The 72089-nt window shown below is 36.6% G+C and overlaps 4 protein-coding genes and 2 pseudogenes across 4 annotated transcripts; 3 read left to right on the forward strand and 3 right to left on the reverse strand.

Annotated features, from left to right (window-relative positions):
• The first annotated feature begins 400 nt into the window (after nucleotides 1-400).
• On the forward strand, nucleotides 401-2046 carry LOC148124327 (vomeronasal type-2 receptor 116-like; annotated as a pseudogene).
• Nucleotides 2047-8746: 6700 nt separating this feature from the next.
• Nucleotides 8747-13014, forward strand: LOC148124328 (vomeronasal type-2 receptor 26-like). The gene is made up of 4 exons (XM_087916199.1): nucleotides 8747-8761; nucleotides 9391-9618; nucleotides 11282-11408; nucleotides 12113-13014. Exons 1-4 carry the CDS (start codon nucleotides 8747-8749, stop codon nucleotides 13012-13014), a joined length of 1272 nt encoding a protein of 423 aa, XP_087772325.1.
• Nucleotides 13015-17689: 4675 nt separating this feature from the next.
• Nucleotides 17690-26395, forward strand: LOC148124329 (vomeronasal type-2 receptor 26-like). The gene is made up of 3 exons (XM_087916200.1): nucleotides 17690-17980; nucleotides 19443-20306; nucleotides 26288-26395. The coding sequence occupies exons 1-3, from the start codon at nucleotides 17690-17692 to the stop codon at nucleotides 26393-26395; spliced, it is 1263 nt and encodes a 420-aa protein (XP_087772326.1).
• Nucleotides 26396-26467: 72 nt separating this feature from the next.
• On the reverse strand, nucleotides 26468-35052 carry LOC113454273 (vomeronasal type-2 receptor 26-like). Its single transcript, XM_087916201.1, has 5 exons — nucleotides 35033-35052; nucleotides 34784-34948; nucleotides 33268-33559; nucleotides 30135-30261; nucleotides 26468-27366 (listed from the first exon to the last, which is right to left on the reverse strand). Exons 1-5 carry the CDS (start codon nucleotides 35050-35052, stop codon nucleotides 26468-26470), a joined length of 1503 nt encoding a protein of 500 aa, XP_087772327.1.
• A 16043-nt stretch (nucleotides 35053-51095) lies between these two features.
• Nucleotides 51096-56820, reverse strand: LOC113452086 (vomeronasal type-2 receptor 26-like). Its single transcript, XM_087916205.1, has 5 exons — nucleotides 56536-56820; nucleotides 55501-56361; nucleotides 55007-55234; nucleotides 53613-53739; nucleotides 51096-51997 (listed from the first exon to the last, which is right to left on the reverse strand). Exons 1-5 carry the CDS (start codon nucleotides 56695-56697, stop codon nucleotides 51096-51098), a joined length of 2280 nt encoding a protein of 759 aa, XP_087772331.1. The 5' UTR covers nucleotides 56698-56820.
• Nucleotides 56821-57142: 322 nt separating this feature from the next.
• Nucleotides 57143-71541, reverse strand: LOC148124330 (vomeronasal type-2 receptor 26-like; annotated as a pseudogene).
• Between the last annotated feature and the right edge of the window lie 548 nt (nucleotides 71542-72089).

Below are 72089 nucleotides of genomic sequence, written 5' to 3' on the forward strand. Positions count from 1 at the left end.
CCCACACGTTCAGTAACAGGAATGGAAAGGAGAAAAAAAAAATATATTCTGTATCTCAGTGATACAGTAAAAAGAAAACAATAAACTGTTCAGATCAATCAGCACCATAGAAATCAGCACTGTAAACTCAACATATTTGGAAAGAGAATATATTAGACTCATGGAAAGAGATCTAACTAATATAATAAAATGTGTATTATGAAAAACTAAATCATACTTTGTATATGAAGGAAGCTGATAGAGATCATTCTGCTAATTTCCTAAGGTCAGTGAAGTATATAAATATTCATTTCACATATAAGTTTGTCTCTCAGGATATTGAAAATCAATGAGTACAGTATTTAGTCATTAAGTGATAAGGGGAGAAAGTGTGTATAAAATTAAACATTAAAAATTCAACATGTTAGGTACAGGGAATCAAACATACCTCAAAACTAGTGATAAGAAAGTTAGTTCTCTGATTATGGGAAATAACTAGGGGTCACTTTTTACCTTTACTAAATTCAGATTTCTGTCCATTGACTTTCTCTTTTTGTCATTGACTTGTCTATTTTTATTTCTTTGCTTTTTTTTAGATTACCTACGGCTCTTTTGTCCCAGAGAAGAAGTATAAAACTCCTTCCTTTTACCGTATTGTCCCTAATGAAGCCCATCAAGGTTTGGGGATGATCCACATGCTGCAACATTTTGGATGGTCTTGGGTTGGCCTCTTCATTGTAGATGATAACAGTGGAACACTTTTCCTGCAAAGCCTGCAGTTCTTGTTTTCCAAGAATGGGATCTGTTCAGCTTTCATTGAAAGAACTCCAAAACAAGCTATTACTTACGAGTATGGAGACGCATTGGAGACAGCTGAGAAATACAACCAACACATGATGCAAGGAAAAGCCAATGTTTTTATTGTCTATGGAGAAACAAGTTCATTTATTTGGTTGACCTTAATGATAGAAACAGACAGCAATCTACCTGAAGAATTTATTCCTGGTGGGAAAGTGTGGGTCACGACTGCTCAGATCGATTTTGCATTAATGAGCTTCCAGCAAGGCTGGCGTTTGCAGAAGTTTGGAGGAGCCATTTCTTTGACATTTCAGTCCAATGAAGTTCAGGGATTCCATACATTTCTTCAGAGGTTTCAGTCATATAGGACACAAGGAGGTCTTTTTCTCAAGGAATTTTGGGAACAAGCATTTGGGTGTCTTTTCCCAAATTCCACTGGAACATTAAAGGTCAGGAAGACATGTACTGAGAGGAAAAGCTAGAGAGTCTTCCAGGTTCTTTTTTGAGATGGCCATGGCTGCTCATAGCTACAGTATTTATAATGCCATCTATGCTGTGGCACATGCTCTACATAAAATCTATTCATCTCAGTTGAAAAGGAAAACAAACATGGATCTCCAAGATCCAAACATGGATCTTCAGAAACTGAAGCCCTGGCAGGTATTTTTTTCTTCTATCGGGTTAATTAAGTGGTACTAAGATATCAGAATAACAGAATAACAGAGTTGAAAGAGTCCTTGGAGATCTTGTAATCCAACTCCTGCTCAAGCAGGAAACCCTATACCATTTTAGACCAATGGTTGTCAAGTCCCTTCTTAAAAGCCTCTAGTGTTGGAGCACCCACAATTTCTGAATGCGAGCTGTTCCACTGGTTGATTGTTCTTATTGTCAGGCAATTTCTCCTTAGTTCTAGGTTGCTTCTGTTCTTGATTAGCTTTCATCCATTGCTTGTTTTGCCTTCAAGTGGTGTGGAGAATAGGTTGACCCATTTTTCTTTGTGGCAGCCTCTCAAATAGTAGCACACTGCTATCATGTCACTTCTAGTTATCCATATCAAGGATGAGGTGATCTCCATAGGAGCTGAAAATAATTTATTCCTATAGAAACCTGCAGTAAGATATAAATAGTGAATTTAGATTTACAGTCTTAATTTTTATATTAATAATGTATTGGTTGTGTATTGTATCCTTTGTTCAGAGGCTTTTCTTTGTGTCAGATGCACCTTCAAATTATGAACACATAAAATTCAACACTGAGCTAGTACAATAGGTATACAATAGTTCATAGGAATATAGCATGTGTACAAAATACATAAAATAAATAGGATTAAAACTAAATGACATTCTCCCTGTATCAGGCAACCATGACAGTATTTTCTTTAAAAAAATATTGGTTTTTAAAACAAACATAAACAAACAAAACATAAAAACATCAAGTCATCTTCCATATACGTACATACGGTGTGCCAGTTGGTTTACAAATTGTTTTTTACTTCCATTTCATAGTCTTCAATTATAATTACATTGTATATAATCTCGTATTTTCAATCAAATATTAAATACATTAATATCATTATTAATCAATCATTTGACTATACTTTTATTCATTCATATTTTACAAAATAATCATATTTTGCTTAATTAGTTTTATGACAATTCATATTATTATCCCAGATCTATCCTAGAATCATTTTGTAGATATAATAAGAAAAGAATACATCTTTATATATTTATTATTTTCTAAAAGTCTACATATTTCATTACTATATTTTATTGTCTAACCATTGATAGAATAGATCCCAAATTTTATAAAATTGTTTATCATCTTGTTCTCTAATTTCAAATGTCAATCTACTCATTTCGCACATTCCAATATTTTCTTAATGATTTCCTCCTGTGATGGTATTTTCTCATTTTTCCAGTTTTTAGCAAATACAATCCTAGCCACTGTTAATACATTTACAATCAGGTATTTCAAGGCTTTACTATATATTTCAGGTAAAATTCCCAATAAAAATATCTCTGGTTTGAAATCTATATGCTTTTTTGTCATTTTTTTCCAACCACGTGTGGATTTTAATCCAATATTTCTTAGCATCCGCACAAGTCCACCATATATGGTAATATGAGCCAAGTGTCTGATGACATTTCCAACATTTTTGGATTTATTCTTGAACATTCTTGCTATTCTTGTCGGGGAAATGCCACCTGTAAAACATCTTATCCAAATTTTCTTTATATGCTGTTGACATTGTCATTTTATAATTTTGAGACCACAATTTTTGCCATTTCTCTAGATTAATCCCATATCCAAAATTCTTCCCCAAGCAAGCATAGTTTTGTTAACTTATTCTTCTTCTAGTTTAATTTCTAATAAATATCCATACAATTTTTAAATCACCTTTTCATCAGTACCTGTCAAAATCTTATCTAAGTCATTCGGTTTATCATAGAAACCTTCTGTTTTATAATCTTTATCATACCTTGAATGTATTTGCGCATATGAAAACCAATTTATCTTTATACCTTGTTCCTCTAGTTTTTGTATAGATTTAAGTTCACCCTTTTTATTCAATAATTCCCCATATCTAACTGTTTGTTCCTTTTTGTATATTATAGGATAAGAAAATGCTTCAATAGTCGATAGCCAGACTGGAATTTTCAAATAACATTGTCTTTTAATCTTCTCCCAGTTTAATCACAGAGACTCCGATATATGTCTTCTAAAGTACCCCTGTGTTTTAGTTCCTTTATACCATAAAAAGCATGCCACCTCAACAACAGATCATGTTCTTCTAATGTCAACAAACTAGTATTTCTTAATGTTATCCATTACTTAACCCACATCAGATTTGTAGCTTGGTAATACAACTCCCAAATAGGCAAGGCAAATCCTGCTCTTATTCTAGCATCTTGCAAAAGTTTTAACTTTATTCTCGCTTTCTTACCTTGCCATATATATTTCAACACAATTTTATTTAAATCTTCAAAGTAGTCTTTTCCCAGCCTAATTGGAATTGTTTCAAACAAACATAAAATTCTGGGTAATATATTCATCTTGATTGTTGATATTCTCCCTATTAATGACAGTTGTAAATTTTCCCATTTTGCCAAATCTAGGGCTTATCTGCTGTTTAAGTTTGATATAATTATTCTCTTGTAGTGTACTGCACCTTGCTGTCAAGTATATCCCCAAGTACTTGATCTTATTCGTGACCTGAATTTTCAATAGGTCTGCCAGTTCTTCCTTTTGTCTTGATAGCATATTCTTTGTCAAGATCTTTGTCTTATCTTTACTTATTTTCAAACCAGCCACCTTTCCATATGTCTCTATCTTTTCTGTCAATTTTGATGCTGTTTCTAATGGGTCTTCTAGGATAAAAACCAGGTCATCTGCAAATGCTTGCAACTTAAATTCTTCCTTTTTAATTTTCATCCCTTTTATATTCTTTTCATCTCTAATATTTTTATTTAGCACTTCCAAAGTTAACACAAACAGCAGAGGTGATAGTGGGCACCCTTGTCTTGTTTCTTTTCTTATGTCGATAGAATCTGTCAGTTCTCCCTCTATCATTACCTTTGCCGTCTGCTTATGATATATAGCTTCTATTGCTTGAATAAATTTTCTAGCAAAGCCCATCTGTTCCAACAGTAATAACATGAATCGCCAATTCACATTATCAAATGCCTTCTGTGCATCCAGAAATATCAGAGCCATTTGTTTTTCAGGATGTGCCTCGTAGTATTCCAAAGTGTCCAAGATTACTCTCATATTGTCTTTAATTTGTCTCTCTGGCAGAAATCCATTTTGATCAGGAAGGATAAAATTATTTAAATATTTTTTAAGTCTTTCTGCCAATATTGAAGCAAAGATTTTATAATCTGTGTTTAGCAGGGAAATAGGTCTATAGTTCTTGATTTGTAATGGATTTGTGTCCTCTTTTGGAACAAGTGTGATATACGCTTCTGACCATGATTTAGGTATCCTCTTCTTTAACATAACTTCATTCATAACTTCTAGCAATGGAAAGTTCAATGATTCTTGAAATGTTTTGTAAAATTCTGCCGGAAGTCCATCTGGTCCTGGTGCCTTTCCATTATTTTTCTCCTTAAGTGCTTCAGTTAACTCCATCACCGTTATATTGTTTTCTAACATTGTTTCAATCTCTTTAGGTATATGGGGTAAATTAGCATTCTGTAAATACTTTTTAACTCTTTCCTCATCAATATTCTCTTGTGTGTATAGTTTCCCATAATAGTCTCAAATGATTTCCTTCTTCTCTTTACTACCATAGCAAACTTGGCCTTGGTCATCTGTTAATTACAATATTTTCCTTGATTCTTTCTCCTTTCTCAATTTATATGCTAACCATCTGCCTGGTTTATTCACATCTTCAAAGTAGTTCTGTTTAGCACCTCTAATTATCTGTGCTAGTTCTTCTTTTTCTCTTAGACCCATTTTATGTTTGGTTATATCCATTTTTAACTTAATGTCCTTTTTCTGTGGCATTTTCTGTAGCTCTTTTCAAGTCCTTTATACTCATCTTCTAATGCCTTAGAGGCTAATCTTTTCATGGTATTTCTTTTCCATATATAGTCTATTATCAAGCCTCTGGCATATGCCTTCACTGTATCCCATACATTCTGGATTGATGTATCTTCTTTTTTCTTTTCTCTAAAGAAAAAGCCAGTTCTTTCTCCATCCACTGTGTGAAGTCTTTTTCCTTTAAAATAGTATTATTTAACGTCCATCTAGATCTTCTTCTTTGTCCTTTCCATTTATTGTCATTGGATTGTGATCTGCCCAAGTACTTGTTTCAATATTTATTTCTTGAATATTAGTTAACAATTCTGTTGACATCCATGTCATATCTATTCTGGACCATGATAAGTGTCTATTTGAGCAGAAGGTGTATTGTTTAGTTTTAGCATTTCTTTCTCTCCATGACTCTTATAAGTTTATTTCACCTACCATTAAAAAAAAAAAGATTTATGGAGAGTCTTTCTATTTTGCTTTATTGTTTTCTGTGCTGTATAGTCCAGTTTATTGTCTACAATTCCATTAAAATCTCCCATCATAACTATATTAACATAGTCCAGTGCAATTATTTTCATATGTAATTTTTTATAGAATTCTTCTTGATTGTCACTCGGGGCATAGATTGCAATCAGGAGTGTGTTCATATTATTGTCCATTATATCCACCATTAATATAATTCCGTCATCATCAGTATAAATCAATTTTGCTGGGATGGTCTCTTTAATATATAAAACCACTCCTCTTTTCTTACATTGTGTCAAGGAAGTAAATATTTTCCCTAATTTTGGCTGTATCAACAATTGTTCATATTGTTTTTTAATATGTACTTCTTGTAGGCAGATTATATCAAATTTTAATTTCTCTAATTTATGAAAGGTTTGCCTTCTTTTAACAGCTGAGTTAAGTCCATTTGTATTAATTGTAATCAATGTTTTCTCTTCCATGGTTATATTTTGTAATTACGTTTGACAGCTCTCGTGGATCTTGGTTCAGGTTGTTCTTTGGCTTCCTCCTTTCTACCTACTGCACCTTCTTGTTTTTCAGTCGTCATTTGGCAGTCTTCTTGGAATTCAGTTAGTGAAATTTCTTTTTCTGCCTCTTTCTCCCCTCTGAAAAATTCTGTGTAAAATGATTCAGTTTTCTCAATTGAGTCAATTCTATATCTCTGTTCCTGCCATGCGAACATTATACCTTTTGGAATCAGCCATCTATAATTCACCTCTTTTTAAAGTAACAATTTGGTCAAGAATCGGTATTCTCTTCTCATCTCTCTCACTCTTCTGGGCACTTGTTTCATGACCACAATCTCTTTGTCTTTGTATTTCAATGTTTTCTCTCTTGCCACTTGCAATATTTGCATTTTAATGGCTTTCTTTGTAAATCTGATGTGAACTTCTCTTGGTAAGCTACTTCTCATTGCATACCTTGTGAAGACTCGATAGACCTCATCTATTCCATCCATCATCTTCTCTTCAGTTATTTCCCAAGCTTCAGCCAATATTTTTATCATGATCTCAGTTAGATTTTGTCCTTTTTCTTCCTCTACGTTTTGGAGTCTAAAATAAAATTCTGATCTGTCCATCTCGCATCTCAGCGTATCACTTTTATCTTGTTCAACCACAGTTAATCTGTTATCAATGTCTCAAATCTTCTTGTCTCTTTGTTTATCTTCTTCTTCAATTTTTTGAAGTCTCTCATCATACTTCATCATCATTTGTTGGATGTTCTCCACTTTTTCATCAGTTTTCCCTGTTCTTTGTTCAATGTTCTCAATTCTCTTTTCAATATTCTCTGACCATAAACACACCATAAACATACACACAAAAAGAAAAAGAAATCCAAAAAGGGTGAAAAATGAAGAAAAAGACTAAAAAAAGAAAGGAAAAATTCTCCAGGTTCTTCAATACTTTAATCCAATTAAGAGCTCTCAAATATAAAAGGATGTATAAAAATAAACCAAAAAAAAACAAAAAACCCAACCAGTATGGAAGGTAGATGGAAAGACAAAAATACCAGGAAGGGAGAGAGAAGAAAAAGGCTACTCCCTTAAAAAGAAAAGGAAGGGAAACATTAATACTAAAGCTTTCCCTTTAAAATAAGAAGCAGGCATAGAAATTTAACTTCCTAAGACAAGAAAAAAAAAAAACCAAGACAAGTTCCAAAGAGCCAAAAATCCAAATAGCTATTATAAAAAAAGTAAACTGATGAGGAGGGGTAGCACAGCTTAGAAAGAATAAAAAGAGCACGCTGCACTTTGTTTAATTATCCAAGGCTCTTGTTATAACTCTCTTCTCCAAAGACTTATCACCTTTTCTTTTCCTAAGCTTCAACACCAGATTCCAGCTGTTGATAGAAATCCAGAAGAGCACCTGCAATAATATTCTCCCATGCTATTCCCTCTATCTTATCAAACAGGCAATGTCCTTGAAAAAAAGTCTCACTTCTTTCTCAGCTTTGTCTGATCAAAAGAGAAATAGAATATTTCCAAGCCTCTAGTTGGCAGTGTTACAAAATTTCTTTAGCTTTCACTTCCCCCCTCCTTTTCCAAGCAAAATATAATAAGAATTAATTAAAAAAAAAGAAAAAGATATTTTTAAAAAATAACTAAAAGGGAGTCTCTGGCTTAGAATATTATAAAGTCAAAAAGGAGAAAAGAATGGATAAAAAGAAGAGAAAAAACCAGTCCAGTTTCAAAATATAAGATCATGTGTAAAAAATCCAGCAATGAGAAAAAAAATAAAAATATTACTTTGACATTCCTGTTTAAAATCACCACTTAATCACTTCTGTCAAAACTTTTACAGATTCTTTCTTTCTCTTAGGGTGTCCTTTCAAGTCTTAAAATAAAGAAAAAGTTCTCACCAAACCGGCACACTCTCTCTTTCCGTTCTCTTTCATTTTGGTGCTGTCCCAACTTCAGCAGCTTTAGTAGCTGCCTCTTTGCCGCTTGCAAAAGGAGCTTCTCCTGGATCTACCAGGGACTTTGCGATATCCCTGGGATTGACAGGATGCACTCTTTACATTCACTGTCTCTTCGAGATGGTTGAGATCCACTTGGACCATCCAGGAGCAAAGATCAGCAGCAATCTCAGACCTCCAAGATCGCATGCCGTATCATCGTGACGCCAGCTCCACCCTCCAAGAGTATTTTCTTTTCCCACATTCACAAGAGTATCTTCTGCAGGGAAGTCACATTTAGATTGTCCTTTGAACTTTCTACCTTGGCACATGGTCCCATTTAAAAGCTAAAGGCAACATAATGTACCTTCTATCAATTTATTCTAACAGCAACAGCTGTATCACCCAATGTGCTTCCAAGGGTTCAAGTAAATCAGGTCTTCCCAGTTTTGTCCCAAAGTTTAATCATAAAGGATCCTGACTTGTTTTCAAAAGTAAAAGAGTCCAATAGCACTTTAGCAGGTTACCGTTTATGGACCTGCAGAATGTAATGTGGGAACGTAATCTGGTCTCTGTGAAATAAAAGTTTAATCCACAATTAATTCAAGTGAAGTTTATAATGTACAGAATATCAACTACATTAAAGAAGATATATATCTTATATACAGGGGTGGGCTTCAAAAATTTTAGTAAAAAATTCTCTTCACAGTTGCTGGTGGGCATGGCCATGGTGAATGTGGCCTAGTCAGCCTCCTGCACCATGGTGGAGGGGCATTTTTGCACTCTTCAGGATTTGGAGGCTTTCCTTGAACCTTCAGGAAGTAGAAAATGGCCTCCCCAGGCTTTGGAGGCTCTCTGGAAATGGGCCTATTTTCAGCCTTTCTGAACATCCAGTAGGCCTGTTTTTTGCCCTCCCTGAGCCTCTGGATGTGGCCTGCACTTACCTGCATCCAAAACTGGCCATGTGGGGACTGCTGGGAGGGGCAGGGTGGGGTGGGTGGAGCCAGCCAGGAGTGGCATTTGGGTTTTCTCCGAACTGCACAAAATCTTAGCTAAGGGCTCTCCCAAACCTTTGGAAACCCCCAGTAGCCCACCCCTGCTTATATGTCTTTCAAGAAAACACCTCTCACATAGAAAACCAAAGGTGACTAAACTTTTCCTCCTGCTTATCACTAGCTTCATCAATTTCTTCAAGATCTTTCATTCAACAATTCTGCTGGAGATACTGTATTCCTGGATAAGCATGGAGAAATGCTGACTGGTCTTGAGATTACTAACTTGGTTGTCTTCCCAAACAACTCCTTCCACAGGCTTAAAATTGGATGGGTAAATCCTTACATTTTGGATGGGAGATATTTAACAGTATATGAGGATAAGATTGTTTGGCACCAAGCATTTAACCAGGTAAAGTATAGTAGATTCCAGATATTCCCTAAATTCTCATATATCTTTATGTTCTTTTTCAGAAACAGAAACTATTCTAGATGTATCTATCCATAACAGAATAATAGAGTTGAATGGGACAGTGGAGGTCTTCTAGTCAACTCCACTTCTCATGCAGGAGACCCTATGCCATTGCAGACAAGTCTCTCCTTAAAAGTTTCCAGTAATAGAACACCCATAAATTCTGAAGGCAAACCATTGCACTGGGTAATTGTTCTCACTATTAGGAAATTTCTCCTTAATTCCGGTTGCTTCTCTCCTTGATTAGTTTCCATTCATTGTTTCATGCCTTGCCTTCTAATGCTTTGGAAAATAGGTTGAGCCCCTCTTCTTTGTGATAGTCCCTCAAATATTGGAACACTGCCATCATATCAGCCTTGTCCTTCTTTTCACTAAACTAGACAAAATCAATTCCTATAACCGTTTGTTATATGCTTTAGCCTTCAACCCGCTAATCACCTTTGTTGCTCTTTTCTGTTCTCTATTTGATGAATTTCACCCTAAGAATCCAAATGAGACAATAATCAAATCTCAAATATTTTGATTTCTTACATTTGAATTATTATTTTTTTCCTCAGAAGTGGAAATAAGGCCACTAATCTATGTCTCCCAATATTTACTAATTCATGGATTGACTGATTTTCAATCACCCATATTTTGGCTCATCTTGAGGAATCAATCTGGTTTTATAGAGCAATATATCCTTCATTTTTTCTCCAAATGCAAGCTGCGTTGAGCTGGCAGCTACTGGGCAGACCCGAATCACCTAGAGAGCCTATAGCTGACCTGTTTCTCATTTCTCCAAGAAATATAAACCAGAGCTGAAACTATGTACCAGACATGGACTCATAATGTTGTCACTTTCCTGTTAGTGACTTATTAGGATTCTATCAGGAATAGCCTTTTATTATAAGGCAGAACAAGAAGCAATGAGTGGAAACTCATCAACCAACCTAGAAATAAGGAGAAATTTCTTTAGAACAGTTTGCCTTCAGAAGTTGTAGATGCTCCATCATAGAGGTTTTTGAGAAGAATTTGGGCAATAAATTGTCTGAAATGGTACCGGTTTTTCTGCTTGTCAGAGGGATTTCCATGGTCCCTTCCAATTGTGTATTCTTACCTATCTTCTTTTCTACCACTGAGGGCAGAAGAGTAAACAAGTCATAGGGTTTTTTAAAGTTATATCTTATTTACACGATTGATTTTCATTTTATTAGCCGTCTAGAATCACATTTAGGAAGACAGAAATACACTGATGCATCTGTAAATTGATTAAATTATAACAAAATACAAAGTTTGTAAAGTTATGATTCTATGGATTTATCTGATGCATTTGGCTCCATGGTTATCTTGTTATATATGATTTATATGGGTTTATCTTTCTTAATTCATTGGAAGAAACCATCATTGTTAAGAGAAAGAATATTAGAATAAAGTATTGAAATTATGTGCTAGAATATCAGGAATAGTTTGTATATCTATTTCCATCTATAGCTACTGTATATCTGGTCAGTTGATAATTACTACCTAAACGTTGTATCAGAGAGCTGCTGAATAACTAAAAATGAAATACTATTCTTCAACATTGGTCCAGTCCTGAAATCCCTTTTCTTTTTATGGATAGATAAAACCAATTTCTGTGTGCAACCCTTCCTGTCTTCCTGGTTTTCGGAAAGAAAAGAAAGAAGGAGAGAAATTTTGTTGTTACAATTGTATTCCATGCTTAGAAGGGAAGATTTCAAACCAGAAAGGTATGCAATTTTTAAATATAGGTAGCTTCCCCTTTCTATTCTTCCAAGAAAATGCCTACTGCTTTTCAAGTTTTCAACCAGGGTGATCAGGGTACTAGAGATAAATCATATGATGAACGTTTGCAGGAACTGGGCACGGCTAGTCTAGTGAAGAGAATGACCAGGGGAGACTTGATAACAGTCTTCCAATATTTGAGGGGCTTCCACAGAGAGGAAGGGGTCAAGCTATTTTCAGGCTCCTGGATTGGAGCTGAAAGGCAAAAGCGGAAGCAATAGCTCCATCCTATGTTTGGGTAGAACAAGTGGCTCTGATTAGAAAACAACAACAGCACATTTTAAAAGTGAGTTTTGTCCCAGTTTACAACCTTTCTTGCCAGTGGTTAAGTGAATCACCAATGTTGTTAAGTTAGTAACATGGCTGTTACACCTCAGAAGGACAAATGGCTGAGTTAACCTTGAGGTTGAACTGCCAAATTGCAGGCAGCTGGCAGTCAGCAGAATTAGCCTGCAGTATGGCTCCTTAACCACTGTGCCACCGCGGTTCATTAAGTGTGGAAAACTGTCATAAGTCACTTATTTCAGTGTCGTTGTAATTTTGAATGATCATTAAATGAACTGTTGTAAGTCAAGGACTACTTGGATAGCAAAATGGCCAATGGAGAAAGAAGCCAAAAAAATGTTTGATTTCTTGTTGTTTTCTTCAGATATGAATGACTGCTTCAACTGTCCAGAGGATCAATATCCAAACAGACACCGTGACCAATGCATTCTCAAAAGTGTAATGTTCCTATCTTACCAAGATCCCTTAGGAGCTTGTTTTGCATTTCTTGCTCTATTTTTTTCTCTTCTCACGCTCTTCTTGCTAGGAATTTTCTTAAAGCACAGAGATACTCCAATTGTCAAAGCAAACAATAGAGAACTCACTTACACCCTCCTTGGATTCCTCTTTCTTTGTTTTCTCTGCTCTTTTTTATTCATTGGACAACCCAGGACAGTAACTTGTCTAGTCCAGCAAACAGCTTTTGGCTTCATCTTCTCAGCAGTGGTTTCTTGCATCCTAGCCAAAAATATCACTGTCATTGTGGCTTTCATGGCCACAAAACCAGGGTCCAGTCTGAGAAAGTGGATGGGGAAAACATTGGGCAGATGTATTATTCTTTCTTGCTCTCTTTTTCAAGCAATGATCTGTGTAGTATGGCTGGCCATATCTCCTCCTTTCCCAGATCTGGACCATAACTCTCTAATCTCTGAAATTATAGCTGAATGCAATAACGGTTCTTCCAACATGTTTTATCTTGTCTTGGGTTACTTGGGCCTTTTGTCCATCATCAGTTTCATAGTGGCTTTCCAAACTAGGAAGTTGCCAGATAGCTTCAATGAAGCCAAGTTTATCACCTTCAGCATGCTGATTTTTTGTGCTGTTTGGTTTTCCTTCATTCCAGCCTATCTGAGCATCAAGGGGAAGTACATGGTAGCCGTGGAGATCTTCTCTATTTTAGCTTCCACTTTTGGACTACTGGGTTGTATATTTTTCCCCAAATTTTACATTATTGTGCTGAGACCTGAGTTGAATTCCAAGGAGCACTTAATAAAAACAAAGACTTAAAAACTGTTCATTTGTGTCTCTTTATTTTGAGATCTCTGCCTCTACAAAGAATTAATATAGGGCTGAATGCAGATAAAGAATGAGGATAATGAACTGGAAAAAGTTCAATGAGAAAAAAACCAACAACAATGAGGAATGAACACATGGACTCATATATCACACCATTTTTAATCTCTGTTCTCCCAAATGAAACCATGTGTGCATGAGATCTTGCTGACTGCAAATTGAGAACAGCAGTTAATTTATAGAATATAAATGTAATCACTCAATTAATGCAAACATGTCACAAAAAGATAAGGAGTTCTCCACAGATCCCATAAAATAATTTACTGTATTAACTTTAGAAAAATGAAATGCTTAGAAAAAGAATAATTTGCAGAGCACGATGATAAAACCAACCAACCAACTGCAAATATTCCTAGCCCATCTTTGTGATTGCATATTGAGAACAAGGATTGCTTTAAACCTTGAATTTATTTCTAAAATTAAGCAGCTGTTTCCTTGCAGCCTTACCAGTTTTAACACCATAATAAAACAAAGTTTAGAAAAATGCATATGTTTAGTTATCACTTGTTCAACTGCTTTTTTTCTCCTTTAGCATATGCAAATATTTTGGCAGTGTATATGCATTATTTGCTCCAATGGTGCAATTGACCATATTGGAGGAGTTTGGAGGGGCTATTAGAAGACCTAGAGAGTCCCTCCATTTCTCCCACCAAACCTCTGGATTCACCTTCACTTTTGGATGCAGTGGGTGAGACAGGCTCCAGGGAGAGGACTGGAATTGGTGGCCTGCATCAGTACAGGATCATCTAATACTTACTACCCAAATAATGTGAAGGGACGCTTCAGCATCTCCAGAGATGATTCCAATAGTCTGTTGTATCTGCAAATGAACAACCTCAAGCCAGAAGACACAGCACATCATTAATGTGCAAAAGACACAGTGAGACGAAGTAAATCTGAAACCAAGCAAAAACTTGTTTGTGTTCCAGGAAACTCTGTGCTCTGCAACATTTGTTTGTGACTTTCAAAAGAAAATGTTCAGAAAATGGTTCACTCAACCTGATGAACATTAAGGCAGGCTTTAGAATTTTCAGTTTTTTAAAAACAAACTTTATTGATTATACAACTAAAATGTCAAACAAACGCATACACAACACACAGAAAGAAAAAGAAAAAACTGATTAATAAAAAGCCTAGCAATTTTATTATCAACAGTCTATAGTTCCTTGTTTGTTATCAATATTGGTGACATATTTACAAATACATCTTATTGTGAGTATATAGGATGTGTGGACTTCAACTTCCCCCCAGATTAGTGGTGGAAGACTGTGTTTGTAAACTGAGGACTACCTTTCAGAAACAAGCAATGAGATTCAGATGTGTAAGATCAAGCTCACTGCTTTATTGTATTCTGTCTATTGTACAGGAATCTTCCTAGACTGGAGCCTTAGCCTGGCAACAGCTAAATGAGGTTCTATGGAGCTTAAGGAGGGGCAGTCACGTCTGGATCTCATGCATCTGAACAAAGACTTGAGACTAATTCCATTCTTGAGCCCCCTTCCTCCCCTTGGCCTCAATAGGTGTTTCCCAATGCTACCTTTATTGCAGACAATTATGAATCTGGATGGGACAAAGCAATTCTGAAAAACCCACAGGTCTCTAAGAAGACCTTTATGACAAGAGTTATGACTGATCATTCATTGCCATTAATCCATGTGCCCCACTGAATTTATCCATAACAGCCAGGAAAGTTTTGTTTCCTTTCTTTAAACCAATGAAGTATGTCCATTATCAGAAATAACTTTAAACTCTAAAGAATGCTAAAGGTAGCACACTTTAATCTTCTCCCTACACTGGTCCTTGGTGTAAGATCATAAATAAATCAACTTACAAATTCCCATGGGCTGAAACTGTGCCTTAATCAATTGAATACACAGCCTGTAGCGTTTTTTAAATAAAGACATCACATGTGGGTTCATAACTTCCTATTTTAAAAGGTACTTAGTCAATTCTGGTTTATTATATGTGTATTATTCAGGTTCTATGAGTATTGCTATCAGGGGCCAGATTTTGCTGTATTTGTGAAATCAGACTCATTTATACATCATCCACAACCGTGCCATAAATTATTCTGCTCAATTGACTCTTAACCAAGTATGTTGCTTGGTGATTATAATAAAATAAGGAAGAAAGATCTTGACAGCAAAAGTTTGAATACAAAGGGACATAGATTTCAGCGAAAACAAATTATAACTTTATCAAGACTGCACTTATTTTGTTTTGTTTTATTATTTTATTTCATTGTTTTATATTTTGTTTTATTTAAAATAATAACGTTACTATTTTATCATTTTTAAATTTGATCCTTCTTATTTGTTTTCCATTATTCAGTTCAGGCCCCAACAAAATTATGTAGCATTTAGGGGGGAAAACTACAACAACCCTCTAATGCAAAAATCCATAAGATGGAGAAGACCTCCATAGCCACCATGATTTTTTTTCTTGGTACTTAGCACTGTATATCAGAATAAAGGAGAATAACTGCAGAAGGCCAACATGCTGGAGAAGATGAACCTTGTTCATCAAGGCTATCGGGTAGATTATGAACCTGGAAAGTCACAATGAAGCTGCCAAATGAAAAGACTTTCAAATACCCCAGGAGTCTATAAAACATAAAAATTGACCCCTTATTGCATTGAAAAATGAATTATTTAGTTGCTGTGTACATGCCTAACTTAGGGAATGGAGGTAATGTTGTCAGCCATGCCATAAACACACTTGCTTGAAAGGAAGACCAGGAATAGTACACATTAATGTGTCTCATTTCCAGTGGTGGGATTCAAATGTCTTTACTACTGGTTCTGTGGGCATGGCTTGGTGGGCGTGCAGGGGAAGGATAATGTAAAATCTCCAGTCAGAGGTGGGATTTGCCGGTTCTCTGAACTACTCAAAATTTCCACAACCGGTTCTCCAGAACTGGTCAGAACCTGCTGAATCCCACCTCTGCTCATTTCCCATCCATTTCCTCATGTTGGGACCTGACTTTCTGAACACAAGAAATTTAAAAAGAAGTTTTAGTTCTGTTTATTTGCTTCGGAAAGAAAGTGAGCACCTGAGACAGATGGGCCAAGTACTTTAATTAGAAATATTCCACAGGGTAATCATTAGCATTGTGATACTAACTTAGTGTTATTATTTCTCCCCCTATCTTTCAGATCTGAACTGAAGTCACCTCTGCTCCCTCATGGCCAACAAGCAAAATAAGATTTCAGAAAATGTTCCTGATTGACCCCAACATCTACTCTTCTTTTTCCCTGACCGTTTTCTCTTTTGTCACACATTCCTCCTATTTTGCAAGCCTATCACCTGCCTTTTCCTGAATTATTATTAATGCAATAAACATTGTGGAGATCTGAAGGACCAACAAAAATGACTTATAATGAATGTGAAAAGATAAACTTGGTGACAGGAGATAATTACACGATAAAATGTATTTTCGTTATGAAATTGAGAGCTTGATGCATGACCAAAATTTGTTATAAGCTTTTCTGTGGGTGTCATTTAATGCTACTGAGTTAGGAACAGAGTCTCCATTTTAACTATTAAGAATGACATCTCTTTATTGTGTTGTTGTAGAGATCAAATCTGTACAACATGCTTGACGTTTATGATCTACTGTTGTCATAATTCTCTTGAGGTTCATGATGCTGACTTTAGTTAGATTGCAGCCCATGAGCAGAATAATAGAGTTGGAGGGACCTTGAAAGTCTTCTAGTCCAACCTGCTACTCAGGCAGATTGATCACAGGAGAATCTCCACTTATGAAGAATCCTCTCTGTCTAATATCATAAGCCAAATCAGAAGTCTTTCTTCGCCATATTAGCTAGTTAAAATGAAGTGCCCCACAACAAATCCTTTCCCTGTTCCTCATGAGCGGTATCAGCCAGGTGATCTGTTCATAGGAGGAATGCTGTCTCAGATAATGTATATTTTAAATGAGGTTTACTACATGGAACACCCCTTGCAGGAGCTAAGTCTTGATCTTCCAGTGTAAGGAGCTTTATTTTCAAGTCAGCGTTTGTAATATCAAAATGCCACTGTTTAGTCACAGTATTGGAGGAATTACAATGATTAGATGGTAGTCATAGAAAAGAAGCTCATAATTAACTCCGTAGAAGGCATGGCTAATAAATAGTGAAAGGACTGAACTGAACATTTCTCCATATTTTTCAGAAATCGTTTTTCTGATTCTTATTGAGAATTATGATTACATGGAGCCCCTTTTATCGTATAAAGTAAATGGCTTGGACCGAGGGGCCTGTTTTCATCCTTTCCAGAATTTTGATTGTGTAATATTAGTTTGCATGTATACTTATGGTTTCTATGTCATAACAAACTGGCTTATTATTCTGCTTCAAACATTTTGAAAGAAGCATATTACAATAAATACAACATAGATTACACGATTACATGAACGTAAAATAAGGTGAGTTTTCTGAGGTAGAAAGAACTGTAAGGCATAAAATTGGGCGGCATTTTTTTAATTCTATTTTAGAGTGGAAATGTAAAGTTGGACTGAAAGAGAGTTTAATAAAACAAGCATTAGTTTTGTGTAGTACAAAGATGAACATTACCAAAACTGCAATATATTTCTGTGTTGACATGTAGAATGATCACCAAATTCTACCAGCATCTGATGGCCTTGGTGTTCGCTGTAAATGAGATCAATAAGGATAACCACCTTTTGCCCAATACCACCCTTGGATTTCATATTTATGACAGCTATTATGATGCAAGAACGGTCTATCGCAATATCTTAGATCTGCTCTCCAAAGCTGACCAGTTTGTTCCCAACTTCCAATGTGGGATGGAGAAAAATCTCATAGCTGTCGTTGGGGGGATTGGTTATGATGTTTCCATGGGCATGGCAGATATCTTAAGCCTCTACAAAATTCCACAGGTAACAGATTTCAATAAAGGATAATATTTGCAGCTCAGGGTTGAAATGAAGACTCCGCTAAGGTTGCCTCAAAACATTTCAAAGTCAGTAGGGCATTTTCCCATGCCTCCTGTTTCCTCTTTCTCTTAGCATTCCCAAAATTGTTGTGGCAGAATTATGAGGACATATCCAAATGAAAAAAGTAATTAATTACCACACTCACTTCTAAACAGCCCAGTAGTTATTTCATCTCCTTCAATAGCATTTTAAAGATTCTAAAGTGTTTAACATTTCAAGTTGCCCTACTGCTTCATCTGTTGCCTTCTCAGCTATGATCAACTACAAAATTGTTGTGTGAACATATGGAAGCACAAAATCATTTTCTGGTTGGGCTTCCATATGGGTCATTTCCACTGTCAGTTTCATTCTTTTGTGCTTTTCCCAGTCTCTCTCATGTCTTCTCTTCAGCTTTATTTACAATGTATTTTCTTTGATTGCACCAGAGGAGTCAAAAATGTGTTTTTCCTCTACTCTGTTTAGTGTACCTGAAGTTACATCTGCATCAGTAATATAGTCTCTTATGCAGCCTGACAGTAATATGAGGATATTTCTCTGGGTCTCCAGGATTATCTTAATAGAGCTTTGTCTTCTGTATTAATACTAGTCAGATTTGATCAATGGGCAGGCAAGTGCCTGATATTGGGGAAAATATGTAGAGTGCCAAAAACAAGAAGCTCACCTGAGCTCACATTTATTCTATGAAAAGAAGGTTATTGGAGGCTTTGAAGAAGAAATTGGATAGTCCTTTGTCTGAAATATGTAGGGTTTTCTGCTTGAGCAGGGCGGTTTCACTAGAAGACCTCCTATGTCCTTTCCAACTCTGTTATTCTGTTGTCTGTATATTTCCTCCCACACGTTCAGTAACAGGAATGGAAAGGAGAAAAAAAAATATATTCTGTATCTCAGTGATACAGTAAAAAGAAAACAATAAACTGTTCAGATCAATCAGCACCATAGAAATCAGCACTGTAAACTCAACATATTTGGAAAGAGAATATATTAGACTCATGGAAAGAGATCTAACTAATATAATAAAATGTGTATTATGAAAAACTAAATCATACTTTGTATATGAAGGAAGCTGATAGAGATCATTCTGCTAATTTCCTAAGGTCAGTGAAGTATATAAATATTCATTTCACATATAAGTTTGTCTCTCAGGATATTGAAAATCAATGAGTACAGTATTTAGTCATTAAGTGATAAGGGGAGAAAGTGTGTATAAAATTAAACATTAAAAATTCAACATGTTAGGTACAGGGAATCAAACATACCTCAAAACTAGTGATAAGAAAGTTAGTTCTCTGATTATGGGAAATAACTAGGGGTCACTTTTTACCTTTACTAAATTCAGATTTCTGTCCATTGACTTTCTCTTTTTTGTCATTGACTTGTCTATTTTTATTTCTTTGCTTTTTTTTAGATTACCTACGGCTCTTTTGTCCCAGAGAAGAAGTATAAAACTCCTTCCTTTTACCGTATTGTCCCTAATGAAGCCCATCAAGGTTTGGGGATGATCCACATGCTGCAACATTTTGGATGGTCTTGGGTTGGCCTCTTCATTGTAGATGATAACAGTGGAACACTTTTCCTGCAAAGCCTGCAGTTCTTGTTTTCCAAGAATGGGATCTGTTCAGCTTTCATTGAAAGAACTCCAAAACAAGCTATTACTTACGAGTATGGAGACGCATTGGAGACAGCTGAGAAATACAACCAACACATGATGCAAGGAAAAGCCAATGTTTTTATTGTCTATGGAGAAACAAGTTCATTTATTTGGTTGACCTTAATGATAGAAACAGACAGCAATCTACCTGAAGAATTTATTCCTGGTGGGAAAGTGTGGGTCACGACTGCTCAGATCGATTTTGCATTAATGAGCTTCCAGCAAGGCTGGCGTTTGCAGAAGTTTGGAGGAGCCATTTCTTTGACATTTCAGTCCAATGAAGTTCAGGGATTCCATACATTTCTTCAGAGGTTTCAGTCATATAGGACACAAGGAGGTCTTTTTCTCAAGGAATTTTGGGAACAAGCATTTGGGTGTCTTTTCCCAAATTCCACTGGAACATTAAAGGTCAGGAAGACATGTACTGGAGAGGAAAAGCTAGAGAGTCTTCCAGGTTCTTTTTTTGAGATGGCCATGGCTGCTCATAGCTACAGTATTTATAATGCCATCTATGCTGTGGCACATGCTCTACATAAAATCTATTCATCTCAGTTGAAAAGGAAAACAAACATGGATCTCCAAGATCCAAACATGGATCTTCAGAAACTGAAGCCCTGGCAGGTATTTTTTCTTCTATCGGGTTAATTAAGTGGTACTAAGATATCAGAATAACAGAATAACAGAGTTGAAAGAGTCCTTGGAGATCTTGTAATCCAACTCCTGCTCAAGCAGGAAACCCTATACCATTTTAGACCAATGGTTGTCAAGTCCCTTCTTAAAAGCCTCTAGTGTTGGAGCACCCACAATTTCTGAATGCGAGCTGTTCCACTGGTTGATTGTTCTTATTGTCAGGCAATTTCTCCTTAGTTCTAGGTTGCTTCTGTTCTTGATTAGCTTTCATCCATTGCTTGTTTTGCCTTCAAGTGGTGTGGAGAATAGGTTGACCCATTTTTCTTTGTGGCAGCCTCTCAAATAGTAGCACACTGCTATCATGTCACTTCTAGTTATCCATATCAAGGATGAGGTGATCTCCATAGGAGCTGAAAATAATTTATTCCTATAGAAACCTGCAGTAAGATATAAATAGTGAATTTAGATTTACAGTCTTAATTTTTATATTAATAATGTATTGGTTGTGTATTGTATCCTTTGTTCAGAGGCTTTTTTTTGTGTCAGATGCACCTTCAAATTATGAACACATAAAATTCAACACTGAGCTAGTACAATAGGTATACAATAGTTCATAGGAATATAGCATGTGTACAAAATACATAAAATAAATAGGATTAAAACTAAATGACATTCTCCCTGTATCAGGCAACAATGACAGTATTTTCTTTAAAAAAATATTGGTTTTTAAAACAAACATAAACAAACAAAACATAAAAACATCAAGTCATCTTCCATATACGTACATACGGTGTGCCAGTTGGTTTACAAATTGTTTTTTACTTCCATTTCATAGTCTTCAATTATAATTACATTGTATATAATCTCGTATTTTCAATCAAATATTAAATACATTAATATCATTATTAATCAATCATTTGACTATACTTTTATTCATTCATATTTTACAAAATAATCATATTTTGCTTAATTAGTTTTATGACAATTCATATTATTATCCCAGATCTATCCTAGAATCATTTTGTAGATATAATAAGAAAAGAATACATCTTTATATATTTATTATTTTCTAAAAGTCTACATATTTCATTACTATATTTTATTGTCTAACCATTGATAGAATAGATCCCAAATTTTATAAAATTGTTTATCATCTTGTTCTCTAATTTCAAATGTCAATCTACTCATTTCGGCACATTCCAATATTTTCTTAATGATTTCCTCCTGTGATGGTATTTTCTCATTTTTCCAGTTTTTAGCAAATACAATCCTAGCCACTGTTAATACATTTACAATCAGGTATTTCAAGGCTTTACTATATATTTCAGGTAAAATTCCCAATAAAAATATCTCTGGTTTGAAATCTATATGCTTTTTTGTCATTTTTTTCCAACCACGTGTGGATTTTAATCCAATATTTCTTAGCATCCGCACAAGTCCACCATATATGGTAATATGAGCCAAGTGTCTGATGACATTTCCAACATTTTTTGGATTTATTCTTGAACATTCTTGCTATTCTTGTCGGGGGAAAATGCCACCTGTAAAACATCTTATCCAAATTTTCTTTATATGCTGTTGACATTGTCATTTTATAATTTTGAGACCACAATTTTTGCCATTTCTCTAGATTAATCCCATATCCAAAATTCTTCCCCCAAGCAAGCATAGTTTTGTTAACTTATTCTTCTTCTAGTTTAATTTCTAATAAATATCCATACAATTTTTAAATCACCTTTTCATCAGTACCTGTCAAAATCTTATCTAAGTCATTCGGTTTATCATAGAAACCTTCTGTTTTATAATCTTTATCATACCTTGAATGTATTTGCGCATATGAAAACCAATTTATCTTTATACCTTGTTCCTCTAGTTTTTGTATAGATTTAAGTTCACCCTTTTTATTCAATAATTCCCCATATCTAACTGTTTGTTCCTTTTTGTATATTATAGGATAAGAAAATGCTTCAATAGTCGATAGCCAGACTGGAATTTTCAAATAACATTGTCTTTTAATCTTCTCCCAGTTTAATCACAGAGACTCCGATATATGTCTTCTAAAGTACCCCTGTGTTTTAGTTCCTTTATACCATAAAAAAGCATGCCACCTCAACAACAGATCATGTTCTTCTAATGTCAACAAACTAGTATTTCTTAATGTTATCCATTACTTAACCCACATCAGATTTGTAGCTTGGTAATACAACTCCCAAATAGGCAAGGCAAATCCTGCTCTTATTCTAGCATCTTGCAAAAGTTTTAACTTTATTCTCGCTTTCTTACCTTGCCATATATATTTCAACACAATTTTATTTAAATCTTCAAAGTAGTCTTTTCCCAGCCTAATTGGAATTGTTTCAAACAAACATAAAATTCTGGGTAATATATTCATCTTGATTGTTGATATTCTCCCTATTAATGACAGTTGTAAATTTTCCCATTTTGCCAAATCTAGGGCTTATCTGCTGTTTAAGTTTGATATAATTATTCTCTTGTAGTGTACTGCACCTTGCTGTCAAGTATATCCCCAAGTACTTGATCTTATTCGTGACCTGAATTTTCAATAGGTCTGCCAGTTCTTCCTTTTGTCTTGATAGCATATTCTTTGTCAAGATCTTTGTCTTATCTTTACTTATTTTCAAACCAGCCACCTTTCCATATGTCTCTATCTTTTCTGTCAATTTTGATGCTGTTTCTAATGGGTCTTCTAGGATAAAAACCAGGTCATCTGCAAATGCTTGCAACTTAAATTCTTCCTTTTTAATTTTCATCCCTTTTATATTCTTTTCATCTCTAATATTTTTATTTAGCACTTCCAAAGTTAACACAAACAGCAGAGGTGATAGTGGGCACCCTTGTCTTGTTTCTTTTCTTATGTCGATAGAATCTGTCAGTTCTCCTCTATCATTACCTTTGCCGTCTGCTTATGATATATAGCTTCTATTGCTTGAATAAATTTTCTAGCAAAGCCCATCTGTTCCAACAGTAATAACATGAATCGCCAATTCACATTATCAAATGCCTTCTGTGCATCCAGAAATATCAGAGCCATTTGTTTTTCAGGATGTGCCTCGTAGTATTCCAAAGTGTCCAAGATTACTCTCATATTGTCTTTAATTTGTCTCTCTGGCAGAAATCCATTTTGATCAGGAAGGATAAAATTATTTAAATATTTTTAAGTCTTTCTGCCAATATTGAAGCAAAGATTTTATAATCTGTGTTTAGCAGGGAAATAGGTCTATAGTTCTTGATTTGTAATGGATTTGTGTCCTCTTTTGGAACAAGTGTGATATACGCTTCTGACCATGATTTAGGTATCCTCTTCTTTAACATAACTTCATTCATAACTTCTAGCAATGGAAAGTTCAATGATTCTTGAAATGTTTTGTAAAATTCTGCCGGAAGTCCATCTGGTCCTGGTGCCTTTCCATTATTTTTCTCCTTAAGTGCTTCAGTTAACTCCATCACCGTTATATTGTTTTCTAACATTGTTTCAATCTCTTTAGGTATATGGGGTAAATTAGCATTCTGTAAATTTACTTTTTAACTCTTTCCTCATCAATATTCTCTTGTGTGTATAGTTTCCCATAATAGTCTCAAATGATTTCCTTCTTCTTTTTTACTACCATAGCAAACTTGGCCTTGGTCATCTGTTAATTACAATATTTTCCTTGATTCTTTCTCCTTTCTCAATTTATATGCTAACCATCTGCCTGGTTTATTCACATCTTCAAAGTAGTTCTGTTTAGCACCTCTAATTATCTGTGCTAGTTCTTCTTCCTTTTCTCTTAGACCCATTTTATGTTTGGTTATATCCATTTTTAACTTAATGTCCTTTTTCTGTGGCATTTTCTGTAGCTCTTTTCAAGTCCTTTATACTCATCTTCTAATGCCTTGAGGCTGGTGATTTATTAAGGCCTGATACTCTTACCTGTTACTTACTTTTAAGAATCTCATTGTATATCCATGGGAGATCTGCTGAACATCCCTCCATTTGGAAAGGATATCTATTCCGTTATCTCTATCTACTATAATTGACACTGAAGAAAGGAGGAAAACCTGCAAACCCCATGTCACCCACCATCAATTCTCTGAGCTGATCCAGAAAGACATAATGATCAATGGTACTGAATACCACCAAGAGGTCAAATAGGGCAAGAGGGGTGCCCAACCGCCATTCCACCAATGCCAGATATAATCCAAAAGTGCAACCAATATAGTTTCCATCCCATATCTGGGCCAGAATCTTGAGTGAAAAAGATCCAGATAATCTGCTTCATCCATGGCCATTTGAACCAGTCATACAATCCAAGCTCAAAGGTTTTTCTCTTTGAAAGAGCAACAACTTACGAGTGTTTACAGTTGTCTTATCCATTGAGATCCCATTTTACTGTGTTCCCCTGTGATAGAATTTTTAATATTCATAAGTACTAAATTCACATACTTATGTGAATATATACCATGAAATGAATTGCATGGTAATTAAGACATTAATTTTTAAAAAATAAATTTTCCATTTCAGATAAGCTGAAAAAACTAAGTTTGTGCAAATTTCCCCAATTTTCAATACACTGCAGAATATTCATGTAAAGTTTTTATAACTGTATTACTATTGGCTCATATATGGAATACATATTTTTGTTTCTTTTTCAGTTTTGTTTTATTTACTTCTTGTTTGTTTCTATTTTCCTTTGTATTTTATAAAAAAAAAATCGAATTTGAAAACCAGAACTTTTAATTTGGTTACTTGTAAACAGTGTAAATTTGGGGAATGTATTAGTTCTTCAGCCTCAACCTTTAGATCATTTCCAAAATCACAAAACAATATAAATAAAATTTAAAAGCCTACTTGGATGGAATATAAACTGAATGAATTTAAAATTCTTGCCTCTTTTGGTTTTTCTAAATTTCAAAGTGTTTTTTTTTTTAATTTACAGTAGAAGTGGCAAAAAGAAATACAGAATAATAATGTTGGAAGGGACTTTGGATATCTTCTAATCCAGTCCTCTGCTCAAGCAGGAGATCTGAAACTATATCTGTCCAGTTTGTTCTCAACAGCCTCCAGTGATGAAGTACTCAGAACTTCTGGTGTAATGTGGAAAGACATGATGTGGAAACAATTTCAGTCATGGGTTTAAGGTACAAACTGCTACACTACAGAATATAATCATAGTGTGGGAGTGATTCTATCGGAGATAAAGTGAAATCTGATCTTCTCTTATTTTATAGGTAATGATTCCCATTCTGTAAGTTTTTACCTATAATAAATCTGTGTAATGCTTCACAGTTTCCATATGAAGTATGGGACTATTGGATCTGATGAATTGTTATTCAATTGTATATTAAAAGAGACTACAGAGAACTACTAATTAAAGGAAATTATGGAGAACATGTAGTCCTGTGAACAGAAATACGAGGAACTAAGGAACATCTCTCTTGAAGAAAGGATGAATTTCATAATAAATCTGCATATATGACTTGGTTTCATATCTTGTCCTGACTCACAAAGCACACTGCAAAATTACACTAGATATGGTAACATCTTTTAATAATTATTCAGGGTGATAAATATTTTTATTTAGTTTATTATTAAACTGTGTGTTTTCTTAGAGTAACTAATAACTGCAACATAATAAGTGAAAAGAACAAACTCAGAGCAGAAAAGGGGAAATGGCATTCTTATCCATCTTCCTTGGTTGTAAAAGGAATGCATTTATTGTCTTTACATGATCTTATTCACACTGGAGTTCCCACTGCAGTTCTTAGATGTTTACTTTTAAAAAAAGAAAATAGTTAATAGGTTTGGCCTTCATGTCTTTAGAGTTACCTCTGTACTTACATTTAAATTTGATACTTCTTTAAATGTAATTGTGTCATTTCAGACAATTTATATGGATGGTTAGAAAACTTTCATTGATTGACTTGAGATTAGCTGGTCTCTAGTTTTCTTCAAAACATATTCTCTCATTAAGTTCTATGAGCCTGCTTTGGAAGTTCTTGGGACAGGGAAAAAGATTTCCCAAAATCCAGATTTCCAAGTAAATCAGAATGGTAAAATTACAGCTATTGGAATAAATTAAATATCTTTTGAATTTTGATGTTTCTCCTCTCAACTTAAAAACATAATAAAAAAGAAAAAAAGAAAAAAGTTTTTAAACAAATCTTATCAGTTGTTCCCTGTTATTTAAATCAGGCCTCAAAACCATAATGTAACATTTAGGAAAAAAGATGCATCCCAGGAGCACACCACTAGAGCACAAGATAGAGAAGATCTCCACAGCCACCATGGCTTTTCCTCTGGTGCTCAGGTATGTCGGTACAAAGGAGGTCCACACACTGCAGAAAGCCAACATGCTGAAGGTGATGAACTTGGCTTCATTAAAACTGTCAGGCAGTTTACGAGCCTGGAAAGCCACAATGAAGCTGGCAAGTGAAAGGAGGGCCATATAGCTCAGGACACAGTAAAACATAACAACTGACCCTTCATTGCATTGTAGAACCATTTCTTCAGTTGTTGAACGCATGTCTAATTCTGGGAATGGGGGAGAGGTAGATAACCAAACAATACAGATGCTTGCTTGGAGTAGAGAGCAGAGAAGGACAATAGAAACAGCCAGTCTTTTCCCCACCCATGTCCTCATCCGAGATCCTGGCTTGGTGGCCTTGAAGGCAAGAGAAACAAGGATGGTTTTGGCCAACACACAAGAGATGGACAGTGAGAAAGTGAGGCCAAATGCAGGCTGTCTGACGAGACAGGTGATTCTCCCAGGTTGTCCAATAAAGAGCAAAGGACAGAGGAAGCAGAACAGAAGAGAGATGAGGAGAATGTAGGTGAGATCCCGGTTGTTGGCTTTGACAATTGGACTGTCTTTGTGCTTAATAAAATTTCCCAGCATCCATGTTGTGGTGAGGGAGGAAAAAGCAGCAAGACAAGCTAAATTATACCCTAAAGGTTCTTCATAAGACAGAAAGTTTATCCTTTTCAGGAGACATCCATTTTTTTCTTGATTTGCATACTGATCTTCTGGACATTGGACACAAGCTACCATATCTGAAATTGGGGGGGAGAGAGACACGTTGTAATCAGGAAAAATAAAATAGCAACAGTGACTAAACTGAATCCTAAAGATTCTTTATAAGACAAGCAAAAAAAAATTCACAATTTTTTTTCGCACTGAAAGTTAGAATGTCTAAAAAACAAGTCAATATAGATTCATGAGACAGAGAATTAATGCCATGCTTAGAATCATATAATTTTCAATGAACTTTTTCATTGACTTGTTCCACTTACAAATATTGTGATACTTTGGTACTCAACTGCGTGGAAACTCTTTGAATTTGTCATTTTGACAGGAAGAGTTTGTCCCAGTACTCATTGTTTGTTAGGTACTCAACACACAATCTGGAATTAGTCTGTTTTATCTGCATTGTGACTCACTACATTATTCATTATGGGGAAAATTGTTTGGTACTCATGGTTTTTATAGAATGGGAGAATTTGGTGCAGCCAACTCTCTGTACCCAACTTGCCATGGTCAAGTGAGTGTGGCCAACTCACTATGGCAAATTCATGGTGTGTTAACTTGCCATGCCATACTCATTGTGGGACAACTCATTCTTTGACAATTCAGCAATTCAATTTAAATAATATTAAAAGTGATTTATTTTTGTCATTCACATTTCATTTTCTCCTTCCTTTTGCATCCTTTCTTTTAATGACTCAATTTCACAATTTCTTTGATATAAATGTAATTCTTGTCCTGTGGTGAATTGTCATGTAACAAATTGGCCAAGGCAACATGTCCTACAGTGAGTTGGCTGCACTGAGATGGCCGTGCCAAGTTGTCCTAGACCTTCATTTTTGGTTGTCATTCTATCTTGAACCAATTAATGTTGAGTACTAATGTACCACTGTAAAATGACATGAATGTATAACCTGAACAAAAAAACAACAACAACAGATTCTTCTTCTTCTTCTTCTTTTTCTTCAGCGTTTGTCTCGCGCTCGGGCGAGGTCCACTAATGTCCTTAAGTACTGCTTCCACACCTCTCTGTCTACTACGTATGTCGGGTCTGCCTTCGCGATCTCTAGATTGGCCTTGATCGTGTCCATCCAGCATTGCTTAGGTCTACCACGCGGTCTTGCTCCTCCGACAGTCACCTTCATTGCAGATTTGATGATAGATTCTTCCTTGGTGCGGATCACGTGGCCGAACCATCGTAGCAGGACTGCCTCATGACCGTGGAGATGGGCAATGCACGTTGAACCGTCTCGCACTTCTTCGTTCCTGATGCGATCGAGTAGGGTGAGGCCTACCGACCATCGGAGCATTCGCGCATCTCCATTACCTGGAGTCTGCTTTCGACTTCTTTGGTCGCCGGCCAGCACTCTGCGCCATATATGGCCACGGGGCGCACCACAGAGTTATAAATTTTCACCTTCAGGCGCATCGGCATCTTCTTGTCACAGAGGACGCCCGTGGCGGACTTCCATTTGCCCCACGCTGCGTTGATCCTGGCTGCCACCTCAGTTTGTAATATAGGCCTTCTTCCCCAAGAATAGTTCCCAGGTACTTGAAGGTGGAGGCGCGGTAGCTCCTGCCCGTTCACATGGATGGAGCCTATCATTTCATTGTCAGTGGTCAGGTATTCGGACTTCTTTAGGGTTCAGCCAGAGCCCGAACTGCTCGGGAGGCGGTCGTGCCACTGTTGGACTAGGTGCTCGAGTTCAGCCTTGCACAGTTAGCCAGGAACACATCATCGGGTCAGAGAGCAACGTCCATGGGCGGGCGTGTACAGGTCGTGTGTAATTGTGTCCATCACCAGAATGAACAGCAGTGGTGAGAGAGCAGAGCCCTGGTGTCGCATGACGGTGATATTAAACTCCTCTGATATCCCAGCTGCCGCTTTACACGGCTTTTGTGACATCTGTATAGGAGTTGGACCCATTGTACGAGGCAGCTCAGGCACGCCGTGATCTCGCAGTGCGTACCAGATGAGATCGCATGCGGGACTCGGGTCAAGGCCTTTTCCAAGTCCAGGAAGGCGGTGGAGCAGGATTTTCTTCTCTCTGTGAGCCTCCATCAGCATCCGCACACCGAAGATGGCATCGGTGGTGCCGCGGTTCTTGATAAATCCGGCCTGGTTGACTGATGTCGACGATGTCCCGAAACGCGCTATCAAGGACACGTTCAAGATCTTTATAGTGTGTGACAGTAACCTGACCGGGTCTGTAGTTGGAGCAGTCCACTGGGCTGCCCTTTCCCTTCCAGATCGGAACAGTGGTGCTGCGGTACCAGTCGTGTGGCACTTTTCCCATGGAGATGATGTTGTTGAACAGCTCGCACAGCCACAATGCTGAGCCCGGTAGTGCCTTTTTCCAGAAGTCGACAGGGATGTCATCTGGTCCTGTTGCCTTACCGTTTTTCATGGCCTTGATGGCGTCGGTGACCTCGCTGGCATAAATGCCTGAGACTGGGCCTTCAACTGGGTCACCTCGCGGGGTTCGTGGGTGTGGGAACAACAGATTAGCTGAAGGTATTAGTATTTTAGTACTTATTTGATTTGTCAATCGCTTACAAGATACAGATATAAGAATAAATATAGTTTTGAATGTATGAGATAGATATTTATGAGGTAGATGGGTACTTATAAGAAAAATAAAAAAGCAATAGGACAGGGAAGGTAGGAGGAACACAGACTCAGTGATACACTCAGTGTACTTCTATGGTGTACTTGATTTCTCTGGAAGTTTTTCTGGAATTTCAACTTCATTTCTATAACAAAAAACAACAACAACAGAGTATTGTGTTAGCTTACCCATCTCCTTGGAGATTTTTCCTTTTGGACATGGAACACAATCATAGCAGCAGAATTTTTTTCCTTCATTCTTCCTCTTCTGATAACCAGGGTGACAATAATCATTGCACAGAGAAACAGGAATGACCTAATTATAAATATTAAATGTTAGAACATGCATTGTTTTGAAGAAAAAAAAGTTAATATACTGGAAATAAAATGTTCTATTATATTAAAAGAAATACCCTAACAAAAGGCTGTACAAAAGGATCAAAAATTCAATTTATTTAAAAACAGTTAGGTCCTTTTCAATTTTACCTTTAATTTGAATTTGTGAGTTTATCTGATCTGAATTTCCAGGTGTTTTTTTTCCCCAATTAGATTCATATCAGGATTTCAATATGGAATATTTCATTAATTCAATTTATTCAATGCGAAAAAAATGAGTGAATCAAATTCCCTTTAAATCCCAGCTCTAATGCATCTTCACTCAAACAAGGAAATACAGTCACTTAAATGGATGTGTTTGTCTTTCAGTTTTTTTCCAATTTTTAGGGGAAGTATAATAAATAATGTAAAAATATATATTTGTCTTAGTTTTTAACAGTAAAAGTTGAAAGAATATTCTTCTTGATTTTTATAAGTTGCCTGGAAGAAAAACACTAAATATCCCAAACAAATGAACCCATCTTACAATGATCATACAAACTCTCCTTGCATCCATAACTGGTTAAACAATCTGTGCCAAACTATCATGTCCACATTTATGGCTAATTCCTTTCCTTTGAGAGCATCAGGGTTCACTGTTCCAACCTTTACTCTCTGGTAAGTAGAATTGGGAAAGACAGCTATATTTATAATATCAAATCCACCCTCCATCTTCTTTTGATCATAAAAAGTCAAGGTTTCTCCAAGAGAATTATTGAATTTCATGCCTTTCAGAAATTGGTGGAGCTAGATTATTGGGACAAATAAAAAAGGAAAATAAAGAATAGAAAAGTATGAGTAATTTTGTCATACTTGCACTATACTTTTGAGAGAGAAACTCTGAAAACATAGACAATCAATTTGTTCAACCTCTTGAGAAACTGTTAACTGCCAACAACATGGGGGTGGGGTGGGGGATACAGTAATAAGAAGGATTCAATATTGCAATTTAAGGAAGGGTCAAATAAAAGGTAAAATGGATTCTAGACTAGCACAACCCCTTGGTCCCAGAAAGAGACATATAAAAAACTGAAGAAACAATTTCCAAACATGCTCCTCACTTTCCATCTATTTTCATTTCATGTTATTCTGATAGATATAAGGTTGTTAAGGATGTGTTAAGGACTGAACAACAGCTAAGGAGCATTCCTTTACTATCTTCATCAACAGGTGAAATTCCTGAATAGCCAAAAGACCTCGAAAACCAGAAATTTAGTTCAGGGTCTCCAAATCCTGAGCTATGGACTGGACTGGTATTAGCACATAACCTGTTGGGAACTGGGATGGTCAAGTGATGGGTGAGCTCACAAAGCTTCATCTGCGCATGCATGGCATCTAGGTTGTGAACAGAAAACCATCTCCCCCTTCTGCCACTGCTGCCTCCATTGCCACTGCATGGAGCCAGAAAGGTTGGGGACCACTGTCTTAGTTCATTCAAGATTTAATCCTTGCTCCTGGACATGTCCAGGGAATAAAATGCAAAACATACTCTGTGAACTTAAATGCAACAACAACATAGAAAAATTCAGCTGAGTTCAGTTTTTTACTTGCTTACACACAATAGACAGAATCTTTCCTGGTTAAAGCCTTACTATTCTCATCCTAACAGATATATGCTGAGACATTCAAAGTATGGCTACTCTAATTCCTTTCTATCTTTTTTTTCAATATCCAAGCTATGTGTCACTTGCTCAAATTTCTGGAATGTGTTCTCTTCATCCTGGGTATCTGCCTGTTAACTGTAGTCCAGCAAACCAACTCCACCTCTACAAAAATTATTTGTATAAATACAAAGATGCAAAAAAAGATAAATATGATCAATGGACATTAATATTTGCTTCTTGCCTGCTTGCATCATGCACTCTTTTCTATTATCTAGTGCAAAGTATTTGTAGCACACAAATCACCTGCCATGGTTGTGAATCTTCATACTCTGATAATTTATGCCTCAAAAAATGCTTGTGGTTAGATCGAAGTAAGGAAACACCATGTAAAGCTTGAGCCAATACATAGACTGCATTATAGATACTATAGCTGTGCCCGGACACTTCCAGCTCAAAAAGAGCTCTAGGAATATCTTTCATCCTCTCATTTCCAGTACAAGTTTCACTGTCTGGAAGGGTCAAGGTATCAGCTGACAATGAACAGTCAAATACTTGTTCCCAGAAAAGTGGAAAAAATCCATCTTCTTGAATCCAAGGAGGCTTTATGAAGTTCAGGAATTCCTTGAACCCGGGAATGTCTTTGGAGTGAATTGTAAAAAATATAGCACCATCTAAACCCTGCCGATCCCATTTTTTATTCATTCCTGTTAATAAATAATCCATCTGGGCAGTCATGATCCATACCTTTCCCAAAGAACTCTGCTCATGTCTAGGATCAAATGTGAATATAGTATTAATTATCCATGCGATTGTCAAAGTTTCTCCACAGATGATAAAGGTATTGATCTTCTCATCAGCTGTGTGCTTGTAAATATTTAACCCTATATGGAACATTTCAGATAAATTGTCCCAGTGGGTTAAATAGGGAATTCTTTGTGTACAAGCAGAGCAGATTCCATGCTGGGAAAAAAGAGACTCCATGGTCTGCAGAAAATATTCTCCATGCCTATTATCAATAGCAAAGAGCCAAACCTATCTCCATTCAAATCGTTGAAGCAGTCGGATCATCCCAATGTATTGTGAGGACTCATTCGGAACCATGGAGTAATAGATGGGAATTGCAGCACTATGAATATCCTTCGGGGCAAATGACCCATATGTGAGCTAATAGAAAATAAATACTTATTATATATTATCATCATCATCAATTTCTCTTTTTCTATTTGTATACTTATATTTCTTGGCTCATATGGTCACATTCAGAGTATAATCTTTTTTTTCATTGCCCTCATTTGGAAAAAGAAAGAAGGGAATATTCATGCCTCTGTCCTCAAAGATCCTACCTGTGGAATCTTGTAAAACTGTATAAGGTCTGCAATATACAATGAGGTTTCAGAGCTGAGTCCCCCAATGACAGAAAATAATTTTTTCCTTGTGTCACACTTGTAATTGGGGACAAATTTCCGTGTCCTGAACAGGAGCTCTAGAGTGGTCCGATAAGTCATCATTGCATTGTAGTAGCTGTCATGAATATGGAAGCCAAGAGTGACGTTGGACAAGATTTTTGGATTCTCATTGATCTCCTTCACAGCAAAGACCAAGGAAAGGACATGCTGGTAGAATTTTGTTAGCACGCTGAAAACAGGATAATGTATAGGTCTCATTAAATATTTCTAATTTTAGCCACTTTCCTGTAACCTCATGGAGGTGCTTTGGTCAACATTCAAACACAATTGAAGAACAGCTATTTCAACACTATTGCCATCTCTACTGAACTGAACTAAAGGAAAATGTTTCTGGGACTCAGCATTCTGGGCCAATAGGTGGTAAATGAAAAGAAACCACAGTGGATGGACTGGAAAATGAGGAATGAAAAAACATCTAAAGGGAAAGCATGGAGAAAAATGTTCTGCTAGAGAAGAAATTCAGAAAACTGATGAAAATACCACGATACAGAGTTGGAGGGGATGTTGGAAGTCTACTAGTCATTCTAAAATAGTAGATCCCTATACTGTTCAAGACAAGTGGCTATCCATACTCTTGTTAAAAACCTGCAGTGTTGGAGCATCCACAACATTTGAAAGCAACTGACTCTATCGATTAATTGTTCTAATTAAGGAAATTTCTCCTTAGTTTCACATTGTTTCTCTCCTTGATTAGTTTACATCCATTGTTTTTTTGGTTTGCCTTCTGTTGTTTTGGAAAATAGGTTGTGGCAGCCCCTCAAATATTGGAACATGGCTATCATGTCATCCACAGTGACATGATAGCAACATTCCAATAGTATAGATAGGATACTATAATATAGTATAGATTGTGTACTATCTATACTAATATCTATAAATCTATATCTAATAGTATAGATGGTAGATACGACTCTGTAGCTGAATGAATCTTTTTTAACACACTTCTTTTATTATCTGCTGTCCTGTACCTGTTCAAATCTACATAAAGTTAATAAACCTTTGACTTTCTGAATTTTATTTATTAATTGATTTGATTTTTTTCCAAAGGTTCATGCAGCTATGTAAAAGGAACTCCTCTTTAGGAAAAATAAAATTGCTTTACCATTGCTATGCTACTTATGAAATCACAGAAGGCTCTTATTATAAGATATCTATTTTCACTTTTCTGGTAAGTTTAGTATTATGTAACCCAACCACTCCCACCAGAATTTTCCTTCAAGCATAAACTATGTTCCCTGATCTATGGTTTTTAAATTTTTGTTACATTAAAAACAAACAATGCATTAATAATATTCCAAATTCCAAACTATAGTATATTTTATTAGAAGGTATTCTCATTATGAAAGGAAACAGTCTAGAGCTGTCACATATGTGAACGATCAGAATTACTTACTCTGGACTTTCAAAATAGTCCTGAGAAGGATGCTGCTGAAATGAAACTTCATTAAATTGGTAGTTAGCCATGGATACCATCCCACCAATGACAAGGTCCCCTTCCTGGTACCATTCATTTGGAACAGGTATGGGTTCACCTGGATGACATGGTAGAGACTTCACTCTGAAAAGTGCAAATAGGAAAAGAAAGGACATTTGGCCAGCAAATGCTCTCTAACTATAGACCTTCCACCATCAGTAAGCTAACCCATGTTGGTCTGCATTCATTAAGCCTTAAAATTGCTTTTATTCCTGATTCTTCTTCTTATACTGATAATACTCAAAAAGATTTGTATGATAATGTAGAGATCCAGCAAAACAACTTAATTTGGGGCAGTTGAATTCACAGGACATGTATGTTCTTTTATTCTACTCCGCAATCTCCATGGGACAGTCCTTTTTATATATATATATATATATATATATATATATATATATATATATATATATATATATATATATATATATATATATATATATATATATATTTATTTATTTATTTATTTCTTTTCCTAATGTCTTTTTCAGTTGTTTGAAGTTTTGACAAGGGGAGAAAATTGTTATCATTGAAATAATGTCAGTAGGGAGTTATGTCTTCAGAATTTTCTCTCCCTTAGTATTTCCTTATTTCTTTTCTCTTTGTGATGCAATAATTGGAAATGTTCAGAGACGAACTTCAATTCATCACAAAGCTACACTTTGAGCATTAAAACTTTGGTCATTTCCACTTTTCAACTAAAAATGTTTTTGTGTTCAAGCAGGTTCACAATAACACTTACACAAGTGAATTTCTTTAGTAAAATGAATGATGATATCACTCCCCAGAACTTTTTGGAAATAGGAACATTGTTCCATTTGTGATTTGAAGGCTTCCTTGTGAAAAACACAACAGATTAATTAGTTTGCAGAACCTGATCCACATCTATCTGAAAGGGATCTGTAATCAGGGAAAGGCAATTGTTCTGAGTGGAGCTGATACTTGGTACTTGCTTTAAAGGGATCCATGGGAGAGCTGCTGTAGAATGTCTACTCCTTTGTCTCTATCTACTGTAACTGACCCTGAAAAAAGGAAGAAAATATCATGCACAACACCATGTCAACACCACCCATTCTCTGAGCTGATCCAGAAGGATATCATGATCAATGGTACTGAAAGCCACCAAGAAGTCAAGTAGGACAAGAAGGGATTTACAACCCTGATTCCACAAATGCCAGAGATCATTCAAAAGTACAACCAACATCATTTCTGTCCTGGGACAGAATCCTGAGTGAAAAGGATCCAGATAATCTGCTTCATCCACGACCATGACCCTCAGTGTCCCAATGGCCAGAGTACAGTACTGAAGATTACTTCTGCTGCCTGCTGGCTGCCTGTAATTTGGCAGTTCTAATCTCACCAGGTTCAAGTTTGGCTCAGCCTTCCATCTTTCTGAGGTGGATAAAATGAGGACCCAGATTGTTTGGGGCAATATTCTGACTATGTAAACTGCTTAGAGAGAACTGAAAAACATTGTATAGCAGTATATAAATCTAAGTGTGATTTCTTTGCTATCTGTACCAATTGTACAACCAAAACTCAAAGATTTTTCTCCTTTAAAGAATAAATATTTTCTACCTGAAATAGACTTTGACAGTGTTACAATTGTAATATCCACTGAGATCCCATTTAAAAATATTCTATTATAAATAGGATGTCCTATTTTATCTCCTATGATAAAAAAATTAATATTCTTAAGTACTAAATTCACATACCTATGTGAATATTCACCATGGATTGAATTGCATGATCATTAAGACATATATTTTTTAAAAAAATCCATTTCAGATAAATAAAAACTTATCTTTGTACAAATAGCCCCAATTCTCAATATACTGTAGAATAACTGTAGTTTTATAACTGTATTACTATTGGTTCATATATATTAGTTCATGGCAGCCATGGTAGCGTAGTGCTTAGGATGCAATGCTACAAGCTATTTCAGCTGACTGCAATTTGGCAGTTTGAATCTTATCAGGCTCAAGGTTGACACAACCTTCCATCCTTTTGATGTTGGTAAAATGATAACCCAGGTTGTTGGGGGCAATATGATAATTCTCTAAATCAGGGGTTGCCAATCTTTTGGACATCAGGGACCACCAAACTCATAATTTTAGATCCCAGGGACCACTAACCGGTTCTGTGGGCATGGCCTAATTTGTGGGTATGGCTTGGTGGTAATGTGACTTGCTAGGCATGGCTTGTATGTAAATATTATATTTATATAAATATTGAATTTTTTTTTATTAAAAAAGAGCAACTTTTACCCAAAATCAGGCAAAGCAGGCAGATTGAGTTGCTCACAGGATCATTCAGTGATCTATCTATCTGCCATCGGCTAGCTCAGTCTTTCAAATTTGCTTGCCCTGAGTCTGCACTGAGTTTGCTTGCAAGCAAACCTTCAGTCCTAAGGGAGGTTTGGCTGTGCTGAGCCAAAGATCTAAAGACTAGCAAGAAAGCAAGAAATCCAAACATTTCTTACTTCCTAGCTAATCTAAATCTGCTGGCACAGCAGAACAGATGACGGTTAGAAAAAGGAAAAATAGCAATTTAGCAGACAAGTTTTCTGGATAAGGATTGAGTGGGCAGGAAAGGATCCTGTGGGCCATGTGGGCTGAGCAGCCTTGTGTTTCTGCACAGCCTGGATTAATTGCTTTGTGGGGGTGCTCTGGGGGTGAGATTTCTTTGTGGCCCACCAAAATTTTCTCTCAGCCCACCAGTTGGTGACCACTGCTCTAAACCACTAAGCTCTAAACCACTAAGAGAGGGCTGTAAAGCACTGTGAAGCAGTATATAAGTCTAAGTGCTATTGCTATATAGAATATACATATTTGTTTAGAATAGAATAACAGAGTTGGAAGAAACCTTGGTTTCTAATCCAACTCCCTGCCTAGGCAGGAAATCCTACACCATTTCAGACAAATGGTTATCCAACATCTTTTTAAAAACTTCCAGTATTGAAAGCATTCAAAATTTATGGAGGCAAGTTGTTCCACTGATTAATCGTTCTAACTATCAGGAAAGTTCTCTTTAGTTCTAAGTTGCTTCTCTCCTTGATTAGTTTCCACCTATTGCTTCTTGTCCTGCCTTTAGGTGCTCTGGAGAATAGCTTGACTCCATCTACTTTGTGGCAGCCCCTTCTAGGAATGGCCCTTAGAATTAGGTGCAAATTAAACCTGATATAAATCATGCTGATTCCAAGCCACCTATTCTAATCTTAGTGTCAGCTCTGAAAGCCATATTTTACTTGGGAGTTTCGAGGCTGCCATATTTTGCACCTGTGAATTTGGAAGGGGGGATTTCATAGAGAGGTAGAAGATTAGACTCAACAACATTCTTTCACATAAAATCAAGGCCATGTTCCCTGGCATGTGGAGGGGAGTGTTTGAAGGAAGGTCTCCAGTTGGGACAAGGTTTGACTGGACCATGTGATGGAATGGTGGGTGCAGAGGAGGGATTTTTGATTTTCTAAAGAATGGGGAGTCCATGATAGACAGTTTGAGATTGAAGCTGTGAGGATTTGAGGCTGTAAAAATGGAGTCTGGTAGAGCACTCCAGGCATTGACCACTCTATTGCTGAAGTCATATTTTCTGCAATCGAGTTTGAAGCAGTTTACCTTGAGTTTGTATCGATTGTTTGCCCATGTATTATTGTGGTTGAAGCTGAAGAAGTTATTAGAACTTCTAATGTGATGTGGAAATAATTTCAATCTGCTTCACTACAGACTATTCTCATAATTTGGGAGTGACTCTTACTCAAAGATAAAGGAGACTCTGATCTTTTCTTATTTTATAGATGAGATTCCTACTCTGTAAATTTTATCTATAATAAATCTATGTAATGAATGGTCCCAGAGTTTCCATTTGAAGTACTGGACTATTGGATTTGATGAATTGTGATTCCATTGCATTTGAAAAGAGACTACAGTGAACAATTAACAAAATGAAGTGAAAGAGAAAATGTACCTCTGTGAATAGGAAGGGGAGGAATAAAAGGAAAACCTCTCATGAAGGAAGGAATGGTTTGATAAAAGAAATCCACATATATCTTAATTCCATACCTTGTCTCACTAAGCAAATTGCTAAGTTAGATGTATTAACACCCTTCTAATAATTTTTCAGGATTTATATTTTATTTCTGTTTTGTTATTAAAATGTGTGCTTGCTAATAACAACTGATAACTACAACATAATAAGTAAAAAGTACAAACTCAAAGCAAAAAAGAAAAAATAATCTTAGTTATAAAAGAAATGCATTTATTGACCTTGTGTGATCTTGTTCAGTCTAGAATTCACACTTGGATTTTCACTTTAAAAAAAGCAAATTGCTGATAGAAAATAAATGTTGATCTTTAGTTGTTATATTTAAATTTGAAATTTCTTTAAATGCAATTGAGTAATTTCAGACACTTTAAGTGGATAGTTAGAAAACTTGTTGTTGACTTGACAATAGGTTTTCTCTGGTTTTGCTCAAAACATACAAGTACTCCCCCAACAAGTTCTGTTAGCCTCACTATCCCACTAATTAATTTTGAATTTTGATATTATTCTCAGGAGTGATTCTACCTGTTCCACTATTAGTTTGGTGATCGCATGCACATGTGTGAGCATCTAACATGCAGACACCTAATGCATGTATATAGCTTTCCACACACCAGCTGAGACCTGCAGCATCAATCAGCTGAGAGGATAAAGAGTAAAGTGCAGGGGCAGGTGGGAGGGCTGATCCTGTGCTTTGCTTTTCTTTCTCCTCTCAGCTGATTGATGGAGCGTTTTTTTTTAACTACCAGTTTGGCTGAACTGGTCTGAACCAGTAGCATACCACCACTGGTTTCTCTTCTCAACTTTAAAACAGAATAAAAATAAATAAAAAGAAAAAAGTGTTTAAACAAATCTTCTCATCAGTTGTCTCTTGTTGTTTAAATCAGACCAAAATAAAATAATATAACACTTGGGGGGAAAGATGCATCCCAGAAGCCCAGCACTAGAGCACAAGATAGAGAAGATCTCCACAACCATGGCTTTTTCTCTGGTACTCAGATAGGTTGGAACAAAGAAGACCCACACATAAATAAAACAATAGAAATATATGAGCAATTTTATCATACTTGTACTATGCTTTTGAGGCAGAGACTCTGGAAACATGTAAAATCCTTTTCTCCAAGATTTCAGAGGAGACCCACAGTAAATAAAACAATAGAAATATATGAGCAATTTTATCATACTTGTACTATGCTTTTGAGGCAGAGACTCTGGAAACATGTAAAATCCTTTTCTCCAAGATTTCAGAGTTACAACTAAATCAGAGTGGAATACCCTGCCTCTTCAAAAAAAGAATAACTTAAAACTTAACTTTTGAATTGTGATGTTTCTCCTCTCAACTTTGAAACGCAATAATAAAAATGAAAAAAGATATTTAAATAAATCTTCTTATCAATTGTTCCCTATTATTTAAACCAGGCCTAAATACAATAATATAGCACTTGGGGACAAATATACATCCTAGAAGCATTGCACTAGAACACAAGATAGAGAAGATCTCCACAGCAACCATGGCTTTTCCCCTGGTGCTCAGGTAGGCTGGAACAAAAGAGACCCACACACTGCAGAAAACTGAAGGTGATGAACTTGGCTTCATTAAAGGTGTCAAGCAGTTTACAAGCCTGGAAAGCCACAATGAAGCTGGCAAATGAAAGGAGGGCTGTATAACTCAGGATGCAATAAAACATAACAACCAAACCTTCATTGCATTGTAGAACCATTTCTTCAATTGCTGAATGCATGTCTAATTCTGGGAATGGGGGAGAAGTGGATAACCAAACAATACAGATGCTTGCTTGGAATAGAAAGCAAATAAGTACAATAGAAACAGCCAGTCTCTTCCCTACCCATGTCCTCATCCGGGATCCTGGCTTGGTGGCCTTGAAGGCAAGAGAAACAAGGATCGTTTTGGCCAACACACAAGAGATGGACAATGAAAAGGTGAGGCCAAATGCAGACTGTCTGAGGAGACAGGTGACTCTTCCAGGTTGTCCAATAAAGAGCAAAGAACAGAAGAAGCAAAGCAGAAGAGAGATGAGGAGAGTGTAAGTGAGATCCCAGTTGTTGGCTTTCACAATAGGACTGTCTTTGTGCTTAATAAATATTCCCAACACCCATGTTGTAGTGAGAGAAAACAAAGTAGCTACAGTGGTTAAAATGAGTCCGAAAGGTTCTTCATAAGACAAGAAGCTAATAGTTTTCATGATGCATCCATCTTTCTTATGGTTTGCATATTGAACATCAGGACACTGAAATCAAGCAACAGTGTCTAAAAAATATCAACACAGATTCCTAAGAATGATCATTACTAATTTTCATATTTATCCATACCTTGATGTTTATACCTCGTAGCAGATAAAGGACTTACAGTATGAAGATACATTTGAACATCTCCCTATTATTTTGTGTGTTTTGGTATTAAGTAAAATGTTACTTTGATTTTACACAAGGAAAATTAGCAAATACCATGAAAATCCATTGTTTCTTGATTTGCTTCCTTTTGGTAAAGGAGTTCTCCAATGAAGATTTATGAATAAGTGATCATTTTCATATTTAAAACCATATTGACTTATTCAATGTTGGATCATACTGATCACATTTCAAAATATGGTACCTAAGTATAATATATTCATCAAATTCAAAAAGAAAATGAGAGACAATGTATCAAATATGAAATTGTAAAAGGAGTAATTACATATTTCAAGGGAAAACTATAAAGGAAATGGGATTATTTGTTTCTGAAAGATAAGTATCTATCCCTTTTGATTTAATTTTGTTAGTTCCTACGTTACTTTTAACATTTCATTTCTTGTATTTACCTGCATAAACAGAATGTTGGAATCATTCGGCATTAAATATAAAATACATACTTAGACATTACAAAACCAAGAGAGCTACATACTTTCGGGAAAATACGAATAAGGATTTTTCAATGAAGCAAAATTATGCAGAAATGGATAGATTAGACAGACAGACAGACAGACAGATAGATAAACTGACTGGATGGAAATGAAAAATAATAAAGATTAAAAGTAGCAAGTGGTTTAATTATATTCCTCATTATATCTGCAGGATTGTCATTATTCTTAAGATATATGTTTCATTAGTTTGTCCACTCTTCCTAAGAAGTAAATATTCACTTCCATCAATTTCAGAAGTTTTTGTTTTCATTGTTGTATTTCAAGAATCTTTAGTTAGTGTACTTTGGAGGTTTTTGGATGTAACCTTTATGGTTACAGGTCATCTGTCAACAGGTTGCCAAGAGCGATTTCCCTACTGGGCGAGAGATCCATCACACTGACAAATCCACTGAAAACAACTTTGAAAATCCATCTTCCATCAGAGGAAAAGGGTCGTGCTGCTGGCTGGCTCACCAATTGTTATAAATGCCAAAAATAAGCTCAATGACCAAAGAATCATAAAAAAAATTATTCAGAAAATTTTCAAATATTGGAGTAGGATTTCACCTCCTTAACACTAGGATTATGAAGAAATCACACCTAGAGTGGTTACTACATTTATAGGGTGTTACATACATAATGTTACATCATTCTTCTTGTTAGGCTCTTTTAGTAATTTTTGGAACTTTCCTTGGTATTTGTCCACTAACTCCTCCCAGACCACCAGCTCTTGGAAACCACCTCATTCTCATGGCTTGTCTTCCTCTTATGACCATTTGGGTATTTTTGTAACACAATAGATATTAACCCACTCAGGTCAGGATGATCCAGGATCTTTATATAGATATATATGCCAAAAATTACAGTCCCATGTTCCAGGCAAAAACTGATATTTGCTACAGAGCATAACAGGTTACATAACATAACATGTTTTTTTGTTATAGTTATATAACTGTCCAGTAATCATTGCATAGTACAAATATCAGATAAAAATGGCTTCCCTTCTGTCCCTCATTTTCACAGGTGTAACTCTTAATATGTAATTCCTACATATGACACATAGTAGTACCAAATGTTTCATTTTAAATAACAAGATATCAATTCTGAATTAATTCCTTTCTTCCTTCCTTCTGAAATCCATCCTTCCTTCCTTCCTTCCTTCCATCCATCCCAGTCATTATATTACATGTAGCTTTTATATTGTACAATATTTTTTGTTAATTATTTGTCATCTTTTAAAAAAGATCTCTAAAATATTTGTGTGCCTGTGTATCTATACATTCTCTACATTGAAAATGTTTCTGTATCTCCACTATAATGGTTGCTTGGTTATAAAGCTGAAACCATTCCAAGTTTTATTTATTTAATTAATTGAAACACTGTGATTGTTGTTGTGTTATCATCATCACTTGTAATTCCACTGTTGGAACCTATAATTGTTCATGTATTAATAAATTTGACTTCTCTGCCTGTTTAATTTCCAAAGGAACTCTTATCCATGCACAACCAGACAATTTAATTAGCTGAAAGGGTTCCCCACAATAGACAGTATAACAACAAAATCAAATGATTTGTAAACTTACCCATCTCAGAACTTTTTCCCTTCCTTCTTTCTTTTCTGATATCCATGATGACAATATTCATTACACAGAGAAATGGGAAACACCTAATTATCAATATTAAAATGTTGGAAAATAAGGATTTATTGTTTTCAAGAAAGTTCAGTTGTTATACTGAAGATGGTTTATAATGTTACATTAAAAAGAAAAGTCCCATCTAAGGGTTGTAAAACAAGAAATTGATTGGATTTGATGATTGATTTCAAAAACAATTAAGTACATTTCAATTTGCCCTCTGATTTTATTTTGTGAGCACAATTTATCAGGATTTCCAGTTTTTGTTTGATTAAATCCATACGAGAATTTCAAGAAAATTCAAATCATCAATTTCACCAGAAACATTGAGTCAATCCATCATAGATTTGAACAGAGATTTGATAAAGCTCCACTCAACTAGAGAAACATGGTGTCAGTGTGTGCTCCCTTCAAGATCCAAGAAAGAAATACTCAGACTCCACAAATTAGAGCAAAGTTCTCCTTTTACTGGAAATCAAATTGGAAGCTACAGATTGAATTCTGAATCTAAAGGATTTGGCGTGCAGATCACACATACAAAGGAATGGAATTGTTCCCACCCCCAAAAGTCCAAATGACTCTTCCAATTAAAAATTCTCTATATGATCATGTGGGCATCTTCAGGTGGTGATGAGGCCTCTGTCCGTTGACCTTGACATATTTTGATAAAACTTCACAGCTGAGCAAAGGGAAAGAAAGCTAGCAAGGAAATAGAAAGTTAAAGACAAGAATTTATACACCCCCTCCTCTTTCTTACCCACAGCAGAAGAATGTAACACCTCCAGCTCTCTTCCCCTCCAAGTCCCCCCTCCCCCCGTTGCTAATGGCAGCCGAAAGAAAGCAGTGAGCATAGCAGCAGAGAAGATGCAGAAAGATGTAGAAGATATCTTGAGGCTGACACATGGTCCTTTAAAGACATTATTTTTCTTTCTCAGTTACATTAAACTATATGAGGGAAGTCCAATAAATGTAGTGCACAATACCAGATATTGTTAGCTTTTAACTATGACAGAGAGAAAAAACATAATCTGGTTAACTTCATGGGTTGTCCAGGAGAATAAAAGTAAATATGCCAATCTAATATACATATTTGATGTTTCATTAATTAAAGTCATCCATTTGATTAGACAGATTGAGTCAATCAAATTTGCTTTAAATCATATTAATGTTTCTTTCAACCAAGGAAATATAGTCATTAAATACATTTGTTTTCTGTCACATTTCATTTTGCTATTTGGGGGGACTCTAATAATGTTCCCTCTAATAATCCATTTGAGAATGGTCATAAAAACTCTTCTTGAAACCGACTTCCGGCTTGTGGCTCTTCAGTGCAGGTAGGAATCCGCGACTGTGCATGGTCCCTGCCTGTGTTCATTGCCTGAGTGCCCTGAGCCATTTGGCTTCGGGGCTAAGCCACCTTTGTAGAAGGTGGTGAAGACTGGGGGGTTCTGGCAGGGATGAGAGACATTGCATCTCTCTTCCCTAGCTGGCTAAATCTCCCTTTCCGAAGGCAGCTGAGTGGCGGTCTGTAATGGCCGCCACATAGAAGAGCTCAGCTGGGAAAAGAAAGTGCTGGAGGAGGTTGTCAAGAAGTGAAAGTGATTTTGCTGACCGGGACAAAGGGACAGTGAAAGTATCCTGGTATTTAACACCTATTAAAGACACATTGTTCCCAGGCTGAGTAAGCAGCGAATGGATATTAAAGAGAAAACTTTTTTTCTTTTCACTCTCCTTCCAAACGGAACAGCTCTGAGAGAAATCAGAAAACCCGCAGTGAAGGTATGCTAAATGTTAAAGACTATGCTAATGCCAAAGGGATATGGATTTCTAAATATTTAAAGAAAATTTTTTCTTTTGCTGTGAGTGGGAAGGGAGAGGAAAAAAATTGAAGTAGAATTTGAAAATAAGGAGCAGACTGCCTAGAATTTTAAAGAGCCATTTGAACATTAATAAGACTTCAAAAAGACATATTTTAATTGGAATTTTGTGATTTAATAGCAACCCCAGAAAAAGAAATGGAAGAAGGGAAAAAGTGCTAAAAGGAATAGTCTATCTGGATTGTTTGGTAACTTTGGATCTTTTGGGAAATCTTTTTTCTTTGTTTAAAAACACTCAGGTGGTTGTTTTGGGAAAAATTTTTCCTCTTTATAATGGCATCATCCTTGGATGAATCTAAAACTGAATATCCAAAATATAAAAAGGAAGAACAAGACTGGAAAGATACTTTGGACATTCTTTTTCAATCTCTAGAAATGGCGGTGCATTCTTATGGAGAATTGATTGCGCAGCAGGATAATTGGGATAAAGAAGAAACCATCTTTGATGAACATGTTATCCTATTTGGGGAGGAGAAGAAAGAGGAAAAGAAAAAAGGGATTTTAAAACCTAAAAAAACAACCAAAAAAGATAAAAATGAGTTGAAAGGTGGATATAAGGTTAGAAAACAACAGGAAGTGGGAAAGCAGAAGAAGAAAAGGGAGGTGGAGAGACAAAGAGGTAAAAAGGGTAAGGAAAAGAATAAGCAAGGGAGAAAGGAAGGGGTGAGAAGTCTCAACAATGGGAAGCAAGATTTAAAGAAACAAAATTTATTTAGAGACAATGGGTAAATCTAATTGAAAAAGGGATTTTGTAAGGTACATAAGATTGTGTTATTATAGGCATTTTTAGAATAAAATGTTTAAGATATAAATGAGTATTAATATGTATGATTAAAATGGTATTGACAGGGGTACTAGCTATATTATATATTTATAAATTTGTTTCTTTGTTATTGTTGTTCTTTCTTTTTTTTTCTTTTTCTTTCTATATAATATATTGTGTAACTTTAGGATGTGCTAAACAGAATCCCAATACAAGTTATGTGTGATATTAAGTATTATTAGGTTAGGGGAAAGAGTTAAAGGCGTCATACTCCAATCAGTGTACAGGAGAGGTTTTGTTTAAAGAGAAAAGGTGAATGGATAGTTGAGAACAGACAAAGAATGACAAGTATTATGATTTGAACTGAGATGAGATAGGTAGAATAAAACTAAGAGAGTTTAAAAAAGGAAGAAGCTATATAGAAAATGGAAAACGGTAATAAGATATGGAATGATATATAAAAAGAACATGATTTTTGAAGTGGTGTCTGTACGATGAGTTTTAACCCGGGATCAAGCAACTTTCAGAAAAGATGTTTTATGTTTTTATGTTTTATGTCTTGTCTGTTTTTGTATTGGAAGAGAATAATGAAAATGTATAAGACAGATGGATATAAAAAATGTATACAATCTAAAGTTAAAGAGATATAATTTGAATAAATAGAAGGAAAGGAAGTAATAAAGAGAAGTTCGGGATAAGATATGAAGATGAACAGATAAGGTAAATATATATATTAAATTGTGTTTGTATGGAAATGTGATAACTTGGAATAATTCTGTCTTTAAATAAGATGTATTGGTTTTTTTAGAAAAAGATTTCTTATGTCATCATATTTTATGTTTTGTTTGTTTGTATATTGTTTTGTAAAATCAATAAAAAATTTAAAAAAAAAAACTCTTCTTGAAACCATACAGTACCTGGTTAAATGATCTATGCCAAACAATCATATCCTCATTAATGGCTAATTCTTGTCCTTTTGCAGCACCAGGATCTACTTTTCCAATCTTGCATCTCTGGAAAGTGGAATTGGGAAAGACAACTATGTTTATGATATCAAATCGACCTTCAATCTTCTTTTGATCATAAAAAGTCAAAATTTCTCCAAGAAAATTGTTGAATTTCATACCTCTAAGAAATTGGTGGAGCTATATGATTTAGGAATAATAAAACAAGTAAATAAAACAATAGAAATGTATGAGCAATTTCATCATAGTTGTACTATTCTTTTGAGGGAAAAACTCTGGAAACATGCAAAGTCCATTTCTCCAGCAATTTCCAAACTGTTCCTGACTGTTCCTTTCCAAACCCACCCATTTTTCATTGCATAATATTTTCACAGTTATTTGGCTGATGAGAACATGGTAAGTACTGAAGGATAATTGGCTCAGCTAAGTGGCATTCCTCTATTATCTTCAGTAAAAGGTAAAAATACTAAAAAGCCATAATGATTTTAAAAACTAAGTTTTTGATTATTAGTTCACTTAAGCCTTAGTTCTATCATCTGAAGATAACCTGAAGATGAACAGATAATAAAACATACTACAATGATGGAAATTAAATGATGCAGATTATCAATAGACAATTGTTCAAATCTATGTTGCAGTTGCTTTTTCCCCTATTTTGCTTATGCGGCACAAGTTTACTAGGCTTTACTATTACTAAGAAGCTAAGCCCAAGAATGATATTAAAAAATTGAACCAGAATTCAAGTTTTTATTTGTTTACACACTGTTGGTAAAATCTTCCCATACTAAATGCTTACTACTCACATTCTTATGGACCATCTTTTGCTGGTCACATCTACCATCAGAGCAGGAAGGCAAGGAACATTGTGGGTTCCAACCCCTATGGCAGGGGTCAGCAACCCATGACTCTGGAGCTACATGTGGCTTTTTAATCCCTCTGCTGCAGCTCCTTGTCACTCAAAATATGCATCATATACACCAATGTGTGACATTCAGCAGCACATTATTGTGCTTTTCAACCCAGCATCTGTTGCATGCCGAAATTAAAAAAAAAATGTTTTCTCTATAGCAGTTCATTGATTTCATAATAAAAAAATTAAAAAGGTCTGAATGGCAATGTAGGATTCCAACAACACAACTTAATTTGGGGCAATTGAAATCACAAGACTTGTGTGTTCTTGTCTTCTACTCCCCAATGTCCATGAGCAGTGCTTTTATATATTTTCTTTTCTCGAATGGCTTCTTCAACTGTTTACAGATTTGAGGAAGGGAGAAAATTATCACCATTGGAATAATTTCCATGGGGAAAAAATTATATACCTATTATGTGCATATACATATATAGTATATATACATATATGTATACATATGCACACATATATACATACGTTACATTTACTATCTCTTTATGACATAGAGAGGTAGTTTAGAGGGGGGCTTTAATTCATCTCGTAGCTGAACTTTGAGCATTAAAACTTTGGTCATTTCTCACTTTTTAGCTAAAAATATTTTTACATTTATGCAACATTCACCATAATCAACACTGGACACATTTTTTTAAAAAGTGTATTTCTAGAGCAAAATGAACGATTGCAAATATCACTTCCCAGGGTATTTGGGGTATTTGTCCCATTTGTAACTTTTAGGCCTTGTTACATTGTCATATGAATAACACAATAGATCAATCACATTAATTTGCAGAGGCTGATCCACATCTATCTGGAACGGATCTTGGCCTGAATGCTGACTGAAACAGATCTAGGTAATCTGCTTCATTCAAGGCCTTCTGAACCAGTTGTGCAGGGAAATGTTTTACTGGTGATGGGATTCAGCTGGTTCACACTGGTTCATGGAAACCAGTTGTAAAATTACTCCCTCCCTCCCTGCTATCAAAGTGGATCCTGGGCACTGTCTTGCACTGCAATGGAGAAACGGGCAATGGAGCAGCTGATGCAAGGGAATGAGAAGGCTGCTTTCCCTCCTTCTTTTCCCTGTTGCTCCTCCCTTCCCTCATGCTGGCTGCTCTGTTGCCCATTTGTCCCTTGCAGTACAGCACTCAGGATCCACTTTGTTAGCAGGGTCATGGAAATTTAGCAACTGGTTCACAAATTGTCAAGTCCATCACAGGAGGCTTGTCTCGCATGTGGGGCGGAGCTAGAGGGTGGAGATGGGCCTCTTTAAGGACCTCCTAAGAATGGGGTGAGGTGCATGGTAGACAGTTTGAGGATGAAGTTGGGAGCGTTTGAGGCTGTAGCAACAGAGCTGGGTAGGGAATCCAGGCATTAAACACTCTGTTGCTGAAATCATATTTTCTGTAATTCAGTTTGGAGTAGTTTATTTACTAAATTTATATTGGCCCCTATTCACCAGTGGCGACTCGAGGCAGCTTATACAATGTAAAAGAATTTTTTTTAAAAAAAACAATAAAAACTAACAAAAAGAATTAAATAAATACAATAGAACAAAATTTGGAAAAAATAAATAAAAATAAAAAATCATCTCGCAACTCCCATCCCCTGCCCCAACGACAGCAGATCTTATTCCTCATTGGATGGACTTCATCCCACTCTAGGTTCCCCAAAGCCTATTGGAAAAACCAGATCTTCAGTGCCTTCTGGAAGAATTCTAGAGTGGAGGCCATTGTAATCTCAGGGGGAATGATATTCCAGAGAGAGGGAGCCACCATGGAGAAGGCCCATTTTCTGGGTCACACCAGGTGTATCTCCCTCAGGGATGGGACCCGCAACATTCCCTGCCTCCCTATTCTAATGGGTTGGATAGATGTGACTGGCAAGAGACATTCCCTCAGATAACCTGGTCCCAAGACATGAAGTTTATCTTGAGTTTGTATCGATTGTTTGTCCGTGTATTATTATGGTCGAAGCTGAAGAAGTAAGTAACAGGCAAGATGTTGTAGCAGACAATATTGTGTACTATGATTAGATCTGACTGCAGATGATGCAATTCCAGATTGTCTAAGTTCAAAATTTTAAGCCTGAAGGCATTCTGTTGATGAAACACTCAAAAATTCTAATGTGATATGGAAATAATTTCACACTGCTAGACTACAAACTATTCTCATAATGTGGGAGTGATCCTTACTCAAGATAAAGAAGACTCTGATCTTTTCTTATTTTATAGGTGAGATTCCTATTCCATAAATTTTATCTATAATAAATCTTTGTAACGAATGGTCAAACAGTTTCCATTTGAAGTACTGGACTATTGGATTTGACAAATTGTGATTCCATTGCATTTGAAAAGAGACTACAGTGAACTACGTACAAAACAAAACGATGGAGTAAATGTAGCACTGTAGATAGGAAGGGGAGGAATGAAAGGCAAATATCTCATGAAGAAAGGAATGGTTTGATAAAAGAAATCCACATACATCTTAATTCCATATCTTGTCTCACTAAGCAAATTGCTAAGTTAGATGTATTAACATCCTTCCAATAATTATTCAGGATTTATAGATATTTTACTTCTGTTTTGCTATTAAAATGTGTGCTTGCTAATAACAACTTATCACCACAACATAATAAGTAAAAAATAGAAACTCAAAGCAAAAAAGAAAAAACAATATTCTTAGTTATAAAAGTCCTTAGCTATAAAAGAAATGCATTTATCGACCTTGTGTGATCCTGTTCAGTCTAGAATTCACACTCTTGGATTTTCACTTTTAAAAAAGCAAATTGTTGATAGAAATGTTGATCTTCAGTATTTCAACTTCCCCTTTGTGCTTATATTTTAATTTGATATTTCTTTAAATGCAATTGAGTAATTTGAGACTCTTTAGGTGGATATTTAGAAAACTTTAATTCGTTGACTAGACAACAGGTTCTCTCTGGATTTGCTCAAAACATACTAGTATTCCCCCAATAAGTTCTGTGAGCCTCTTATTCCATCAAGATTTCTGAATTACATCTAAATCAGAATGGAACACCTCGCTCTTCAAAAAAAAAAAAAAAAAGAATAACTTAAAACTTAAATTTTGAATTTTGATGTTTCTCCTCTCAACTTTGAAATGCAATAATAAAAATGAAAAAAGGTATTTAAATAAATCTTCTTATCAATTGTTCCCTATTATTTAAACCAGGCCTAAATACAATAATATAGCACTTGGGGACAAATATACATCCTAGAAGCACTGCACTAGAACACAAGATAGAGAAGATCTCCACAGCCACCATGGCTTTTCCCCTGGTGCTCAGATAGGTTGGAACAAAAGAGACCCACACACTGCAGAAAGCCAACATGCTGAAGGTGATGAACTTGGCTTCATTAAAGGTGTCAGGCAGTTTACGAGCCTGGAAAGCCACAATGAAGCTGGCAAATGAAAGGAGGGCCATATAACTCAGGACGCAATAAAACATAACAGCTGAACCTTCATTGCATTGTAGAATCATTTCTTCAATTGCTGAATGCATGTCTAATTCTGGGAATGGGGGAGAGGTGGATAACCAAACAATACAGATGCTTGCTTGGAATAGAGAGCAAATAAGTACAATAGAAACAGCCAGTCTCTTCCCCACCCATGTCCTCATCCGGGATCCTGGCTTGGTGGCCTTGAAGGCAAGAGAAACAAGGATTGTTTTGGCCAACACACAAGAGATGCACAATGAAAAGGTGAGGCCAAATGCAGACTGTCTGAGGAGACAGGTGACTCTTCCAGGTTGTCCAATAAAGAGCAAAGAACAGAAGAAGCAAAGCAGAAGGGAGATGAGGAGAGTGTAAGTGAGATCCCGGTTGTTAGCTTTCACAATAGGACTGTCTTTGTGCTTAATAAATATTCCCAACACCCATGTTGTAGTGAGGAAAAACAAAGTAGCTACAGTGGTTAAAATGAGTCCTAAAGGTTCTTCATAAGACAAGAAGCTAATAGTTTTCATGATGCATCCATCTTTCTTATGGTTTGCATATTGGTCATCAGGACATTGAAGGCAAGTAACAGTATCTAAAAAGAAAAAAATATCAACACAGATTCATAACAATGATCATTATTAATTTTCATATTTATCCACACCCTGATGTTTATACCTTTGTACCAAATATAGGATCTACAGTATGAAAATACATTTGAATATCTCCTTATGTATATTTTGTGTGTTGTTGTATTAAGTCAAATATTAATTGGATTATACACAAGGAAAATTAGCAAACACCATAAAAATCCATTTTATCTTGATTTGCTTTCTTGTGATAAAGGAGCTCTCCAACGATGATTTATGAATATCTGAAGTGATCATTTTCATATTTAAAACCATATTGACTTATTGAATATTGGACCATATTGATCACATTTCAAAATATGGTTCATAAGTATTCAGCAAATACTTATAATATTTGAATACAATAAATGTGTATACAGAGAGACACATACAGAGAGAGATTATATACAATATATTTATATATCTAAATAAATACAATAAAATATAATAAATAAAACTGAATAAATATTCAACAAATTGAAAGTGAAAATGAAAGATAATGTATCAAGGAAGAAATTGTAAAAAGTGAGTAATTACATATTTCTAGTGAAAACTATAAAGAAAATGGGATTATTTGTTTCTGTAGGAGAAGTATATATATCCCTTTTTATTTAATACTGATATTTTTGCTTTTTTTCTATGTTTCTTTTAACATTTGATTTCTTGTTCTTATCACCATTTTGGAATCAATCAGCATTATATATAAAATACACCTAGGTATTACACATCCACTATGAGGAAAATCTGAATAAGAATTTTTCAACTAACCAAATTGTGCAGAAAGGATAGATAGATAGATAGATAGATAGATAGATAGATAGATAGATAGATAGATAGATAGATAGATGAAATGAAAAATAAGAAAGATTTAAAGTAGCAAGTAATTTAATTATATTCCTCATTATGTCTATAGGATCCTAATTATTGTTAGTTTCTGTAATTTGTCCACTCTTCCTAAGAAGTAAATGTTCATTTTCATCAATTTTAGAAATTCTTGATTTCATTATTGCATTTCAAAAGTTTCCTGATTTCGTTGGTGCACTGTGGAGGTGTTTGGATTGCATAGTAGTACAAATGTTTCAATTTAAATAGCAAGACATCACTTCTGAAATCCTTCTTTCCTTCTTTCCTTCCTTCCTTCTTTCCTTCTCTCCATCCTTCCCAGTCATTGTATTACATATAGTTTTTAAGTTGTATGATCACTTTCTTGTTGTTTCTTGTTTTTTCATTTAAAAATAAAATGTCTGAAATAATTATTTGTGTGTGAGAGAGACTGTATTCCCTATAACGCAAATATTTCTGAATCTCCACTATGATGGTTGTTTGGGTATAAAGCTGAAACCATTCCAAGATTTATTTAATTAATTAATTGAAACACTGTGTTTGTTGTTGTGTTATCATCATCACTTGTAATTCCATTGTTGGAATCTATAATTTTTCATGTATTAATGAATTTGATTTCACTGCCTGTTTAGTTTCCAAAAAAACTCTTATCCATGCACAACCAGACAATTTAATTAGCTGAAAGTGTTCTACATAATAGACAGTATAACAACAAAATCAGATGATTTGTAAACTTACCCATCTGTTTGGAGATTTCTCCTTCCGGGCAAGGAATGCAATCATAACAGCAGAATTTTTTTCCTTCCTTTTTTCTTTTCCGATATCCATGGTGACATTGTTCATTACACAGAGAAATGGGAAGCACCTAGTTATCAAAATTAAAACGTTGGAAGATGAGGATTTATTATTTTCAAGAAAATTCAGTTGTTACCCTGAAGATGGATTACATTGTTACATTAAAAAGAAAAGTCCCATCTAAAGATTGTAAAACAAGAAATTGATTGGATTTGATGATTTATTTGAAAAACAATTAAGTATATTTCAATTTGCCCTCTGATTTTATTTTGTGAGCACAATTGACCAGGATTTCCAGTTTTTGTTTGATTAAATCCATATGAGAATTTCAAGATAATTCAGACCATCAATTTCACCAGAAACATTGAATCAGTCAATCATAGATTTGCGCAGAGATTTGATAAAGCTTCATTCAGCAAGAGAAACATGGTCTCTTCAAAGGATTGTTTTTCTTTCTCATTTACATTAAACTATATGAGGGAAGTCCAATAAATGTAGTGCACAATACCAGATATTGTTAGCTTTTAACAATGACAGAGAGAAAAAACATAATCTGGTTATCTTCATGGGTTGTCCAGGAGAATAAAAGTAAATATGCCAATCTAATAAATCCATATGTGATGTTTCATTAATTCAGTTTATCAATTTGATCAGATGGATCGAACCAATCAAATTTAGAATAGAAAGAAATAGAGTAGAGTAGAGTAGAGTAGAGTAGAGTAGAGTAAAATAGAATAGAATAGAATAGAATAGAATAGAATAGAATAGAATAGAATAGAATAGAATAGAATACCAGGGTTGGAAGGGACCTTAGACGTCTTCTCGTCCAACCCCCTGCTTAGGCAGGAAACCCTACACCACTTCAGACAAAGGGTTATCCAATCTCTTTTCTAAAACTTCCAGCATTGGAGCATTTACAACTTCTGGAGGCAAGCTGATGCACTGTTCTGTCAGGAAATTTCTCCTTAGTTCTAAGTTGCTTCTCTCCTTGATTAGTTTCCACCCATTGCTTCTTGCCCTACCCCCAGGTGCTTTGGAGAATAGCTTGACTCCCTCTTTCTCTGATACCAATTTGCTTTAAATTGCATCAAAGTTATATCCAACCAAGAAAATATAGTAATTTAAATGCATTTATTCCCTGACACATTTTCATTTTGCTATTTGGGGGGACTCTAATAATGTGCCCAATATTGGTGATGTTAGTCTTCCACATTTAAATTTCATTTTTTAATTTGGCTCTTTCTCATGGTTTGCCTGGAAGAAGAACAGCAAATTTCCAAGTCAAAAGAATCCCTTTGAGAATGGTCATAAAAACTCTTCTTGAAATCATACAGTACCTGGTTAATTGATCTATGCCAAACAATCATATCCTCATTAATGGCTAATTCCTGTCCTTTTGCAGCACCAGGATCTACTTTTCCAATCCTGCGTCTTTGGAAAGTGGAATTGGGAAAGATAGCTATGTTTATGATATCAAATCCACCTTCCATCTTCTTTTGATCATAAAAAATCAAAGTTTCTCCAAGAGAATTGTTGAACTTCATGCCCTTAAGAAATTGGTGGAGCTATACAATAAGGAATAATAAAACAGAAAAATAAAACAATTGAAATTTATGAGCAATTTTATCATAGTTGTACTATGCTTTTGAGGGAGAAACTGCAAACATGCAAAGTTCATTTCTCCAGCCTGAGAACCTGTTTCCTGTGTTTTGCGTATGGGGAGAACAAGCTCTGATATTTCAATTTGAACATTAGTCAAATGAAATATAATGTGTATTCTAGCCTTCCATATCTATTGTCTAATACAAAATACTTGTAGCACACAAATCACCTCCCATGGTTGTGATTCTTCATAATCTGATGATTTATGCCTCAATAAATGCCTGTGTTTAGATCGAAGTAAGAAGAGAGCCTGTAAAGCTTGAGCCAATACATAGACAGCATTATAGATACTATAGCTGTGCCCAGACAGTTTCATCTCAAAAAGAACTCCAGGAATATCCTGTATCCTCTCCTTTCCAGTACAAGTGTCATTGTTGGGGAGGGTCAAGGTGTGAGTTGGCAACAAACAATCAAATACTTGTTCCCAGAAAAGTGGAAAAAATCTATCTTCTTGAATCCAAGGAGGTTTTATGAACTTCAAGAATTCTTTGAACCCTGGAATTTCTTTTGAGTGAATTCTAAAGCAAATGGAACCATCAAAGAACTGCCGGTCCCATTTTTTATTCATTCCTGTTAATAAATAATCCATCTGGGCAGTCATGATCCATACCTTTCCCAACGAACTCTGCTCTTGCCCAGGATCAAGGTAAAAAATGATATTAGTAAACCATGCAATTGTCAAAGATTCTCCATAGATGATAAAGGTCTTGATCTTCTCATCAATTATGTGTTTAAAAATATTTTCCGATCTCTTAATCATCTCAATCAATTTATCCCAATAGGTTAAATATGGAATTCTTTGTGTACAAGCAGAGCAGACTCCATGCTGGGAAAAGAAAGACTCCATGGTCTCCAGAAAATGTTCTCCTTCAGTGTTATCAATAGCAAAGAGCCCAACCCACCTCCACCCAAAATGTTGAAGCATTCGGATTATCCCAATGTACTGTGAAGACTCATTTGGGACCATGGAGTAATAGTAGGGAATCTCTGTGCTATGAACATCTTGTGGGGTAAATGATCCATATGTGAGCTAAAAGAAACACATATTATGAAAATATATCAGTATCTTTTTTCTTCATAATTTCCAACAAATTTGGTGAGATTGTTGAGGTGTGTGGCCAGAGGATAGCCATTTTTTAACAGCCCCAATTGGAAAAAGAAAAAGAGAAGGGAATTTTCATGCCTGTGTTTCCAAAGATCCTACCTGTGGAATCTTGTAAAACTTCACGAGATCTGTGATATAGGAGGAAGTTCCAAAGCTGAACCCTCCTATGATAGAAATGAGATTTCTCCTGGTGTCACATTTATAATTGGGAACAAATCTGACTGATCTGAAGAGCAGATCCATTGTGGTTCGATAGGTCATTATTGCATTGTAGTAGCTATCATGTATGTAGAAGCCAAGAGTGACATTGGACAAGATTTCTGTATTCTCATTTATTTCCTTCACAGCAAAGACCAAGGAAAGGACATGCTGATAGAATTTTGTTAGCACGCTGAAAACAGGATGAATTTACGTATGTCATTAAATATTTCCTGATTATTTTCCTGGAATTTCAGATAGGTGTTTTACCCTATATGTATGCACAATTGGAGAATGACGAATCCCACTCTATTTTTAATTCTACTGGACTGCACTTGTGATTTCCATTATTGCAGATTGAATAAAAATGTACCCAATATCCCTGAAAACACTTTCTCACATAACGAGGGGGTCTCATTATGAAATAAAAAAATCTACTTTTCACTTTATTCATTGCAATTCCTCTAACTACATAGAGATGACACAAAAGTTGTATGATAAAAATTACTTACTCTGGATGTTCAAAATACTCCTGAGAAGGATGGTGTTTGAATGAAACTTCATTAAATTGGTAGTTGGCCATGGATACCATTCCACCAAGGATTAAGTCCCCTTGCTGGTACCATTCATTTGGAACAGGTAAAGGTTCACTGGAATGACATGGCAGAGACTTCACTCTGAAGAGTGGAAATAGGATAAGAATAAACATTCTGGGCATGAAATGCTCTCTAACTACGGACTTTCCACAAGCAGCAACTTCCCATGTTAGTCACCAGCCTCAATATTCCTGTTAGGAGCAAGGCTGAACCTTAACTCTTAGCCTGATTCTTACTGCATGTAATGATAATACTGAAAAAGGTCTGAATTAGCAATGTAGGATTCCAGCAACACAATTTAATTTGGGGCAATTAAAATCACAAAGCTTGTGTGTTGTTGTCTTCTCCTCCCCAGTGAATATAGGGAGAAAATTATCACCACTGGAATAATTTCAGGAGGGAGATAATTATGTCTTCATTTTTTTCTCTCCCATGATTGACTCCGTGTGTGTGTGTGTGTGTGTGTGTGTGTGTGTGTGTGCGTGTATACACAGACAAGCACTATACAGAAGCCTGATGATGGCAGATGAGATTCTGCTACATACAGAAATATTGCTACAACTTTGAAAGCACAACTATAATGACATGGGAAAATACCTGAACAAAGCTGAATACCACACACACACACACACACACACACACACACACATAAATATAAATATAAATATATATGCAGGTCTTGGCATGTTTGGGTCTTTTCCCATGTAAGATTGAGAGTATCCTGGTGACATTTCAATGAGGTCCCACTTGCCATCTTCAGACTGGTTCTTTCGCCTATGTGCTTGTGCGAGCAATGCAAGCATGTATGTTTGTATATATACACAGATATATTCATACACACACACACACAACACACACACATCTGTGTATGTGTGTGTGTGTGTAAAGAGAGGTTTGGAGGAAAGGGAGATATTTTATTTTAATATCTCTTTGAGACATAATAATTGGAAAAGTTCAAAGGTAAATTTCAATTCATCTTGTAGTTGCACTTTGGGTATTAGAACTTTGGTAATTTTCCACTTTTCAGCTAAAAAATATTTTATGTTCATGCAAGATTCAATATAACAAACTCTGGACAGAGTTAAGCAAAGTACATTTCTGGGGTAAAATGAATTATTAAAAATATCACTTCCCTGGGTATTTTGTGAATAGAACATTGTCCCATTTATAATTTTTAGGCCTTGTTATGTTTTCATATGAATAACACAACAGATCAATCATGTTAATCTGCAGAAACTGATCCTAATCTATCTGGAAAGGATTCTGGCCTGAATCCTCCTTGAAAAGAACCCGTGTAATCTTCTTCATTCAAGGCCTTCTGAACCAGTTGTGCAGGTAGGTGCTTTACCAGTAATGGGATTCATCTGGTTCACATTGGTTCAAACCAGTTGTTAAATTAGTCCCCCTTCCTGCTGTCAAAGTGGACCCTGGGCACTGCACTGTGCTGCAATGGAGAAACAGTCAATGGAGCAGTCGCTATGATAGAAGGAGAAGGCCGCTTTCCCTCTTTCTTCTCTCTGCTCTTCCGTCCCTCATGCCAGCTGCTCCATTGCCTGTTTCTCCATTGTAGCTCAGTGCAGTACCCAGAGTTGGACATCATGGGTGGCTTGTCCTGCATGTGCAGTGGAGCTGGAGGATGGGGGTGTGCTACATCTTCCATGAGAGCCAGCCTGACTCTGGGTGAACTGGTTGTTAAATTATTTGAATCCCACCACTGTGCTTTACCCCACATAGATGCATAATTGGGAAATGACCAACCCAACTGTCCTTTCAACCCTGCTATGCTGAACTAATTCTTTGGATTTCCATTGTTGCAGATTGAATCAAAGTGCTGCTAATATCTCTGAAACACTTTGTCCCACATAACAAGCTGTTCTCATTATGACAGAAAATATGCTACTTTTCTCTTCATTCCTTGCTATTCCTCTAACACAGGGGTCCTCAAATTACAGCCTGTGGGCCAAATATGGCTCACCAAAGCCATTAATTCTGACTTCATGGGACCATGAGGCTGCTCCACCCACATTGCCCTGCCCACCTGGTGGCCTCCACCCTTCATCAGAGTGCAGGACTTACCTTCATGATCAGAACTGGAAGGTAAGACATAGAACAGCTGGAGGCAGGAGAGGCCAACAATGGGGCCATTTTTGGTTGGGAGAAGGCTTCTGGGGGCTGGAGTGACAAAAATGGGATGTGCAGAGGCCCCAGGAGGCCAAAATGGGCCCATTTTTGGCTGGCAGAGAGGTACTGGAGGTGGGGAGTCCAGAAAAAGGCCCAGTTTTGGCCAGCAGAAGGCTTCTGGGGGCTGGGAGGACCAAAGATGGGACACATGGAGGCCCTGGGAGTCTTTGCATGCCCAATTTTTGACCAGGCCTCAGGCACCTCTACACATCCCATTTTTAGCCAGCAAAGTGTCCTTCTCCTGTAGTTCTGGGCCAGCAAGGCTGCCTTATCCCAATGGAGAACACCCATCCCCATCCCTGAGGAAGGGCCAGGTGGCCATCGGACCAGTGCTCCTGAGCCCCTGCTTTGGGGCTTCCTCGCCAGATCTGTGCCGAGTGATGCCTGCCTGGTCAAATTCTTCCTGACAGATGCACAGAGCCATTCCCAGAGCCTGTTGCACACATTTGGCACTTGGGGAGGAAGTTCTGTGGCTGCCAGTGAATTTCCAAAAGTAGAATGAGACTAACATGATGAAAATAAAATAGAATGGAATGGAATTGCAATAGCAATAGGATGGAGTGGGAGTGGGAATAGGATGGAATGGAAATGGAAAAGAATGGAATGGAATTCAACAAGGTATTCCAGGGCATTGCCAGGAAGATGCCCCAGGAGCCAATCTCATCTCTTTACCCATCAAACATTCCATGTCATGGTTTATCTTCCCCACCCTAATTTGCTCTGCTACTTTAGTTGTACTTGAAACCTTAATTTACCCAGAGGGGCTCAAATAATGGAAAGGAGAGGTGGAAAGGGAGGGAGGGGGTGGGGGAGGGAGATGGGGGGAGACAGAGGTGGCATTCAGCACGGTCTGACCAGTTCTGGAGAACTGGTTTTGAGTAGTTCAGAGAGCCAGCAAATTCCACCTCTGATTGGAGATTTTACAGTAGCCTTCCCCTGCCATGCCCACCAAGCCACTCCCACAGAACTTGTAGTAAAAATTTTTGAATCCAATCATTGGATGGAGAGAGAGAGACTTGTTGGTTTTAAGCTCTTAGGGGCTGAGAAGAATTGCGGCAAAACAGAGTTTACTGGAGTGGAGTACTAGATTCCTAAACAACTTAAAAATGATATAGTAAAAAGAAGTCAACCAAAAGAGCAACATGCAAACAAAAGCAAATAAAAAAACTCCAGGAGCAAAACAAATTAAAGTTTGTTTTCTCCCCCTCTCCTTCCCTCCTTTCCCCCTCCCCCTCTCCTTTCCACTATTTGAGCCCCTCTGGATAAATTAAGATTTCAAGTACAACTAAAGTTGAAGGGCAACATGCAAACAAAAGCAAATTAAAAAATCCCAGGCAAAACATACTAAAGTTTAATTTGTTTATATTGGTTAATGGATTGCTAAATTGTCCATGCCCACCCAGTCATATGACCACCTAGCCATGCACCCCAGCCAGTCTGCCCCCCAGAAGTCTGAAGAACCAATAATTGGCCCCTATTTAAAAAGTTTGGGGACCCCTGCTCCAACTAAAGAAGGAACAAAGGTGAAATATAAGAAATGCTTACTCTGGGCTTTCAAAATAGTCCTGAGAAGGATGCTGCTGAAATGAAACATCATTAAATTGGTAGTTAGCCATAGATAACATCTGACCAGTCACAAAGTCCCCTTGGTGGTACTATTCATTTGGAACAGGTATGGGTTCACCTGGATGATATGGCACAGACTTCACTCTGAAAAGTGGAAATAGATGAAGAAAGAACATTTGGGCAGCAGATGTTCTCTAAGTATACATCTTCCACAACCACCAGCTTCCCATGTTGGTCTGCATTCACCAGCCTCAACATTTCTATTAAAATAAGACTGAAGCCTAACTTACAGCTCTGTTTCTGCTTCAGAGAGTCAGTATTCAGCAGGTTCTGACCAGTTCTGGAGAACTGGTAGCAGAAATTTTGAGTAGTTTGGAGAACCGGCAAATACCATCTCTGACTGGCCTCGACCCCATCTATTCTCTGTCTCCTGAGGCCCAGCTGATTGGCTGGGTCTTCTTTTGTTGTCCTGCACAGGAGAACAGAGCTGGAAAGTAGGTTAGTAGGGTGTGGAGAGAATGGGATTTTACAGTAACCTCCCTCCAGAAGTGCAGAGGGAATGGAAATTTTACAGTATCCTTCCCCTGCCATGCCCACCAAACCACACCCACTGAGCTACACCATGCCACACCACACCACACCGTGCCTACCAAGCCATGCCCACAGAACTGGTAGTATTTTTTTTTTAATCCCACCACTGCATAGTGTTAATATTCAAAAGATCTGAATGACAATGTGAAGTTTCAGTTTCTTGAGGGTAATGAAATGATAAACTTCATCTCTATCTATCTTTTATTCTCCAGACTCTATGAGACATTCCTTTCTTTATATATCTGCTCATTTCTCAGATGTCTTCTTCAGGTTTTTACAGTTTTGATGAAGGAAACAAATTATTATCATTGGAATAATTTTAATGGGGAACTAATTATGCTGTCAGTATTTATCTAACATTATTAGCTTTTTTTAAAAAAGATGGTTGAATTTAGTATGTCCAAATTTCTTTTCTATTTGTGGCTTAATAATTGGAGAAGTTAAGATGTAAAAATTTATCTTAATGAATATTAATGAATACACCTTGAATATTAAATATTATTATTAAATGTTAATAAACATTACTATTAAATGTTGTGATTGGAAGGATCGGTCCTGTTAGGAGTTTTGAATCTGATGACTGTTAGATCGTGGATTGACGTCAGAACCAGGAAACGTTAATCTGAAGGGCAAGCCAGTTAATTAGCACGTTGCCTTCATGGGTATAAAAGGACACAGCTGAGCTGGTGCCTTTCGCCAGAAACAAAATGTCTATTTTGAATGAGGACGTTACTGCAAAGAGATCTCTGTTTGTTTGAATTTTGAAGGGGAGTCCTAACAGTTTCTGCCAGCCGTTATCTTGTTATTTCCTACAGTTTGATTTGATTGTGAAACGGCTGCTTGTGTTTGTTCGTTTGAATTTCCAAGAGGAGACATAACATTATTGTTTCTGGCCTAAACAAACCATCTTTCAAGCAAGATGGATTTAAATCAACTGCAGCGTTTGGTAGAGCAGCAGCAACAACAAATTAATCAGCTACTGCAAAGCAATGTGACGCTTCAGAATCAGGTAACACAATTGCTGAATTGTTTCCAGCTTACCAAGCCCTGCTGCTGTTCCCCCTGCTCCTCCTGTGAGGAAAAGCCCAGTATCCATGCCGGATAAATTTTCAGGACAAATGGACATGTTTCCGGCATTTCTGGGGCAGTGTCAATTATTTATGTCCTTGAGGCCTGAAAACTTTCCAAATGATCGGGCCAAGACAGGATTCATTCTTAGTCTTTTATCTGGGCAGGCTGCTAATTGGGCTACTCCCTTGTTAGTTCAAGATAGCCCGTTGTTGAATGATTTCCAGGGTTTTCTTCAACAAATGAGAGTGATGTTTGAGAACCCAATTAAGATACAAACTGTGGACAGACAGGATTTATGTTATGGGACATAAATCAGGGGAAACGTTCTCTGCAGGAATACGTTGCAGAATTTAGTGTGCTGTGTTTGGACTCCAACTGGAACGAACCGGCTCATATGGCTGCATTCCAGGAAGGCTTGTCTGATGCCATCAAAGATGAGCTGGTCCATGCAGAGAGGGCTTTAACTTTGGATGCATTGATAGTTCAGTGCTTACGAATTGAAGCTCGTTTACAGCAACGTGGACGCATAAGCGGCTCGGTATGGAACCATCTTCGTTTTCTCGTGCACAACCCATGCCACCGAGAGTTTTCCAACCCACGGTTAATGTTGAGGAGCCGATGGAGTTAGGCGCACTCCGCCCTCATTTAACGGTGCGAGAACGTTTGAGAAGGTTCCAGGAAGGCTTGTGCCTTTATTGCGGGGTCTGGGACATTTTGTTAGTTCCTGCAAGCGGAGAGGGACCCGCAGATCCGTACCTGAAACCACTCTTGTCTCGTCAGGAAAACAGGGTGAACCTGATCTCAAGGAAACCCTAGGTCGGACACATTTCACATCCCCACCTCAAATTGCTGAAGTAAATCCTGGCCCTCCTCGGCATTTACTTTTGGACACTCAATTTTCTACAGTCACAGAAGGAGGGAATTCCGCTGTTGCGTTGGTGGACTCAGGGGCTACAACCAGCTTTATGCACTGAGCTTTTGCTAAGCACTATGGGATCCCATTGGTTGCTGTACATCCACCCATTAAGGTGGAAACCATGGATGGGCATGAGCTCAAGTCTGGGCCCATTCGTTTCGCCACCCAGCCAGTGCGTATGATCATTGGGGATCATGAGGAGGCGATAAGTTTTTATATCACCTTGAACCTTCATCTCCCTTTGGTGCTCGGAATGTCCTGGTTGCGGTTGCACAATCCGTTGGTGGCTTGATCGCAGAACGGTATTTCTTTTCCAAGTCTCCAATGTGTAGACCACCTGAGACAATTGGAACGAGCGACGCCTCCATTGGCTGTGGGAGACAGAGTGGGGTTGTCAACGAAACGTCGTCAAGTTAATCATCAGACTCGGGGGAAGGGCCCTGCGGTGGGGGATAGTGTTGTGATTGGAAGGATCGGTCCTGTTAGGAGTTTTGAATCTGATGACTGTTAGATCGTGGATTGATGTCAGAACCAGGAAACATTAATCTGAAGGGCAAGCCAGTTAATTAGCACGTTGCCTTAATGGGTATAAAAGGACACAGCTGAGCTAGTGCCTTTCGCCAGAAACAAAATGTCTATTTTGAATGAGGATGTTACTGCAAAGAGATCTCTGTTTGTTTGAATTTTGAAGGGGAGTCCTAACAGTTTCTGCCAGCCGTTATCTTGTTATTTCCTACAGTTTGATTTGATTGTGAAATGGCTGCTTGTGTTTGTTCGTTTGAATTTCCAAGAGGAGACATAACAATTAATTCTTTTCATTTTTCAAGCAAAATACTTTTTTTTTGTTAGTGCAATATTCACAGTAACAAATTTGGAAGTGTATACAGAAAGTGCATTTCACTAGTAAAATGGAAGAGTTATTTGTATTACTTTCCTGGCCTTGTTACATTGGCATATGAATAATCCAACTGATCAATCAGTTTAGTCTGCAGAATCCGATCCACATCTATCTAGAAGGAATTTGTAGTGCATGCAGTGCAATTAATTTGAGGGGATTGCCATCTGGTGCCTGCTTTCAGAATACATGTATCCCATTGTTTGTCCATGAGGGAGTTGCTGCATGCCCTTCAATTTGCAAGACAGCAATCTAAAGATTACCCTGATTTCCATTCTCATTTGAGACTTCTCCATGACTCTGAATGACATAGGCCTATCAAAATGTGACATCCAATATGTTCAAGAAAATATATTATAATAAACTGGGAATTATGTTGAATACAACATGTTTATTAAACAACTTGTCTATCCAACACTAAAACAAAACAAATTTGAGTTGGAATTAATTATTTTCAATAGAGTAGAGTAGAGTAGAGTAGAGTAGAGTAGAGTAGAGTAGAGTAGAGTAGAGTAAAGTAGAGAAGAAGAGAAAAGAATAGAAGGGAAGGAAAGGGAAGAGAAGGAAAGGGAAGGGAAGGGAAGGGAAGAGAAGAGAATATTCTTTATTGACCAAATATAATTATTGCTGTGGATTGAACCTTTGACTCTGCTACTGGACTTTGAACTTTGCATCTTGAACATTTGATCTTTGGTCTTGGTGCTTTGTGTTGGCCCATGGATTTGTTTTTGTTTGTTTGTTTTTTACTTTAAACCAGGTTGATGACTTAACAGACTTACTGTTTTCCTAAATAGAACTCATTGGGTTTGGATCTGGTTCCTGCATAGGGCGAGTATGAGGGAAATACTATTCGAGGCTGGCAAAGTGTCAATAAAGATTTCAAAGCCACATGGTCTGTGTAAATGTGAGCAGGACAGGACATGTATTGATACAGTTGCCACCTTGAATATTTAGACTGTCCATGTGGATAATTAAGTCACCAGATTTACTCCAAATAATAGAATGTTTGATTTAACAATTAAACTATCCCTATGGTGAGATGTTTTGTGTTTAGATATGGGTGGAAGACTATGATATAGCACTTGGGGAGAACTGTGCAGAACTGTGCAGAGGCCATGTTCCAGAAGAATTAAAATTATACAATTTCCACAGTAGAAACCCAAGGTGTGGCTTCTCAAATAGATGAAAAACAAAGTAGAATATGCGACCAATGATAATTTTGAATGAACCTATATGATAGTGGTGGCTAACCTTTTATGTCTCCCATGCCAAAAAATTGTGTGTGCGTTCATGTGTGTGCCAAAACCCAGAAGGCAATGTGTGTGGGCTGCCCACACTCCCTGTGCATGTGAGCATAACCACCCCATGCACGCCAGGTGCCATGCATCTCTACACATGCATGCATGACCCCCACATGCATCTCTGTGCATGTGCGTGCATATCCCAAGCAACCCCAAACCCCCATGCAAGTGCACCAGATACCTGACAATCAGCTGTCGGGTAGGCAACATGCGTGCATGCACAGTAGAGCTCTTCCGGGTGACCTCTCATGTGCTGGCAGAAGTGACTCTTTGTGCCACTTCTGGCAAGCATGCCATAGGTTCACTATCATGGCTATATGACATTTGGGAAAGCTTATTTTCCAGGAGATCTGACATATTTACAAGAACCATCAGTTTCTCAAACTACTTCTGCTCTATCTCACCAAACTATTAAAAGTTCCAATGCAGTCATAGTATCCATTGATTCACTGATTCATTGTTTATTTATTTATTGATAACATTTAGAAAGTTGACAGTCTTCTGACCAACACTTTTAATTACCAGTTGTTGAGGTAATTCCCCGTTAGGAGAATGAGCGCACACAGGGAGATGAAGTGAGAGTGATGAAGAATAACACACAACAAGCACACAGATACACTGCATGGTAAAATATAGGTTTTTACTTCCAGTAAACAGTTAAGCAAAGTTCAACAAACAGTCCAAGTCATTCACGGTCAAAAAAAGTCAGTTTTCAGTCTGGAGATAATCCAATAACAAAGTCCTGTATCAAAAAACAGTTCAGTAAATAGATTTACATCAAATCCAAGACTAACAATGATCAGTAACAGTCAATAAAGAAAATTCAGGAATGGCAACACTCTCCAGAACAGGACAGAAACAACCCAGGTTTCTGGCTCCATCTTATGGCCGTTTGAGGAACCACACCCAATTAAAATATTAGCATTCCCTTAAAGAGACAGTATTAAAATGTCTATCCTGGTTTATATATTTTCCAACCCAACTGTTAGATGACTTACATTCCTAACATGCTCCCCTTTGGGTAGGACAATATATACAACCTTACATTCTAAGTCCATAATCCTCACAGCAAGCCTTATGCTTTACAGAGCCTTGGGCTTTTGTAAAATGATCTGCAATGTTATTTGGTGACATACAGTATTCCAGTTTAATCATTTTACTTTGCACACATTGTCTCACATTTAATTATCTTAAATCTGTGTGTTTTGTTCTTGTCTTAACAGCAAGATTGGAAGCCATCTGTATTGTTGATTGGTAGTCTTCATAAACAACAATAGAATCTGTTACATCAATTCCCATATCAATTAATAGTTGCTTATAACAAACTAAATCTGTACATAATAAAGACAAACATGAGAATTCAGCCTCCATTGTTGACAAACTTAAATATTTCTGAATAGACCTCCATCCAATCAACACCTTTCCCAATAATACTACAGTACCTGACGTAGATTTATGTGTATTTATGTCTGCAGCAAAACTTGCATCGGCATATACAGTTAGACTTAGTTCATCTTTAGGCTCCAAAAACAATGCATAATGCATTGTTTGTTTCAGGTACCTTAACACACGCTTAGCAGCTTGCCAGTGTCTTTCATTTAACTCAGCACTATATCTGGCTAATTGGTTAACACTGTATGCTATATCTGGCCTTGACCAATTACTGAGATAAGATAAACTACCAATCAAGGACTGATAAATGTTCTTATCAAAAATAGGACTTTGTACATCACTATGGCTAAACTCCTGGCTCATTGATGTTTTAGCCAGCTTACAAAGCTCCATTTAGAAATTCTTTGGTAATTAGTTAATTTTATCTGCCTGTGAGATTTTGTATCCTCCCCTAGTTCTATCTATCTTTAAATCAAGATATTGTTTAATCTTTCCTAATAGTTTTATTTGAAATTTCTTCTCTAACAGTGATATTATTTCAGTAGCTTCTTGTTCAGTTTTGGTGATTAATGCTATGTCATCAGTGAACAATAGCAACAATGAAATTATACAATTACTTTCTTTTTTAAACAAACATGGATCAGCCATGCCAGCTACAAAACCTATCTTAGTTAATTCCTTAACTATACACTGGTTCCACTCATATCCTGATTGCTTCAAGCCATAAAGACTCTTTTGCAACCTCCAGCAACCAGTTGTATTATCATTTTTGATACCTAAAGATTTCTTTAAATATATAGTGTGTTGCAAAGGTGCATGCAGATATGCCGTCTCTATAACTAAATGATTTATAATGTATTTCTCCTTAGCTGCCCACACTAATGCTGCTCGGAATGTAGTAGCCTTCAGACTAGGTGCAAACACCTCATCATAGTCATTTGCTGTCTGATTGAACCCTTGTGCTACTAACCTGGCTTTATGAGTAACAGTCCCATCTATACCTGTCTTTAGCTTATAAATCCATTTACACCTTATGGCTTGTTCACCTGGTGGTAACCTGACATTTTCATATACCCCCAGTTTTTGTAAGGATTTCAGTTCCTTATCCATTGCTTCCTGCCAAGCAGCCTGATCCTTAGCAGGATACAGTTTTGGCTCATTACAATTACTAGGAATTGTATTTACTTGGCATACAACACTAGCCTGATATCTATCAGGTGGTTGTGTTACTCAGGTTGAATGTCTTGGTAATACAGGGCTTACTGGTGGACTCACCTGTGCCACCTGCTCCTGTTCTTCTACCTCCTCCTGTGCCTGTTCTCCTACTTCCTCCTGTGCTTCCTCTTTAATGGCTATTCATGGTTTACTTATTTCATCTTTAGGGACTACTTTGGTGTCAATAATAACATCATTGCTGGATTCCTGTTCCAATTTATTCCACCTAATGTGCTCAAGAAATTTTGCACCAGCACTACAATAAACATTAGCTGTGCCTGGATCCTAAAATCTAAACAATATATGGTTGGCCTCGTAACCTACAAAAACTAATTTCTTAGCTCTATGTTACCCTTTCAGTCTTACTTGTGAGGGAATATGCACCCATGCTAGAGCTCCAAATGTGTGTAGGTAACTTAAATTTGGTTTTCTACCATGCCAACAAGTGAATGGCAATTCTCCAGTTGTTGTGTAAACTACATTGTTTAACACATGATTGCTACACATTATGGCCTCACCATGCAGTGTCTCAGGCAAACCTGAATCAGATAACATAGTACGAGCCATGGCTTGTAATGTTTGCCCTCTTTGTTCTACAAACGAGTTATGTTGTGGTCTTTAAAGTGCAGAATGTTTATGCTTGACACCAGCCAATTTCAGCATTGTTTGGAATCTATTGTTAACAAACTCAGTCCCATTATCAGTAACTAAAGTAATTACTTTACTCCTCATTTTTCTCTCAGCAAATCTTAGCCAGTTAAAGAAATGTTGGAATGTTTCTGTTTTGTTTTTCATGAGATAGCAGAAACTGTACCATGAGTCCATTATACTCAAAACATAGCAGGCACCTCCCAAACTGGGTTTTTTTAGGACCATTTATGTCAGCAAACACAACCTCCAAAGGTTCTTTGGTCTTAAACCTATTAAGTCTGTTTGCTGAAATAACCTTGCTTTTCTCTTGGCTATAGGCATTACAGTTTAAGTACTTACTACAGGGTTTTGGTTTTACTCCCTCTGACAAGTTGACAGTTTGTTTGAGCATTTTGAAATAAATGTGCTCTTCTTGATTTTATGGTCTGTGCTGCATGTGCTACAAGATAAACCACATTGTAGATATTATAGCTCTCTCCAGACATGATCATTTCAAATACAGAGACTGGGATTTTCCCAAGCTCTTCCTTCATAGTGCAGTGTTCAGCTTTCAAGTGAAATGGAGGTAGTGTACAATGAAATATGGATCCCCAGAATGAATTAATATAAGGAAAGGGACTTAAAGAAGGTTTTATGCTCTCAAGAAAGTCCTGAAATCCTGGCACAATCCTTGTGTGAAGTGAGAAGTAGAGGGAACCATTGAAAGTCTGGACTAGGATTTCTTCTCTTGATAACATTATGGTGAAATCCCATTGGTAAGTCATGAGCCACACTCTGTGACCAATTGGTTTTTTTTATATTAAATTCAAAGGCATGCAACCCCCATTGTAAAGTTTCCATAGATTGGGCAGTCCCATAGGCAAGGAATACACTGATACTCTTCAATAATATACTGTTTATAACATTGTTTACATGAGAAAAAAGGAATTGTTTATTTATGACTACATCCATTAAAACTGGGATCATCCCCATCCAAGCAATGCAAATATTGTTCTGAAAAAGCTTTGGTTGGAGGTTCTGAAGAAAGATTTCTCCACTTTCATCTGCTGATACTAAGAGGCCAATCCAGTTCCACCTAAAATATTTTAGTAAATGAACAATTGTCTCATATTGCAAATTTTCATTGGGAACCATGTTGAAGAAGGAAGAAAAATGACTTTTATCACTCAGGATTGGATCAAAGGAGCCATAATCAATCTATTTGGAATAAAGATGCACATAAAATTCAATTGAGAATCCAATTGTGGTCATCAAATGATAGCAGTGTTCCAGTATCTAAGGGGTTGCCACAAAGAAAAGGGGATCAATCTATTCTCCAAAGCACCAGAAGGCAGAAGAAGCAATGGATGGATACTAATCTATGAGAAGGAGATTGTATACTTAAAAATAGGAAACTTTGAGAACTCAAAATTGAGAAATGCTGTAGATTTCATTGTTCATTGTCAATTGTTAAGCTGGCTAAAACTGATAAAAGCTAGAATTTATAAAACAGCAACAAAAACAATAACAACAGAGGTTTTCTTGGTCTGCTTTTGCCAAACAGGCAGATCTGTGAAAAATGGTCATACCTGTGGAAACTTCTAGATGTTCAGAATGTGGGCCATCTGAATGGAATTGAGGGAGATGAGGTCACCAATGATAGGCAAGAAATCCAGTTCCCTCCTTCTGCCACAGTTGAAGTTCACAGGACTCCTTCGATTCAGAAAAAGAAAATCTAAAATGTTCTTATTTGTCTGCCAAGCTTTGAAACTAGTTTCATAAATCTCCAGTGTTGGTGTGATGTTGGGGAACAACTTAACATTCTTGTTGATTTCATCAAGGGCAAAGTACATCGAAAGAGGTTGCTGGACATATTTTGGTATCAAGCTGAAATAAAAATGCAGAAGTAGAGAAAATTATATCACAAAAAGAACTAAACCTAGATGCAAATCATTAATCATGTAGATCATTTCAGTGACTTGTGTGGGATTAATTTTGGATTTCAATCAAAGATACTTTTTGTTTTCAATATTATTCTGACACCTCAACAGAATATGTTCCGGACTAGCAGGCTCGAAAGCCTGCAAACCTGATTGGCCCGCTGATAGCCGATTGTGATTGGTCGCCATAGACTGATGCGATTGGCCAGTAAACGGGCTGCCGCGATTGGCCCTGCCAAGAGCGGCAAACTCAAATCGCCTTCATTGGCTGCCTAGCCGCAGCCAGCCCTATATAAGGGGCTGCTGCGGCTGGGATTTGTTGCTTCGATCTGAAGTCACTAATAAAGAGCTGTTGCTGCTATCTGAGTCTTGCCTCCGTTCTTGAACCATCCTCCCAGATCTAACAGAATAGGAGCCATGTATCTGAATCCTTTGTAATATTACACGTAGAATCCTTCTGTCCAAATGAGCACTGATTTAAACATGTGCCATTATCATTTCAAGACTGTATAAAAGGTAAAGGTTAAAATTTTGGATATACTATAGTAAAGGTTCCTCTCGCACATACAACCTAGTCATTTCTAACTCTGGGGGACGGTGCTCACATCTCCATGGTCATGTGGCCAGCATGACTAAGGTGCATGGAACGCTGTTACCTTCTCATTACTGTGGTCCCTATTTTTCTACTTGCATTTTTACATGCTTTTGAACTGCTAGGTTGGCATAAACTGGGACAAGTCATAGCAGCTCACACTGTTATGTGGCACTAGGAATTCAATCTGCTGAACTTCCAACTTTTCTGATCGACACACTCAGCATCTTATCCACTGAGCCAATGCATCCCTTTAGATATACTATAGAGTTAGATAAATGGGAGAAATTATGGGACAGAAATTATGAATTAACAATGTCAACTGCCTATAAGGAAAATCTATATAAAATGTTTTATAGGTAGCACTTACCACCAGCAAGGCTGGCAAAGATGTTTGAAAACATGTCCAATTGGAAATCAGATAATGGGTTTGTATTATCATATGTGGTGGACATGTCCAAAGACAAAAAGATATTGGACTAAAATACACACATGGTTAGAAAAAATGATAAAGCAACATATTGATTTTAAACCAGATTTTTTTTTGTTGGGTATTTTACCAGAACAGT

The sequence above is a fragment of the Pseudonaja textilis genome, chromosome Z (assembly GCF_049901715.1).
Source record: "Pseudonaja textilis isolate UNSWEBS1 chromosome Z, rPseTex1.2, whole genome shotgun sequence".
Taxonomy (NCBI): domain Eukaryota; kingdom Metazoa; phylum Chordata; class Lepidosauria; order Squamata; family Elapidae; genus Pseudonaja; species Pseudonaja textilis.

Coding starts and splice junctions, on each gene's coding strand:
- LOC113452086 (XM_087916205.1), bottom strand. CDS start 56,697: ATGACCTATCGAACCACAATGGATCTGCTCTTCAGATCAGTCAGATTT. Junction 56,362..56,535: donor AGTTTTACAAGATTCCACAG/GTAGGATCTTTG, acceptor TGTTTCTTTTAG/CTCACATATGGATCATTTAC. Junction 51,998..53,612: donor AGAAATCTCCAAACAGATGG/GTAAGTTTACAA, acceptor TTTTCTTTTTAG/ATACTGTTACTTGCCTTCAA.
- LOC113454273 (XM_087916201.1), bottom strand. CDS start 35,052: ATGAATGCAGACCAACATGG. Junction 33,560..34,783: donor GACTATTTTGAAAGTCCAGA/GTAAGTAATTCT, acceptor TCCTGTTTTCAG/CGTGCTAACAAAATTCTACC. Junction 27,367..30,134: donor AAAAATCTCCAAGGAGATGG/GTAAGCTAACAC, acceptor CCCCAATTTCAG/ATATGGTAGCTTGTGTCCAA.
- LOC148124329 (XM_087916200.1), top strand. CDS start 17,690: ATGATCACCAAATTCTACCAGCATCTGATGGCCTTGGTGTTCGCTGTA. Junction 17,981..19,442: donor GCCTCTACAAAATTCCACAG/GTAACAGATTTC, acceptor GCTTTTTTTTAG/ATTACCTACGGCTCTTTTGT. Junction 20,307..26,287: donor AGAAACTGAAGCCCTGGCAG/GTATTTTTTCTT, acceptor TCTCTCATTAAG/TTCTATGAGCCTGCTTTGGA.
- LOC148124328 (XM_087916199.1), top strand. Junction 9,619..11,281: donor GGCACCAAGCATTTAACCAG/GTAAAGTATAGT, acceptor TTTTATGGATAG/ATAAAACCAATTTCTGTGTG. Junction 11,409..12,112: donor GAAGATTTCAAACCAGAAAG/GTATGCAATTTT, acceptor TGTTTTCTTCAG/ATATGAATGACTGCTTCAAC.